This window comes from Zingiber officinale, chromosome 3A (assembly GCF_018446385.1).
Source record: "Zingiber officinale cultivar Zhangliang chromosome 3A, Zo_v1.1, whole genome shotgun sequence".
Taxonomy (NCBI): domain Eukaryota; kingdom Viridiplantae; phylum Streptophyta; class Magnoliopsida; order Zingiberales; family Zingiberaceae; genus Zingiber; species Zingiber officinale.
The window spans coordinates 51272605-51344693 of NC_055990.1; the positions used below are offsets into that span (position 1 = coordinate 51272605).

The 72089-nt window shown below is 39.1% G+C and overlaps 1 protein-coding gene across 1 annotated transcript; it reads right to left on the minus strand.

The window, feature by feature from the left end:
* Positions 1-19571: 19571 nt before the first annotated feature.
* LOC122051876 (transcription factor PCL1-like) lies at positions 19572-24111 on the minus strand. Its single transcript, XM_042613194.1, has 2 exons — positions 22570-24111; positions 19572-19967 (listed from the first exon to the last, which is right to left on the minus strand). Exons 1-2 carry the CDS (start codon positions 23583-23585, stop codon positions 19961-19963), a joined length of 1023 nt encoding a protein of 340 aa, XP_042469128.1. The 5' UTR covers positions 23586-24111; the 3' UTR covers positions 19572-19960.
* Between the last annotated feature and the right edge of the window lie 47978 nt (positions 24112-72089).

The following is a 72089-nucleotide window of genomic DNA, read 5'->3' on the forward strand; positions in this document are numbered from 1 at the left end:
AAATAAGTTTTGAAAAGATTTTAAAATGATTTTTGAAATTAAGTTTTGAAAAGATTTTAAAATGATTTTTGAAATTAAGTTTTGAAAAGATTTTAAAATGAGTTTTGAAAAGATTTTTAAAATAAGTTTTGAAAAGATTTTAAAATGATTTTTGAAATTAAGTTTTGAAAAGATTTTAAAATGATTTTGAAATTAAGTTTTGAAAAGCTTTTAAAATGATTTTGAAATTAAGTTTTGAGATGATTTTTAAATAATTTTTAAAATTTAGTTTTGAAAAGATTTTAAAATGAAAAAGATTTTTAAGATAAGTTTTGAAAAGATTTTAAAATGATTTTTGAAATTAAGTTTTGAAAAGATTTTAAAATGATTTTGAAATTAAGTTTTGAAAAGATTTTAAAATGAATTGAGTTTTGAGATGATTTTTAAATAATTTTTAAAATTAAGTTTTGAAAAGATTTTAAAATGAAAAAGATTTTTAAAATAAGTTTTGAAAAGATTTTAAAATGATTTTTGAAATTAAGTTTTGAAAAGATTTTAAAATGATTTTTAAATTAAGTTTTGAAATGATTTTTAAATAATTTTTAAAAAGATTTTAAAATGATTTTAAAATTAAGTTTTGAAATGATTTTTAAATAATTTTTAAAAAGATTTTAAAATGATTTTACAAATAAATTTTGAAAAGATTTTTAAATAATTTTGAAAAGATTTTAAAAATAAGTTTTGAAAAGATTTTTAAAATAAGTTTTGAAAAGATTTTTAAAATAAGTTTTAAAAAGATTTTGAAATTAAGTTTTGAAAAGATTTTTAAAATAATTTTTGAAAAGAATTTTTTAAAAGATTTTGAAATGATTTTTCAAAGATTTTGAAATTATGTTTTAAAATAATTTTTAAAATATTTTGAAATGATTTTGAAATTAAGTTTTGAAAAGATTTTAAAATGATTTTTGAAATGATTTTGAAATTAAATTTTGAAAAGATTTTAAAATGATTTTTGAAAAGAGTTTTTTAAGAGATTTTTCACATTGATTAATTGATTATAGAATTATAGTGATGAGTTTAATTTGAATTTTAAATTCCTTAGTCATCTCACCCGATCTAAATTTTCAATCAGGTAATCCTATAATTTTTGTGAGATGAATTATTGTTGAATTTAAGGGTCTGATTTAACTTTGTGTTAGATTCAGGTTTAGCTTTGGTTTCAACAAGTAAGCATTCTTTGGATAAACTTCTGGGCTATGGTGAGTCACACGGAGCTCATTAAAGTAACCATGCCTTCGAGGTTTTCCAAATAGTCCTACCCATTGAACTTAATACTAATCCTTGGTCTAACTAGTTAGGATCCATTAAGGGTAGCTTCGGTCAGTTCCACTTGGCCAAATGCACCAGGTCGAAGTCATATCTTCCTAGACATGCGATGCCCAAGCTTCCCTAACGTACTATCATCCAAAAACTTCACCAGTACTGTGGTTCAAGTTAAACTTATCCCGTTTTAATTTAACCTTAATTACCCTGCCGGGTAATCTATTCTTGTTTTACCCATTTCGGGTAAATTAGGTTCAGTTACCCTATCGGGTAGTTCAGTTGGAGGTGCCACCTCCATCTATTTTTCAATTTTTTAATTTAATTTTGAATTTTGAATTTGTAATTTAATTTCGAATTTTAAATTTAATTTTGAATTTCAAATTTCAAATTTAAAATTTAATTTTGAATTTTGAATTTAATTTCATTTCGAATTTTAAATTTAATTTTGAATTTCAAATTTTTAAGATTGTTTTTCTTTTTGCTCCCCCTGGATCATAGCCTCGATATGGTCTATCGAGGTAGTGTATTTGATCCTTCGGGACCCAATATTGACCAAGTCCAACTTGATTGACCAAGTTGGACTTAGGTACTCATGCTTGGACTACCTTTATATTATTTCTATTAACTAATGATAAATACGATTTGTATTTCGTTTTGGTCTTAAATCCAAGTCCGGCTTTGTTGTAAACGGCTCGCTGTTTTCCAAGAATCAGATCCAGATTCTTGGAACCCCAGGTGAACTGTTCCAATGTGTTCTTGAGTTCTTTAATTTGAGCTTTCAGATTGGAATTTTCTTCCTCAAGTTGTTGGACTTGAGTTGAACTTCCAATTTGAACTGACTCAGTTAAAGAACTCGAGTCAGTCGCTTCCTTAAGGGTTGTTACCTCCTTTTGGAGCGACTTAACCCGGACGTTGGATTTAGCCAATTTTTTAAGCAAGTATGGAATTAAATTTTGCGAGTCATCTAAGTTAATACTAGACATTAAAGCACTTACTGTGGGTTTTGGTCCTTCGGAAACGGATGCGGATCCGTGGCTTCGCTTGGACTCGGTGTCTGATTCGCTCTCGGTCTCTGAATTGGACTCGAACTCGGACTCGGTGTCGATAATGTTCGCTAGTACTGGTAGAGCGAGAAGGCTCGGTTGCTCTTCAACGGATCCGGATTCATCTGATGACTCAGACCAGGTTGCTTTCAACATATGTTTCTCTGTCTTACTTGTACCTGCAACCATCGTAATACCTTCCTCGACCGAAGTAGTATCATTCTGTTCATCCAATTCAAATAAATCATTTAAATCATGCTTACTTGTGTTTGACATACCTTCGTGAAGCTCTGTCAGATTCTCCCACAGCTCCTTGGCACTTGAGAATGGGCCAGCACGATTCAGCTCCTTATTCGTTAAGCCGCACTGAAGTGTATACGTTGCTTTTGCGTTTGCTTCTACCCTTTTGATAAGGTTCGCGTCCCAGTTCTCGTAAGGTAGTGGCTTGCCGGCACCGTCAGTTGGCAGTTGAAGCCCAGTTTTGACGATCATCCAGACTTCAAAGTGAGTCTGGAGATACGCCTCCATCCGACCCTTCCAATCTCCGAAATCATCTCCGGAGAAGAGCGGTGGGCGAGCAGTGTTGTAGCCTTCTTGATGGGCCATTTTAGAAACACAATCTCGCAAAATAAACACAATAAAGCTTGTTCCAAGACTTAGTCTTGGATTAGTAGTGCGGGAGAGAAATAAAAATAGTAATTCAGGAATTTTGAGAAAAAATAATAAAATATTATTAAAATAATATTTAAAAAATATTACTACAAATTTTTGAAAATGCAATATTTCGATAATTCCAACCAATGGTGAAAAGATGAAAATTAATTTTTCAAAAACAGTTTTGGAGGGAAAAAATGAAAGGCGTAAGGTTATATTTTTAACCTATATAAACAACAAAGCCACGAAAAATGCTTGAATGGTGGTTGCACCAATTCAAAGCGACCCCGCTCTGATACAAATTGTTGGATCGAGACGCGCTAGAGGGGGGGTGAATAGCGCTCGTGGCTATTTCGATTTTCGAATCTTGAAAACTATCGGAGTTAAAACGCAGCGGAATAAAAAGGCAAACACACAAACACAGAGGAATTTACTTCGTTCGGAGCCTAAGGCGACTCCTACTCAAAGGCCCGCGATCCTTGATCGCTTCCGGTGGGCAACAACTATAAGTTCGTTAAAAGTACAATAAAAGATTTACAATTGTAAGTACCAAAGTAAACTATACCGACAATAACAGAATCGAAACTGATGCTCCAGGTCGTCGGTATGTCGCAACAGCACCTCGGAATGATCTTGTTAGTGGCACGTTGAAGAGAGGAAGCCTGGAAGTTGTTATTTTGAGATGCTGGTCGAAACCCCCTTATAAAGGGTGTTCAAGGCGCCTTGAAGGCTGTTCAAGGCGCCTCCATGCTGCCTGGTCTTCCGCGTGGATCAAATCTGATCTGGTCGAACTTCATCCATTCAAGGCGCCTTAAACCTCACTCAAGGCGCCTTCCAAGGCGCCTTCTGCCTTCTTCAAGGCGCCTCCAATGGTGCTTCGCAGCCAGCTCAGCTTTTGCACCCGAGGCGCCTCCAAGCTCCATGGAGGCGCCTCGGACACTGTTCATCCGAGGCTTTAGGTTGCTCCTTTGCACCTGCAAGATACGTTAGTCCCAAACAATATCCTGCAACACAAAGTTAGCACAATAAACATGATAAATGAAGTATAGACAGTCTCCGGACTGTCCGAGTCTGACTTCGGGTTTCCGACCGGAAACCCTAGGTCGACCCGACGCCTACTGTTCCCTCTACGGGGAACGCGTCCTCACCTACTCCACTCAGGAGATTTACCTGTTGCCAGTCGATCCTCCAGATCGACTGGACTTTTGCTCAGCACTCGATGCTTCCGGACTTTCTGCTGGACATCCGCTTCCCGGCTAGTCCAGTCTTTCACCTGGTTCGCGACACCAGGACTTTCCACCTAGGGTTACCACCCCCTAGGACTTTTGCCTGAAGCCATCGACCTGCCAAGACTTTCCGCATAGGGTTACCACCCCCTATGACCTAGGGTTACCGCCCCCTAGGGTTTTCCCTTTGCCTAACCGCAGCTAGGACTTTTCTCCACCTAGGGTTACCACCCCCTAGGACCTAGGGTTACCACCCCCTAGGGTTTTCACCTGCCTAACCGCAGTTAGGACTTTCCTGAAATACTCATTCAACATGTTAGATAACAGAGAATCTTAACTTTGAATCTCTTTGCCATTATCAAAACTTAGGTTCGATCGTCGGATGCTTCCTGCACCTACAACAGTTTCATTCTATAATCAACAACACACCATATAAATAATACCATTTCCTAACTTATCAGGCCTATTGATTCATCGAACTAAATCACACCCTTTGATAAATTAAAGAAATGAATATTGAGTATATGTGCTTGTTATTATATCATGATTAAGAGCACCCACTTCCATAATAACAAACGTCTTGTTCTTTTATGCAGTCAGTATAAAAAGAACTTACCTTAAATGGTCCTGCTCAATACACTCAGAGTGTACTAGTGTAATTTTATAGTCAAGATAAACTAATACCAAGTTACACTACGACTATTCCAATGGTTTGTTCCTATCCATCTTAGTCGTGAGCTACTGTTTATAATTTATAAGGAACTGATAACATGATCTTCTGTGTGTGACACCACACACTATGTTATCTATAATATAAATTAATTGAACAACTACACTTAGCATATAAATGTAGACATTTGACCAATGTGATTGTTTATTTCAAAATAAATGTTTACAAAAAAGCTAAGCTTTTAGTGTACACTCTAACACCTACAGATTTACCTTTATTGTCGAAAGATGTTCCTTCGGAACCAGAGGATGTTGCTAAGGGGAAACACACGAGGCACCAACTGACTTTGGCACATTCTCCTAAAAAATAGGCACTCTCCCCCCTCGAAGATGTCATTCCGAGGGATATCCAAGCTCCCTCCCTTAAAGATGTTATCTTAGGGGATATTCAAACTACTTCCCCTGAACCCACTTTATCGTCCCTGTATCCTATTCTCTCATCTTCATGTCCTATTCAATCTTGAGAAGATATCCCAGGTCCAAGTAGCAGCTCGGACCTTAGTTTTGTTATGACTTTTCAAGAACAAATCCCCTTGCCTCCATAAGAAAATCAAGATTTTCCTTTCTTTATTTTTTCCCTGTCTTCTGTCCAAACTTCCTTGTCTTTGTTATCAACACCCTCCTCTACTCTCTCCATATCATTAGGGGGTTCTTTAATGACCGTTTGGGAAGAAGACCGACATCAACTTAAAGCACTTACTCCCATTGAGCTAGCGGACAAATTTTCCTATGAAGAAACTAAGGTAACATAATTTTCCATCAATTATCTTATTCTTATTTTGACATATTACTAACAATATGTACTTAATAGCGCTGGATCACTACAATGAGTGTAGCTCTACAACTACATGAACTAGCCCGAGAAAATGACCTACTAAAGCAACAAGTTTCCAAATCATCTTCTATTTAAGCCTCTGAACAAATAAATGAATTATCTAAACAACTGTAAGAGACTCAAAAATTACTTCAAGCCGAATTTGAGAAATCAAGCCAATGGAAAACCATTGTATGTGGTCTTGAGTCTTAGCTTCAATTAGGAGTTAATCTTTACGATGAATTGCAAACAAAGCTAAATAAATAAGTTGCGGAGGCTACTCAGCTATCAACTCAGCTACAGACACTGAAAGCTACTCATGTCTGTAAATTAGTAGCCAAGACTTCTGAATTAAACTCCAAGGATACTGAAATAAACTCTCTACATTTAGAAGCCCAAGCAACTACCTCAACTAAAGAAGCTGAGCTAAAAGTTTCCCAAGATGCGTTAACAATTTATCAAGCGAGCGAAGACGAGCGGTTTGAAAAAAAGAAAGAAAATACCTCTTGAATCGGCCGACTTCAACGACCTCATGGCTACCTCCATTATTAAGGCATTTACTCACGGAGGTGAACCTCCTATTAATTTTCTAGATCATAGGAGATTACTTAGGAACATACCCTTTGACTTATTTCCTAAACTTATATAATTTCCTACGTATCATTTATCAAGGAATCCTTCAGTAATTCAAGCACTATCATTTTTATAACTCTAGATAACATTTCAAATACCAATATGATTCACTACTAATTTTCAAACATTAACAAATGAAAATTTAGATAATCAAGCAAATATAAATTAGTTTTTCCTTAAAATTTCTTTAACTTACTATGTATTTATTTTTTATTGGCTAAACATAATTATTCACACTTGTACCTATCCTCATTTAGAATTAACTTTTACTCGGATCTTAACATCAAAAGAGTTCATTTCAGCCCGAATTTATTCTTGCTAGGGCCTATAGTTCACTTTACCGCTAACTACTGACCGAGTTTATTTTTGCCTGGGCGTGGCACCTGCTCAGCTTTTAACGGCTGACCGAGTTTATCCCTATACTTATAGAATAGAAAGATTATAATATATGTTATTCATATGAGAATATTAAAGGTCAGTAACTTCTATAACCATTCAATGTCCGACTAACTTTTGATCCTTAAACTTACTCTCAGTAATCGCACCAGTGACCCGTTGCCTCGATTATCGGCATTGGCTTCCTATTGGTGACATGCATGTACTTGATATCATATATGTACCTTTGCTATTGTGTCCACCGCCTTACTTGATCATCTAACAGCTCATAGTTGATCCCACCCTTTACACTGTTAGGATCCAATGACTTTCCTTAACTAGTCTTTTTTAAAGAATCCTTATAAACATTTGACGAAAACCCTAAGACTTCATCATCTTTCCCCCTACTCTTTATTCTTCTCATTTCTAACCTTAACGATCCTTTATCCCCAATATCGGGGTATAGCAAGTGGTATACTCAATGTTCTTCCAGTTTCACCCTTCATAAAGCTTATGAACTCCAAGCTAACTATGACATTCCTTCCTATATAGACCTACCTACCCTAGAAGACCGCCCTTAGCATCCTCCACCAGAGAGCATTGTGGTCTTCAGAGAATAAGTCCTATCTGGCCTTCGATTTCCTCTACATCCCTTCTTTGTTGATGTTAGCCGCTATTTCAAGCTTCCCTTACACTAACTTATTCCCTAATCTTTTAAGATCTTGAGTGGTGTTGTTATTACCATCCGCTTACTCGATGTCCCTTTATCACCTCATTTATTCCATCATTTTTTTTATCTCCGTCGGATAGACAATGGTCTGTTCAAATTTCAAACATGTCCTAAGGACATTCTATTCAATAGGGTTCCTCCTCAAAAGGAATGGAGAGACAAATTCTTCTTCATACGCCTTCCCTTTTCTCCACCTTATCCTGTAAACTAGCAGCAAGACCTTCCTTCCGTTCCCAACTTGAGTAATATCTCCAGGGATCCTTCCTCCTGTATTTCGATGGAAAAACTAAAAGGTACCAAGTTTAAATTGTCGACATTGACCATAGAAGGTTTACTATATATTTTTGGACTTAGTCCCGCCGACACAGAATTGAGCGCCTCCTTTGGTAAGCTCGCTTTCCTTATAAATATTTGTTTGTTATTTTTTGATCATTTGTTATATGAGTTTTTAATCCTCACTCGTTTTCCTAGTTGAGGTTATTATCCTAGTCTTTTTGTATAAGAATAATCGACTGACAAAAGCAGTTTTGACCGAACTGGGAGAGGACTTATCGAGGGAACATTGTCTTAATCAATCTTCTTCCTCCCTTGGTTCGCTTCCCTCAGCCACGCCAACATGAGAACCATCTTCCGGCTCCTCAGGACAAGGCACTCCTTTTGTCGCCAGGCGCAAAAAACCCCAATCGAAAGCTTCGGGTTCAAAGTTACTCATATTATCCAACGTTGAATAAATTCCCATCACTATGGCCGAAATTTATTATGACTGAGATAAAGAGCTTGCATCCTCAACATGCAATCGTTCTCATTTTGCACTTGATATGATGAGGTATGACCTTCTTATACCTATGTCTCGTGCACTTCCTTCAGTTATTCCTTCTATTGAGACAACCTCCGATGCCCCTTCACCAATTTATTTACCGATTTTAGCTTCTCCTCCAACTAAACCTCATGCGAAGCGGATCCCTTGTAGGCGATCTGCCGACCTAGGATCTAAAAGATCGGCATATAAACAAAGTCCTAAATTAGTTGAGCCAGCATCCTCTGCCCAACCCTCTTTTGCTCCCTCACAATCGCCTGATCTTTCCCTTACTCCTCCTCCATAGTCTGCAACTTCTACTAGCCCTCCATGCCTCTTTACACAATCTCATGGGTTACCTTCTCACCAAGGGCTACATTATACCTCCCCTCCATCTTATGGGATACTCAAGTTAAAAGGTCCCTTAGCTGAACCATGGCTACAAGCACAAAAACAAATGCGAAGTAGCACAATTGCTGAGCGTGCCAATGAACACAACTGTAATGCTACCGTCGTAAGTCTTTGATTATATTTTGTTAACTTATTACTGCAAGATATAATTTGGTTGTTGTTTTATCTAGTTTTATGCTTCAAGCTTACACTTGGGCTGGCTAGTCATGGATCTAGAGAGAGCTAATAAGATTTTAAAAGATAGAATAGAAGAACTGCAGACTACTCCTACTATTCCCAATGATGAAATTGTTCAATTACAAGGGACAATAAATTCGCAAGATGAGCTTATCACTAGTCGGGAGGAAACTCTACAAGGTTATCGCTAATCATTGCAGACTCAAAAGACTACGAAGGAAATCTTGGAACATCAACTACAAAAGAGTGAATCCTAATTTCGAGTGGAGAAAACTCTAAAAGATAAGACTCTTCTGAATTTAGCTCAGAAAACTGCATCTTTAGAAAAGCTAGAACCGTCGCCTGGCTCAAGATCTCCTGAACTAGCTCCAAAGTTGGCCACCAAAAATTTATTATTGCTATAACAACAAGAGAAATTAAGAGCCCAACATTCACAGATAAACTCCCTACTGGATGAGCTAAAACATTCCAGAGCAGAACAAGTTGCCCTTAAAGTTGAGAAGGACAACCTTCAGTCTGAACTTCAGACATACAAGGCAGATGAGGATGAACGATGAGAGAACAAATGAAGATCATATTTAGACTCCCTCGAATTTGGTGAAGAATATGCCCAGCGTATTGTAGGAACTCTCACTCACTCAGTTGAGGGGGTTGTTCAGCAATTAAGGGAGGGAGGATACTTATCAAGGGAACCTCTTCCTCTATTCATAAATCGCCGATGACTCAACAATGAGCTACCGAAAGAATCTTAAGTAAATTTGAGTGACTATGTATTCTTATACTATATTTCTATAATATTTACTTGCTATTCAGAATGATGATAAAACATTGGACACCATTAGAAATAAATACCTGACTGTCTTGTGTAACTCCATGTATTTTTATAGCATATGCTCCATAGAGAAATTTTATGGAGAAACTCTTAATAATATAGAAAGATCTGGAATATTTGACTATTGAACAAATAGTCACTTATAGCGTTCCCTTATCAAATAACACCCAAGATAGATATAAATCATGAGGCAGAGTAAACATGTCCAATATGATATAAGTATTTAATGATAACTTCCTGGGCTCAATTATGAATCATCCAAGCATATAGTGCCGCACGGAACAAACAAACCGAATTCAATAATAGACCAGACCATCATATAAGCCCGAGAGAAGTAAGTAGGCTAGATGAAATATAAGTAGAGTTGATAATGAATTCCCATACTGCACACTAAATCGATCGGACATGTATTCCCAAGCGAAAGGAATCAACCGAACATACTATAAGAAGAGTTTATAATGAATTCCCAGACTGCGCAATAGATCGATCGGATATATAATCCTAAGCGAAATGAGTCAGTCGTCCATATGATGAATTTTCGGACTGACTAATAATTCAGCTGGGCATATAATTCCAAGTGAAATAGACAGACCAAATATTTGTATAATAAATTCTTAGGCTGAATAATAGATTGATCAGATTTGTGATGCCGAACGAAATAAACAGACTACATATGTATAGATATTCCCTGATGATTTTTCGGAATTGAATGATAACTTGGTTGAGTCTAAACGAAATAAATATCTCAGCTGTTTGTGAGTATCTTATAATGAATCCACACACTAACTAATAAACTAGCCAAATCCGTGATGCCGAGCAAAACCTCTGATTGTCTGTAGGGTTTAAAGTCTCTGGTCGCCCCCTGAAGTCGCCTCTCCGGTCACCCTTTAAGGTCGTCGATTAACTATTTATGGTTTAAAGTCTTCAACCCTCCGGCCATCTGTGCGACCGATCGACTGTTGATGGTTTAAAGCCTCTGGCCATCTGTGTGACCGATAAACTGTTGATGGTTTAAAGTCTCCGGCCATCTGTGCGGCAGGTCGACTATTGATGGATTAAAGTCTCCGGCTGTCTGTGCGACTGGTCAATTGTTGATGGTTTAAAGTCTCCGTCCATCTGTGTAATCGGTCGACTATTGATGGTTTACAGTCTTCGACCGTCTGTGCGACCGATCGACTGTTGATGGTTTAAAGTCTCCGGCCGTTTACGAGACTGGTCGACTGCTGATGGAGAATAGATCTTTTAGATGGCATTACCTGTAATTTTTTTAATTAATTATACAAAAAAGTTGAACAAAATACATGAAATAAGTTACAAGCGTACCAGTCGACCAACCTGAATTTGTATTTCCTCCTTCTCTTCATACACTAGGACGAGCGGCTTATCTTGAATAACATCGACTTCCATCCTCTAAATTTTTCTAGCGGCAATAGCCTTCGTTTTTACTACCTCCACATAACATTTGCGAGCCACCAGTAGATCACCTTTAACTTCCCCTACTTGATCGTTTACAGGAAATTTTACCTTCTGGTAGAAAGTTGAAACGACCGCTCAGAATTCATTCAAGGTCGGTCGATCCAAAATGATGTTGTATGTGGACAGTGTAAAATCGATCGGCGTGTCCTCATCAGAGGCTCTTCTCCAAGAGATATAGCCAATTTGATTTGACCAAGTGATGGAACTTCATTCCCCGTAAATCCAAACAAAGGAGTTGATATGAGCTGAAGCTCGCTCGGGTCAATCTGTAGTTAATCAAAAGTCTGTTTGAAAATGATATTAACATAGCTACCTGTGTCAATGAAAGTACAAGAGATGTTATAATTGTTGGAACCCCAAGGTTGTTTTGGTGTGATCAACAAGTTAAGTTAGGTCTTGCGTTGTTTCTAACCTTGTGTCTAAGTGTGCAGGAGCTTAGGAGTACAGGTACTCGAGCGGAAGACGCAGCTAGCGAGAAGGACGACACGTGTGCGTCCGAGGGACAAGGTGCTGCGGAAGAGTACCCCGGTGGACGAGAAGGAAGCGTGCGGTGGTTCCGAGGGACGAAAGCCGGAGTGGAAGATTGCTCGGGGAGCAAGAGACGCAGCTAGCGAGAAGGTCGGCACGGGGTGCGACCGAGGGACGAAGACTGCGGATGAGTATGCTGGTGGACGAGAAGGAAACACGCAGCAATTCCGAGGGACGAGAAGCCGGAGCGGAAGACTGCTCGAGAAGACCGGAAGTTGGGTTCGGGTGAGCCCTATTCTGGATGGCAGAGATCACCCAAATAAGCGGATCCGGAGCGGAAGACCCGGACCGAGGCGGGACTGAAACAGAGCAGAGGTCCCGGACGAAAAAGTCAACTCTGTTGACTTTCGGGGTCCTGGGCGCCCGGAGCTGACCGGGGCGCTCGGACCCCTCCGGGGCGACCGGAACCCTTCCGGGTGCCCGAACCAATAAAGTTGACCAGATCGAGATTTATCTCGATCTGAACGTTGGGGGGATAAGTTTTATCGCCCCTAGGGCGCCCGAAACCCTTCCAGGCGCCCCGACCAAGGCTATAAATATAGCTTTGTTCCAGAAGCTTTTCAACGAACTCATTACTTGTAATTCCAATGCTTGTGCGCTTTAGTTTAGAGTTAAGCTTCTGTTTTCTGCGCTTCATTGCTGTACGAAGCTTCTCCGCCCGAAGGAGATTTTTAGTGAGCTTGATCTTCCTTGGATTAACAACCACATCGGTCGTAACCGAGTAAATAGTTTGCGCCTCGTTTTTTCTTTATGTTTTTAATTTATCAGCTTATCTTATATATACAAGTGTTAGCTTAAAGAGTTCGAGGAGGGTTTGTCTTTTTGTGTTTGCAGGTTATCCAACCCCCTCCTAGCCGGCCGCAACGGTCCTACAAGTGGTATCAGAGCCGAGACGCCTCAGAAGGACTAACCGCTGTCTGAAGCGACAAAACAATGGCCGAAGCTAGTGACTACCCACCAGCATTTGAGGGGGAATTTTCCGTCTGGAAACAAAAATGGAGGTATATCTAAACTCAGATATTGGTATTTTTCTAATAATGAAATTTGGTTACGAGGAACCAAAGAACGCGAATGGTGAAGAACTCGATTTACGCCTCAGGAACAAGAAGCAGCGTGACGAGTCAATGGCAAACGGTCGGACAACATTTCACATTCTAAGCGCAATACCAACTAAAGATTTCGACAGAGTCGGAGAGTATAAAAGCGCAAAAAAACTTTGGGAAAAGTTCTTAAAACTCTATGAAGAACAAGTCAAAATTGAATCCAACACCAATTCAACGCCAGAACAGTCCGAGAATGAGGAAAATGCCGAGATAGTCGATCTCCATCCCGAGGACACAGAAAGCTCATCCCAGGTGAGCATCAATGAAGGGGGAGAGATATTGGAAGAAAGCAACTCAGCAGGGGGAGAACCAACGACCGACGAGGTAAGTAAAGTATGACCTCTACCCTCTGAACAACTGGTTCAATTAATCAAATTACCTGAAGATTTTTGCGAATCAAAAATTGAATCATTAAAAGAATTTTTCGAATTACAAAATGCTTTGACGAAAGATTCTTGCAAATCACAAAGTATTTTTTTGAAAACTTTTTCCAGATCCAAAATTTTTTCCGAATTACAAATTATCTTATTGAAAGAGTTTTTCGAACCTCAAAATATTTTGATGAAAGAATCTTGTAAATTATGAAATATTTTTTCTAACAAAGCTTGCAAATTAAAGATAATATCAAAAAGGTTTTTCAGACTAGAAAATTTATTATCCACAGATTCTTGCAAATTTATGTTGTCAAAATACTTTTGCAAATTACAAAATTTTTTGACGAACGAAGTTTGCAAATCAGAAGTATTGGCGAAAAATTTTATTAAGTTAGAATTTATACTATCAAAATATTTTTGCGAATTAGGAATTCAAAATACAATAGAAAATGATATGTTACAATTATTACAAATTTCTACATGTTCAAATTTTCTTGCTTCAAAGTTAAGAAATTATGATAAATTAAAATGAAAATTTAAAACTTTCTGATAAAAATATTAGAATATAATATATAATAAATAAATGCATAGAAAATTTCTTTTAAATGTTATCAATTCTCTTAAATTTTCTTGCATAAATTTTTCGGCTTAGAAAGTTTTTAATTATTGATGACGAATACTTAGAAGTTTTTTTTTAAAAGTTATTTCTTGACTTAGAAATTTTTCTTGACTTGGAAATATTTTCCTTGGAAATCATTGATATATATTTCCATTATATTAACCTTTAGATCTTGCTTTGAACCCCGTTTTTTTTGTGATCAAAGGGGGAGAAGGAAAGTATAAGTCTAGGGGGAGGTACAAATTGAAAATTAAAACTTTTTCGAAATTTACTTTTTTCTATCTTGTTGCACATTATTGCAATAACTTGTTTTAATTTTATGTCTAGTTTTGACCCTAGCTTAACTTGGGTTGATCACACCAAAAAGGGGGAGATTATTGGAACCCCAAGGTTGTTTTGGTGTGATCAATAAGTTAAGTTAGGTCCTGCGTTGTTTCTAACCTTGTGTCTAAGTGTGCAGGAGCTTAGGAGCACAGGTACTCGAGCAGAAGACGCAGCTAGCGAGAAGGACGACACATGGTGCGTCCGAAGGACGAGGTGCTGCGGAAGAGTACCCCGGTGGATGAGAAGGAAGCGTGCGATGGTTCCGAGGGAAAAAGCCGGAGCGGAAGATTGCTCGGGGAGCAAGAGACGCAGCTAGCGAGAAGGTCGACACGGGGTGTGACCGAGGGACGAAGATTGCAAATGAGTACGCTGGTGGACGAGAAGGAAACACGCAGCGATTCCGAGGGACGAGAAGCCGGAGTGAAAGACTGCTCGAGAAGACCGGAAGTTGACTTCGGGTGAGCCATATTTCGGATGGCAGAGATCACCCAAGTAAGAGGATCTGGAGCGGAAGACCCGGACCGAGGCGGGACTGAAACGGAGTAGAGGTCCCGGACGAAAAAGTCAACTCTGTTGACTTTCAAGGTCCGGGGCGTCCGAAGCTGACCGGGGTGCCCGAACCCCTCCGGGGTGCCCGGAACCCTTCCGGGCGCCCGGACCAGTAAAGTTGACCAGATCGAGATTTATCTCGATCTGAACATTGGGGGATAAGTTTTATCCCCCCCAAGGCGCCCAGAACCCTTCCAGGCACCCCGACCAAGACTATAAATATAGCCTTGGTTCAGAAACTTTTCAACGAACTCATTACTTGTAATTCCAACGCTTGTGCGCTTTAGTTTAGAGTTAAGCTTCTGTTTTCTGCGCTTCATTGATTTACGAGGCTTCTCTGCTCGAAGGAGATTTTTAGTGAACTTGATCTTCCTTGGATTAACAACCACATCGGTTGTAACCAAGTAAATAATTTGCGCCTCATTTTTTCTTTATGCTTTTAATTTATCGGCTTACCTTATATATACAAGTGTTAGCTTAAAGAGTTCGAGGAGGGTTTGTCTTTTTGTGTTTGCAGGATATCCAACCCCCTCCTAGACGGCCGTAACGGTCCTACAATAATTGGCTATCACATTCTTAATTATCAATGCATCATCATGGGGTATTTCTACCCTCTCTAAATCTCTGGGTCCAAAGCTTATCTCTGGCTCGACCGCTCGTTCCGCACTGCATTTGACCTCATGGATGACCAAACGCCGAGCATATGATTTCCTTACTCGGTTGGAATCACCATCCGTGGCCCCCCAACTATCATATGAATATTACCTCGGGGGCATTATTGCAATTCTCTTCTTGTTGGACTGATGATTGCTCTGGTTGTGCCTGAGTGAGCCCTTGGACTTGCTCGGTCGAGCTTTGTAAAGTTCCCAGTTGTGGCTCGGTCTCCAGGTATTCAATCTTGAGCGGGTTGTTTTGTCTTTGATACAGTCGACAATTTGGAGCTGGGGAACGTCGACGATATCTTGGATTACTCTCATTGATTCCACAGAGTGTAACACTCCTCCGTGCTATGAATAGTTGATTGATGATACGTACATCATTTTTGTGAGATTTCTTGAGGAGCTCCCACATGTTGTACGACTTGAGGTCTTAGCTCGGGCTAACAATGTTGAGAACTCGCCCGAGGTCCTTTAGGCGGATGTGCTATAGCCTCCTTCTTTCGAACAACTTGAGCTTATTCCACATTAATAAATTCAGTTGATCTTTCAATTAGTAGATCAAAGTTGGCTGGAGGCTTTCTAACCAAATCCTTGAAAAAGTCATTATCATTAAGCCCTTGGGAAAAAACATTTACCAAAATCTCTGTGGCAGCCGTAGGAACATCTATGGCCACCTGATTGAACCTTTTGATGTAGAATCAAATGGATTCCTTGAGCCCCTGTTTGCGTGAGAAGAGGCTCCAAGTTTTATGATATTGTCGATTACTAAAAAGGTGGTGGAGAAATACCTTGCGAAAATCCTTGAATTGGCGAATAGAATTGTCTAGCAATTGTTTAAACCGTTGTTGAGCTGCTCCGCTGAAGATGGCGAGGAACATCCGACATTTTACACCCTCCGTTAATTGTTGAAGAAGGGCAGCATGCTCAAATTGTTGGTACCCTAAGGTTGTTTTGACGTGATCAAACAAGTTAAGTTAGATCCTGTTGTGTTTAATCCTATATTTAAGTGTGCAGGAACTTAAGAGCACAAGAAGTCGAGAAAAAGATGCAACTAGCGAGAATGACGATACGGGAGAGAGTCGATGGGCTCGGTGCATCTAAGGGACGAGGTGTTGCGGAAGAGTACACCTGCGGATGAGAAGGGAGTGTGCGGTGTTTTCGAGGGACGAGAAGCCAGAGCGTAAGATTACTCGAGGAGCAAAAGACGCAGCTAGCGAGAAGGTCGGCACGGGAGAGAACCGATGGGCTCGGTGCATCCGAGGGATGGAGAGCTGCAGAAGAGTACGTTGGCAGATGAGAAGGAAGCATGCGACAATTTCGAGGGACGAGAAGCCGGAGCGGAAGCTTGCTCAAGAAGGTTAGAAGTTGGGTTCGGGTAAGCCCTATTCCGGATGGCCGAGATCACCCAAGTTAGAGGAACTGGAGCATAAGACCCGGACCGAGACAAGCGAAACCGGAGCAGAAGGCCCGGATTGAAAAAGTCAACTTGATTGACTTTCCTGGTCCGGGCGCCCAGAATTGAATTATATCTGGATCGTGTTTGACTGTGATTCGTTGCGAAGGGGATAAAATTTTATCCCCCTCCAGCAGCTATAAATATAGCCTTGGTCCAAGAAGCTAAATACAACAAGCATTCTTGCAACAACACTTGTACGCTTTCCGTTTTCCATTTAACCTTTTGTTTTTGTGCGATCATTGCTGTAAAGAGTCTTCTCCGCCTAAAAGAGATATTAGTGTGCTACTTCCTCAGATTAACAACCTCCCGGATTGTAACCAAGTCAAAACTTCTATGACTCTGTCTTTTTGGTTTCCTTATTCTTTTTTATGCAAGTGTTTGTTTAAGTTATAAGTTGAGGAAGGTATTTTTTTGTTTTGATTTATGCAGGGGCTATTCCCCTCTACCCGGCTACCAGCGGTCCTAACACAAACTTGAGGAGATGATCTTCTCGATCAATCGTTCTTGAGTATTCTCTAATATTCAAGTTCTGATATTGCTTGGATAATGGATCATCCAATACCCTTTGAGAGAATGGAATGACAATTCGCTCAGGAGAACTATCACTAGCTACAGCTTTTCCTCTATATCGGTCTCGCACGAGCACTTCTCCAGAGGACTCTTGCGGGATTATTCGTTGGCTCATCTGTTCTAAGGGTGTATAAAAAAGTGCTCTAGGATGCTGATTTGGTGAGAGAGGCGCGGGGAGCAAGCGAGTATGACTCTCCTCTTGCACCCCCCTCTCCCTCTGAAGAGGGTTGGTTGATACTTCCGGATTTGGTGGTGGTAGCATGCCATCAATATTAGCTTGTTGTTGTTGTTGAAGTAATTTTTGTACTCTGGTGTTGATGAGTATCTCCATATCTTCTTGCGTTATGGCTACAGTATTGAGTTTTCCAGCCTCTTCCATCGCAAAGCTTCAGATTCAGGTGAATAATCCCATAGACGACGTCAAATTTGATCCTATCTGAAGGCGATGAGATGCCGCGCTGGCTCCGGCGACTAAGGAATGACAAGCTTCTCAAGATATGAAGGAACTCCTTGATGACCCTGCACACACTCCAACGATCCAATAAAGTGTTAGTGACCTAAGACCGAGGTGAGAATCTCTAGCTAGGTCATTTGATGCTCAAGTCAGTTCCTCGCTTGAATGTGGAAGAAGAAGAACAGTAACGAAAAAATGGCAGGAAGTCTAATTTCAGATGCAAATGCTTATGTTTGCGTACCTTGCCAGCGGAGAGGATTCCCCTTTTATACCACCTCACATAATCTCCGCGATCATGAGACAGCCCTTGGTTTGTTAGAGTTTGTTAAAAGATGAGAAAAATAAAATTTGGACTTCGTGCAATAGTCCTCTGAGAAATATTTTTTCTACCCCAGATGCACCCTCTTTGTCGTTTATGACTTGAATCCTTAATATGATGACATATGAAAAAGAGTAGATCGTTGTAACCGCTTAAAGAACGAAGAAGCTTCGAGAGAATATTTCCGACAGGTTTGCCAGGCTGTCATAAAGTTGTTGACTGATTGTCTGTTTAGATTATACTGACCGATTATTAAGCCTAGATATAGACTGACCAATCATTAAGCCCGTCGTACCTTGAGAATGCCCCTTCTTCTTCTGTTGAATATATCTTAGTCTGTCATATATTAAGAGTACCTTTTGTTGAATATATCTCAGTCAGTCATGCATTAAGAGTACCTTATGTTGAATATATATCGACCGGTCATGCATTAAGAATACATTTTGCTGAATATATCTCTGTGACTAGATAGCTATGACTAGCTAATACAACGTGTAGAAGCTACTAGATAGCTACTACAATGTGTAATGTTTAATATAATATTATATTGTTGTAATATTATAACGACTACTTAGTAACTTCTACCTATTATAGCTTTCAAGTGATTTAAATTAATTTAAAATAATTCAAAATAATTTTAATGAAGTTTAAATAATTTTGATTAGGTTGGTAAAAGAGTATTTTGATATAATAGTATTTAAAAATTTATGATTTATGATTTAAGATTTTAGTGAAATAATCGATTTTCATGTTGTAATAGCTATGAGTAACTTCTATACATTGTGGCTAAACCTTAAATTTTAAAACTTTAAACTCTAAATCTTCAATTCTAAATACTAAACTAATTGAAATATCATGTTTTAGCAACTACTAAATAGCTACTACATGTTATAATAGCTACTAAGTAACTTTTACACATGATGACTAAATTGTAAATCCACAATTCTAAACACTATCACATCAAAAGAATATTTACCAACTTTATCAAAATTATTTAAATTTTATTAAAATCACTTTAAATTAATCAAAATCATTTTAGAATAATTGTAGCAACTACAAAATAGCTACTATATGTTATAGCAGCTAATAAGGAATAATGTTGTAACAACTATCGATAGCTACTATAATAATGTTGGATAAAAGATATTTTAGGGTAAATGGAGCTCTTTTTTATTTTTTTTAAATGAGCATCTTTTGATAATTTATATGATTTGAGACGTTGTTGCCTAATTTTTAAACTTATAAAAGCTTGAAGAATTTTGTCACAAGCTTATTATAAAACCTAAGATGATACTAACAAACACCACCAATGAATTCTCAGGATTTCTCTGATTTAAAAAATATCAAACTTTTAAATTTATGAATGATGAATCTCCTCCAAATTAATTTCGATCAAAACTGATTGATAGATTAAAAAACTCCAAATCATTTTAATTCAAAACTCTATGTTCTTACATCAGAATAAAATAACATAAATTGACTGAGAAAAATTTAGATATGCACGCAAACTCACGTAATTATTTTAGATAGGGATATATGCCGAAAATTAAATGTAGTCTTAAATTCTACTAAGGCTAACATCGCATTAAGTTTGACTATCATAGCCCACAATTATATTAGTCTCTTCTTCAACTTCTTTTGATAAGTGGGCATCAGTACTTTTATTCCAAATGAAGTGTGTAAGGTCGCATTTGTCATGGTTCACTCCGTCCCCACAGAGAGGATCCTCCTCTTTAGCATCAGAATGATTTTCAAATAATTGCAGATGCTGTTGCATGGATGACAGATCTATTTGGAATTGGTTCCATCAATTCCTGTGCATGACTCTGCAGTTATGAGCATGTGAAGGACCTTTTTTTCACTCATAAATTTTGCTATAATTTGTGTAAATTCCAAAGTTTCTAAATAATAATATTAAAATTTTGTTGAACCATTCATATCTCTTAGTGAGGCCAAAATTATGCCATCACAAACTTCTTCTAACAAAGGACACTGACCAGGTGAAGAAAAATTAAGCCTTTGCAAACATGAAACGAGGGGGGAAATGAACAATGCTAATAAGTAAAAATACAGAACTCAGACTTTTGCTAGGGAAGGTCTGATGCCTGAGGAACCTATCAAGATGTCATCTATGTCTCTCTTAAAAATTTTACAAAAAGTTATTATTGTATTTAACTAGAAACTAAAAAAGATGATAAAAAAAAGATTAGTATCACTCATACACCTAGATTTAACTGACAGTGGATTTTGGCATTGGTTGGTGATCACTAAATATCATCTGCATTGATAAGATATTACTCCTAACAGTGGTAGTAGAATGAAGAAGGAAGATAGTGAGCTTGTAGCAATGGAAATCAGTACTATCCACAACAAGGTTGTCTTAAGTATTGCCCTTGGAGGAATATGAATACAATAAAAAGAGGCAATTATGAATTAAACTTCCACATCACAGCAATGCAGTAGTGAGGCAAACATCGTTTCTAACTATCGAAACCATGCACCTTATTAAAGAGTAAATTTAAGTTACCCTTTACAATAGTGGTCATGATTTCATGAAACATAGCGCAAGTTTAAAACCAGCATAAAATGTACCAGAGAATGTTATATAGTGAAAAGGTATTATTACCTTTAGAAACTGAACTAAGATATTATTGTTGTGGCATAGGAGTTGATTTCTGCCAAAGTTTCTCTGTCTCACATAGTTCAATTTGGAGGAAAATTTCTTCCACAACCAGTGCAACACTTCTTAGATCCAGTCTTTACATTCAAGCCTCTTAGCAGAGCCACAAACTAATGCAAAATATCAACAACCAGGGACGAAAATCAAGTAGTTTCTCCTCCTTACCTTCTAGATCCTTTCAAGACTATCAATAATAATCCTTTAAATGGCATCCTAGAAAAATATTAAATTCAATTATTACTTCCATGGCACTGCAAATGCCTGCTGCCTTTTTCTTCCAATGCAAATATTCTATACTATTAGAATTCTACTATATTTATTATCAAACCTGATAACACAAATAGACAAGATATGCTATAGATACTGATGGTATATGTTTTCTGCAACCCATCAAGTTACAATATGGTCGTTTACCAAATCATGCCCCTCATAAGTGTTTTTGACCAATCATGCCTCACTGTTGGTTTTTTATCAATTATGTCTCTGCCCAGATTTTTCCTATATTATCCTTGATTTTCAATTTTCCTCCAAAATTCCAACGCAGTCTAATTTGCACAACATGATTTTTGGGGGAAAACACTACATATTTGGGTTTTTTTCTACCTAAGATGATCAGTAAGTGATCTTCCAAACCATAATTTTGCTGAAATTTGGGAGTTTCAATGGTGCTAACTGAAAATGACACAAAATGTTGCATAAGCAGATTCAATGCTTTCAAGTCAATAGATATCTGAGTCTCTTTAAACCTAAAATGATCAGCTAGAGAGTAGAGATCTCTTAAGATTTTGACCCTACAAGTTGATATTAATTGTTCTCATTTCTCACTATACAAGATGATTATCATGGGGCAAATCCTAAATTCACACAAAATTAAGGTGTGGGACCACTTAATGAGTAGATTAGGTTAGAAGGAATTCAAATATAAAATTTTATATTCAACAATTATTCTGCAAGCTAATTTGCAAATACTTGCTTTTCGATTTTAGAGGGAACTTGAAAATCAAGGATAATCTGAAAAAAATTTATGGCCGGGGTTAAATTTGATAAAAATAAATAAAGTAAAAAAATCAATATTAAAATGTGATTTGGCCAAAATGAACTAGAAGAGCCACGATTTGGTAAAAATGACCTTCATTTAAACAATATTCAGTTATCTTCTTCTATTCATGTTCTTGTATATCATTAAACATTTATTGTATCTGATGCCCCTGGTATTAGACATAAGAGCAAAGGAATCTGGCAAATTGCAACAAAGAATAAGAAAAAGCACACAAATCCAAGAAGCTTTTCTCATCTCATCAATACAACTAAGATTATCACAGTTGCCGTTTTTGTTAATTTTACTGCAGAAAGCAGAATATGCAATTGTTCAGATTGCCACGATGAAAAATTATGAAATGATTCGAGTAGGAGGACTTAACTTATGGGGTATTTGTTTGTTTGATTAGCTAGTTCAATCAATAGCAATGATAGTAACCGATGCAAGAGTTAGTGAATAGGCAAAGAAGTGTATGCCAATAACAAGGAAGAAATCTTATGAAAAAACTAAGATAAAGATATATTGGAACTATGAAAGCAACATTATAAGAATCTTTAACCAAAAGAGAGAAATGAACCATTGGGCAAGAAAACAGAATCGAAAAACATAGGCAACTCAAAAGACTTGTGTGGAGCGAAATAATTGGTTACTGTTCAAAGAAAAAATGACAGGAAAACACAGAATTTCTATAGCTCACCGATCCGTCGGCCGCTCCCCAATAGCTCCGAAATGATGGGGAGCTTCGAATCCGTGGAAGCCCCCACCTACCTGGTGGTTATTAACGTAGGGCATCATAACCATAGGGTTTCCATGGGGCACGCCGTAGATGGGCATAGGAAGCATGGTGGGCACGGCGTAGGGCACGGGCACAGTTGGCGGCTGCGGCGGCAGTTGGTGGTGGTGCTCTCGGAAGCTCTGCGGCATGGGCGTAGAAGCAAAGAGACGATCGGAGGAGGAAGGCCCCTCGCTGGAGAGCCCCTCCTTTCTCTTCAGATAAAGGCGGTACTTTTGGAGGTGGCTCGCGACGTTCTCCCTCGTCAGGCCCTCCACGTTCATCAGCTGCATGATGGTCTTCGGGACGGCGTTCTTGATGCCGAGGTGCGTGACGACGTCAACGAACCGCTTGTGGAGCTGCGGCGTCCACACCAACCGTGGCCTCTTCTGGCTCCTCGCCGACTGCTCGTCGTTCGAGTTCTCTGCCCGCAGGGCCGACAACTCGGCCTCCTCGGAGACCTCGACTCGTCGACTCTTGCGCTGGGGATTTTCCACGCCATCGCCCTCGCCCTCGAAAGGCATCGTAGCCTCGCTTCCTTCTTCCTCGTCGTCTTCTTCTTCTTCTTCTATTTCTTCTACTTCTTCTTCTTCTTCTCCTTCTTCTTCTTCTGCCTCGCCGTAGTCATCGTTTTGAACAGGGGACTGGAAGGGAAGGAAGGATCGGAGTGTAGAGGCGGACACAGGGGAGGTTAAGGTGCTTCGGAGGTCAGTTAGAGTTTTATGTACGGCTCGGTCGACGTCGATTGCGGTGCGGCGGGGTTCGGGGCTGATACGGAAAGCGGTAGCCAGCGACGGCGAGACTAGGAGCTTATTGAGGGGAAAGAGCTCCTCATCAGTCGGGAGCCCGATCTCCCACTCTCTGACGCGGCCCCCATCATATCCTCCAGGTCCTTCCGCGGCGATCCGGTTGCGGTGGGCATCGGGGGCCTCTTCATCCATGGGAGCGGCCAAAACCCTAGAATTAAAGCAGAGGGGGGGGAGGGGGGGAGGGCGGTGGATGTGATCGAGAAATGGAACCAGTAGATCTCGAAGCGGGAGGAGTATTGACTCGGCCGGGAGGCGGAAGCGGAGGCGGCGGTGGGTGGAAGAGAAGAACTAGCTATGGGCGTGGGAGATATTTTTTCGGGTGGGGAAGGGAAAAGCGCAGATCCGATGCCAGATCGCTACTCATCGGAGGTACACGTGGACCGCTATGCTTGATATTTTTGATTCCTTCTCTCTTTTTCCCCCATTCTTTCTCCTCCTAGAGAGAGAAAAGGCGAAGGATTCCCAAGCTGCTGCTTTTTTTCATGTTCTCCCTCTCTTTCAATTTCCACATCATAAATACATATTCTCCTTGATCCCAATGGACGACGATAACTACCCTTCCATTTTCAGACTCGCACGGATCTTAACGCCGATCAAACTGCCACGACATCCTCGATCTTTCCCCCAATCGGAATGGCAATCGGCAACGGGGAATGGTCATGCTGGCCCATGGGCCACACCTGTGTCGATGGTTAAGTAACCAGGGTTGAGTGAAGGGCCAGTTGGGCAGTGGGCGTGACCCCCACCCGATTGATCGATACGTATCAGAAATGCAACGTGGACGTCTCCCTCACCAGCCGAGCCTAATCGGGAAACAATTGCTATTCCTTCTCAGGCTGAGGCTCAGCCTCAACAATGGTGACGGTAAAAGGAAAAAACAGGGGAGTTAGAACTCTGCACGTTTTTTATCCCCTCTCTTTCTCTCTTCAAAGCAGTGAGTGAATCAGGGTGATAGTGATTTGTTATAAATAATGGAGTGGGGAAAAAACGAAGTGGAGGAAAAAGAGGATCGAGAGAAAGAGAAGGGAAGGAAAAAGGCGGAAGAATCGACACATCAATCAGAGCAAAAATAAAGGGAAAAAAAAGTTTGAAGAGAGAATATTTGAGATGTTTGATTTTGACTTTTTAGATAATTATAAAGCATAGAAATCTGTTTTCCTTTTTTTTTAAAAAAAAAAATAAATCGAAATTATAGGATCTAGATTAGCACAACTAATAGTAAGGTTTTAGATTATTGTTAACTTACTGACATAATTTAATATTTCATAATTTTTGTGAGTCAGCCCTAGTACAGATTAATCTGATTATAATACTTGGTGCAAAATATTCCACGTCAACTCAAATACGAGAAGAATAGCCAACCTCCAAAATCATAATTAAAAAGTAGATTTAAAAGTGGCCTCCATTGAAAATGTAAATGAAAATGGAATAAAAAAATAACTCTAATAAAAATAATAATAATTCTCAGCAAAGGGAGAAAAGCAAAGACATCTTTTCAATTTCTCCTTGCGATTCTCCTTTTTTTTTTCCGTCAAGCTTTAAAGATTCTCCTTTTCTGTCCTTTCTTCCCTCAGCTTCTTGTGCTTCCGCGACAGTGAAGTCAGTACAAACGCCATAACTTAAATTATCAAGTTTGAAAATATCAATTAAAATAACAATCTGCAAACGTTTTTTTTATTTGACGTAGATATATTACGAAGGTAGTGAAAATTCTAAGAGGAGCTAATCTAGGTAATGATAAAGTTTTAGATACAGTTTAAGTATAAAGTTTAATAAGTTAAGTAAATTTATAGGAGTGCGACTTAATCATAAGAGATTGATCCTTAGATGATAGACTTAGAGAAGGGACTTCTAAGCAAAAGGTAAACCTAGTAGGTCGGGTAGATTTATAAGAATGCAGCTTGATCCTAAGAGATTGACCCTTAGATGGTAGACTTGGAGGAGAGACTTCCAAGCAAAAGGTAAGCCTAATAGATCAGGTAGACTTACAAATATAGGCTATGTTGCTTATTTGTGTTTGTATGGTTGTTTTGCAGGAATCTGGAACTAGAAGCAAAACAGAGAATATACAAATGTAAATGGGTAAACCGAACTTAACTCAGGTCAAACCGAACCCAAACCGATTCAGGTAGACCGACTGGGTTCAGTTTAGATTGCTGAGTTGTCAAAAATATTGACATGGAAGATGATGTGGCAAAAGATCATCTTTATAATTTGGATTAGGATGAAAATAAGCTAGATGATATGGATAGAGATAAGACTTGATCAAGATAAGACTTGATCCAGATATTTCTTCATCTAGATATTGTTGGTGCAGGTAGCACTAACGGTCTAACCTAGGTTTTGATGAATGACAAATAGGTTAAGTTAGTTTTGTTGTTGTCTGACACTTTGATCGAGTGTGCAGGAGAAGTCCAGACATGTCGACGGGCTGACCGGATGTCTGGCACGAAGTCCAGCTAGGTCGACGGGCTGACCGGATAGCTGGCGAGAAGTCCAAACGGGTAGACGGGCTGACCGGACGCTTGGCGAGAAGTCCAGCTAGGTCGACGGGCTGACCGAATAGCTGGCGAGAAGTCCAAGCGGGTCGACGGGCTGACCGGACGCTTGGCGAGAAGTCCAGCTAGGTCGACGGGCTGACCGGATAGCTGGGGAGAAGTCCAGACGGGTCGAAGGGTTGACCAGACGTCTGGAAGGTAAGTAAGGTAAGTCACTGGAGGGGAGTGACTGCGAGGACGCGTTCCCGGGAAGGGAACATTAGGCGTCGATCCGGCTTAGATCCATTTCGGATATCTAAGTCGAGATCGTGACTACATTCCGGTCTCGGAAAGACGGAATCTAAGTCATACTCTTTGCTATTACTTTGTTGAACTTTAATTGTGCTAACAATCTGTTTTACAGGATATATATTTGCCTCCGGACTAACGTTTGTCTTGCAGGACGGATTCTGCGGGAAAACAGGGTCCGGGCGGAAGGAATCCCCGCGGGGGCACGGCACCTTCGCGGCGCCGGGAGGCAAACTTTATCCATCGCCGCCACGTGAAGCTCATTGGTTGGACCTGCCACGTCTCACCAGGGCGCCTGGAAGGGATCCGGGGCGCCCTGAGCTTCATATAAAAGAAGGGGCAAGGGTAGAGCTTCGACATGAACTAAGAATCCAAGATCTGCTGCTCTGTGCTCTTGCGACGCCACGAAAAGCTTTCTGACTCAGTGCTGGTTTTGTTTTAATTCTATTGTCGGTATTTTCTTAATCTGTCAATTCTTGTACTTAACTCTGTAATATTCGAATTGATAGTGATTGCCCAACGAAAGTACTCACGGAGTACGGGCCTTCGAGTAGGAGTCGTCACAGGCTCCGAACGAAGTAAAATCAATTGTGTTCATTTACTTTTCCGCTGCGTACTTTTACACTCGAGTTTTCGAATCGATATTCACCCCCCCTCTATCGAACGATCATGGTCCTACAAGTGGTATCAGAGCAGGTACCGCTCTGATTTGGTGCAACCATCAATCAGGCAAAGGGGGGACTTTTTGAAAGAAAAATTAGATATCGTTTGTCTTTAAAATAAAACCTTACGCCTTTCATTTTTTTCCCTCCAAAACTATTTTTGAAAAATACATCGTCATCTCTTCACCATTGCTTAGTATTGACAAGATATTACATTTTCAAAAATTTGAAATAATATTTTTTTAATAATATTTTATTAGTTTTTTTTCAAAAATAGTGAAATATTATTTTTTTCAGCACTGCTAATCCAAGATCAAGTCTTGGGAACTTTTGTTTGTTTCTCTGTGTGCAAGAAATTATGACTCTTCTAGAAGGACGGAACCCCTGCGAACCACCACCCTACGATCATGAAGACTTCAACTACTGGAAGCGATTAATGGAATGCTTCTTAGGAAGCGTAGACATCGATTATATGCTAATTTTGAGGAAACCTTCTCAAAACTCGGAACTGAACAAAAAGGTAAGTAACATTATTTGTAATGTTTTACCTAACAATATTTTATGCAGATTAGAAAAGTACAAGAATGCATATGAGCTGTGGACCCAATTGATCAAGCTTCACGAGATGTCGATGGAGCTAGAAGATCAAGTTAAAGTCGAATCTGGACTCGAGTCAGATCCAACGGAGAAGCCTGCTGAATTAGGGGTTGCGCTCAAGGTTAGTAATATTTACCAAAACACCCTTGCTAGTAGTAGTTTAAAATATGCGACTGTTAATTTGGATATGTCTGAAAGTATATGTGAAAATAGTGTACATGACAATACTTGCAAAAATACCTCTAGGATATTTTCTGATAAAACAAATATAATTAATTTAGAAAATACAGAAAATCTGAAAATAATTAATAAATCTAAAAATTTGAATTTAAACCTAAACAAATTTGAAAATTCAAACAAAAAAAGATGACAAGGTCAATATTGATCTAGATAAAATTAATAAATTATTTAATCTAGACAATATTAATCTAGAAAATGCTATCCAAAACCAAGATAATTTAATTAATAAGAAATTAAACTCTAAAGATAAAACTAATCTAATAAATTCAATTAACCATATCAATTTAAAAGGCAAAGAAAATATAAGGATAAAATCAAACACTTTGATAAAATCAAAACGGAATTTAACAAACTTAAAATTAAATGTTAAAGATAACATATTAAACAAAAATAATCTAGAAATTTCAAAATTAACAATTATTAAAAAGCTAAAAGATAAGCCGTTAAGAAAATATAATTCAAATAGTTTAGTTAATTCAAATTTAAAAATAAATAAAAACTTAAACTTTAAAAATAAGCTATTAAAGAAATATAATTCAATTAACCCAATAAAATTGAAATTGAAAGAAAATTCAAATATTAAATACACTCTCTTAAAGAAAGATAATTTGACCAATTTAATTAATTCAAAATTAAAAACTTAAATTTAAATTACAAATTAAACATTACAACTTAACTAAAACCAACTCTAATTATACAAAAATCTTAAATTAATGGCCAATAATTCAGGGGGAGACTTCAGAACAACTAGCACATCCAAAACTAACCTACCCGATAGGGTAACCCTAACCAACCTACCCGACAGGGTAATTAGGACTAGTTAAAGAGGGTTCAAGTTTAACTTGAATCATAGTACTGGTGAAGTTTTGGATGATAGTACGTTGGGGAAGCTTGGGCATCGCATGTCTAGAAAGATATGACTTCGATCTGGTGCATTTGGCCAAGTGGAACTGACCGAAACTACCCCTTACGGATCCTAACTAGGTAGACCAAGGTTTAGTACTAAGCTCTGTGGATAGGACTATTCGGAAAACCTCGAAGGGTTGGTTACTTCTAATGATGTCCAGGTGACTCACCAAGCTTAGAAGTTTATCCGAAGAATGCCTATTTGTTGAGACCAAAGCTAAACCTGAATCTAACACAAGTTAAACCAAACTCTGTAATTAAATATAATTCATCTCACAAAATTATAGGATTCCCTGATTGATAATCTAGATCGGGTGAGATGAATAAGGATCAAATTAATTTTCAAATTAAATTAAAATTATATTTCAAATTTTAAATTGAATTTCAAATTAAAATTAAATTTCAAATTTCAAATTGAATTTCAAATTAAAATTAAATTTCGAATTTCAAATTAAATTAAAATTAATTAAAATTAAAATTTGAATTTCAAATTAAAATTAAATTTCGAATTAATTTAAAATTAAATTTTGAATTAAAACTAAATTATTTTTTTTGAAATTTTAATATTAAATTAACTTTAAAAATTATTTTAAAAATTAAATTAACTTAAAAAAATTATTTTAAAACAAAAATTAACTTTAAAAAATATTTTTAAATTTAACTTTAAAAATTTTATATTTAACTTAAAAATTATTTCAAAAATTATTTTAAAAACTTAAAAAAAAAAATTTCTTTTAAAAAATTATTTTAAAACATTTTAAAAATTATTTTAAAAACTCTTTTAAAAATCATTTTAAAAACTTTAAAAAATTCTTTTAAAAATTATTTTAAAAACTCTTTTAAAAATCATTTTAAAAACTTTAAAAAATTCTTTTAAAAAATTATTTTAAAACATTTTAAAAATTATTTTAAAAACTCTTTTAAAAATTATTTTAAAAACTTTAAAAAAAAAATTTCTTTTAAAAAAATATTTTAAAACATTTTAAAAATTATTTTAAAAACTCTTTTAAAAATCATTTTAAAAAACTTAAAAAAATTCTTTTAAAAAATTATTTTAAAACATTTTAAAAATTATTTTAAAAACTCTTTTAAAAATTATTTTAAAAACTTTTTAAAAAAAAAATTTCTTTTAAAAAATTATTTTAAAACATTTTAAAAATTATTTTAAAAACTCTTTTAAAAATCATTTTAAAAATTTTTAAAAATTCTTTTAAAAATTTATTTTAAATCATTTTAAAAATTATTTTAAAAACTCTTTTAAAAATCATTTTTAAAACTTTAAAAAATTCTTTTAAAACATTTTAAAAATTATTTTAAAAACTCTTCTAAAAATCATTTAAAAAACTTTAAAAAAATTTTTAAAAATTATTTTAAAAACTCTTTTAAAAATCATTTTAAAAACTTAAAAAAATTCTTTTAAAAATTATTTTAAAACATTTTAAAAATTATTTTAAAACATTTAAAAAATTATCTTTTTAAAAAAAAACTCTTTTAAAAATCATTTTAAAAACTTTAAAAATTCTTTTAAAACCTTTTAAAAATTATTGTTATTTTAAAAATTATTTTAACATAAAAATTATTTTAACATAAAAATTATTTTAACTTAAAAATTATTTTAACTTAAAATTATTTTAATATAAAAATTATATTTTTAAAATTATTTTAACTTAACAATTATTTCAAAATTTATTTTTGAAAACTTTTAAAATTTCAAAAATTATTTTAAAAACTTTTAAAAATCATTTAAAAACTATTTTAAAAATCATTTTAAAACTATTTTAAAAATTATGTATCATTTTGAAAAATTCTTCTTATTTTTTCACTATAATAAAATTCTTTTAACTTAAAAAAAAATAGTAATAATAATAAATTATTTCTATAGACTATTTTCACTTTAAAAATTATTATTTTGACTTTAAACTAATTTTTAATCTTAAACATCATTTTAACCTTAAAATTATTTTTTAATTTAACCTAACTGAAAATTAAAACTTAAAAATTTAACTTAAACTTAAAACTTAAACCTAAATTAATCACTGATATTAATTTTAATCTAAAATTAAAACTGAATTGAACGTATATTAATTGTCATTAAATAATTATAAAAATCATTTTAAAATCCTGTTAGAAATCCCTTAAAAATAATAATAATTATAATTCTTTTAAATTCATTTAAAACTTAGACACCTAACTTAAAAACTTAAATTCCGTTAACTTTAACTTTAAACTTAAATATGTAATTTATAAGTAGAACTTAACTATTTAAGTTTTACTTTATTTGAGAACTAAGCTTGATTTTATTAGAACCTAGGTTTAACCTTAGTAAAAATATTAAAATTACTCTAAGTCATTTTTTTTATCAACCTTTAAAATATTCATTATTTTTATTAAAACATAATTAAAGTTTGACTTAAATTGATCCTTACTTAACCTTGTTTAATAACGAGTTTAACTTCAAACTACTACCAACTTTAAACTAAGTTAATCCAACTTAAAAGGAAGTAAATGAAAAGTTAAATTATAACTAACACCTTCATCAATTAATACAAAATTTAGATTATATTAAATTATTGAATCAAGCAAAATTTAATCAATAAATTATTAATATTGATTAATTATTGAATTAATAACAACTTATCTTACTTAACATTACACTAAAGGTTAACTCATTTCAACTGAATCTAACGTTAATTACGTTTAGTCAAATTTAAATGAACAATTTTATAAAGATAATTATACAATCGCCTAAAACACTTAGGTACGAAAATATGTTACGGTTGTAAAATTTTATATTAAGGGGGAGTAATAAATAAGGAGGATTAATAAATTAAAGGAGTATCAAATTCAGGGGGAGGTTTTTAATTATCTCCTTAAGTGTTATTTTTTAATCTTCTCTTTAAAATCTCTCTATAAAATTCTACCTCAATTTTTTTTCTACTTTGAATATATTTAGCAAATATTTTCAAAATTTTATGTCAGGTTCAGGGGGAGAAATAAAACTAATTCAGTTTTTCAAATCGAATTTTAAACTTAATTTTGAAAATCAAAGTTTAAAAATCAATTTTCAAAATCAACCTGTTTAAAATTGTGAAAAATTTCTTAAATCAACTCACAATTGTTTGTTTTAAATCACAAACTTTTTATCCTTTTTACTTAGTCCTTGAAAACTGAACTTTTCTAGTATTTTAAACCATGGTTTTGAAACTAGTACTTTTCTAGTATTCTAGAAAACTGAATTTTTCTAGTATTTTTTCAATCAGTTTTGAAAAATAAATTTTTCAAACTCAGTCTTGGAATTTTTGAAAACTTATTTGAAAAGCATTTCAAAATTGAAACTTGTTTTGAAAATTTAAAATTTGATCTTGAAATTTAGAACTTATACACTTGTGTTTGAGATTTTGTTTATCTAAACTTAGCTATTTTTCTAAAATCTAAAAGCTAATGCTTTAAACAAGTTTTCAAAAGTTTAAACTCCCCCAGATTATCTTAACATTTTTTCTTTGTCTGAAGTCTATGCTTACTTAATCCATGCTTATTTTTGATGAATGCCAAAGGGGGAGGGTTAGGTGGTTAAGTTAGCTAAACCAAATTGAACCAAATTGAAAACACTAAAACTAACTACCATGTACCTGCTTTATTTATTTTTGCATTTTTTTTTTCACTAACTAGGTTGTCATTCCATCAAAAAGGGGGAGATTGTTGGTGCAGGTAGCACTAACGGTCTAACCTAGGTTTTGATTAATGACAAATAGGTTAAGTTAGTTTTGTTGTTGTCTGACACTTTGATCGAGTGTGCAGGAGAAGTCCAGACAGGTCGACGGGCTGACCGGATGTCTGGCACGAAGTCCAGCTAGGTCGACGGGCTGACCGGATAGCTGGCGAGAAGTCCAAGTGGGTCGACGGGCTGACCAGATGCTTGGCGAGAAGTCCAGCTAGGTCGACGGGCTGACCGGATAGTTGGCGAGAAGTCCAAGCGGGTCGACGGGCTGACCGGACGCTTGGCGAGAAGTCCAGCTAGGTCGACGGGCTGACCGGAAGTCTGGCAGGTCGAAGGGTTGACCAGACGTCTGGCAGGTAAGTAAGGTAAGTCACTGGAGGGGAGTGACTGCGAGGACGCGTTCCCGGGAAGAGAACATTAGGCGTCGATCCGGCTTAGATCCATTTCGGATATCTAAGTCGAGATCGTGACTAGATTCCGGTCTCGGAAAGACGGAATCTAAGTCATACTCTTTGCTATTACTTTGTTGAACTTTAATTGTGCTAACAATCTGTTTTACAGGATATATATTTACCTCCGGACTAACGTTTGTCTTGCAGGATGGATTCTGCGGGAAAACAGGGTCCGGGCGCCCGGAAGGAATCCAGGCGCCCGGAGGTCCGGGCGCCCGGGAGGCAAACTTTATCCTGATTGCGCGTCACCACGTGAAGCTCATTGGTTGGACCTGCCATGTCTCACCAGGGCGCCTGGAAGGGATCCGGGGCGCCCTGAGCTTCATATAAAAGAAGGGGCAGGGGTAGAGCTTCGACATGAACTAAGAATCCAAGATCTGCTGCTCTGTGCTCTTGCGACGCCACGAAAAGCTTTCCGACTCAATGCTGGTTTTGTTTTAATTCTATTGTCGGTATTTTCTTAATCTATCAATTCTTGTACTTAACTCTGTAATATTCAAATTGATAGTGATTGCCCAACGAAAGTACTCACGGAGTACGGGCCTTCGAGTAGGAGTCGTCACAGGCTCCGAACGAAGTAAAATCAATTGTGTTCATTTACTTTTCCGCTGCGTACTTTTACACTTGAGTTTTCGAATCGATATTCACCCCCCTCTATCGAACGATCACGATCCTACAGATATGACTTTATCTAGATATGCTTCATCCAGATAAGAGTTGATTCAGATAAGAATATAATCCAACTCTATAAAAGGAGATGAAGACTCTATGTTCAAGATATCGATTCTTCTACTACTCATATTCCGTGTGTTTAAAAGGAAGGCTACGAAGCCAAGCTTTGCTACTGAGAAAGCTCTAGGAAGGGTGCGTGATGCTCAGGACTTTCAGATCGGCTTAGCAAAGTTTTTGTTTGTATTTCTTTTACTAAAAACTATTTACTTATCATTCTTTTATGCTTGTACTTGATAAATTGTAAGACGAGTTTCTCCGCCTTCGAAAAGCTTCCGGAAAGAAGGCCACTAGTGGACTCGCGCTTGGGTGCATAGGTCTTGGACGTACTGACTCTGGGGGGGTTGGGAATCAAGTAAATTATGTGAGTATTCTTTCCTTTAAGTTTTTATTATATTCCGCTACAACTAACACTTTGATAGAAAGAACAAATGAAATCGAAGCAAAAAACGATGAGTCGATATTCCCCCCCCCCCCCCCCCCCCCCCATTTATTGACGCCATCGATCCTACAATCCAGTCGATCACGCGCGGTCGACTGAAAACCTTTCGATCAACTTTGTTTGGAATTCACTCCTTCACGACTTCTCATTACCTAAGGTTGCCTCCCTCTAGGATTTTTACCACGTAGCTTCACTTACCAGGATTTTCACTTGAAGTTCACTCCTCCAAGAGCTATGGTTAGCTCCCCTAGGTACCTAGGGTTACCTCCCCTAGGTATCTAGGGTTACCTCTCATAGGATTTCCTCTTTATCTAGGATTACCTCCCCTAGTGTTTTCTTCTTGCCAAGCATCATGTCACCTTGATCTGCTTAGACTTGCTAGTCACTTGGTAGACTACTCACCACTTGCCAGTCATCTAAAAAACATTGACCTGACTAGACTTATTAAACATGTTGTCAAACAAACATCAAAACCCTGGAGGTGGAATGTGTTGGAGCAATCTATATGACCCTAGGTTTTGATGTTTAGGAAAATGTTTAAATTAGATTTATTGTTGTATTTGATATGTGTTGTGAGTATGCAGGATGCAGGTACAATAAGGAAAAGTCCAAGTGGAGTCTTGGCGATGTAAGTCCAAATATGTAGTTTTGACAACATAAGTCCAAGTGTGACTTGATAATGTTGAAGTCCTGGAGTGAGGAGTTTTTAGCAAAGGATGAAGTGTTGGTGCAGGGTGTTAGGACCTTGATGTCCGTTAGAGGGGGGTGAATAGCGTTTTGTCGCGCTCCTTGCGTTGGTTTGCTTTGTCTTGATAATGTGCAGCGGAATACAAAGACACAAACACTCACCACGCTAATAACAAGGATTTACTTGGTATCCACCTCAAGATGAGGTGACTAATCCAAGGATCAACACGACACGCCTATCTCCACTATGAAAACCTCCTTCTCGGTTGCAGCCGGAGGCGGAGAAGCCTCGTACAACACTTACACACAACACAACACAAATACAACAAGAAGAAACAAAAATATAACGCAACACACTCTTCTTCTTGCTTACTTGTGCTTGCCGTCGCCTCTTGAACCTTGGAGAAACTCCCCAAGTGCCTTCAAGAACTGGTGTGAGTAGATCGGAGAAGCTCACCGTGAATCGCTGAAGAACGACCCAAAAAATTACAAGAGATCTACTAAGAAAAAGCTCCGCCTGGGCTTTATATAGTAGCTCCAATCGATTGAATTCATCCCCAATTGATCGCCACGTCACATTCGGACAATCCCAGCCGTCCATCGCCTGCAACCTACGCAATGGTCACTTCCCAATCGATCGACCGATCGTTTGGGACTGTTTGAATCGATCGGCCGATCGATTCAAACCCATTCTGTGCTCTCGCGTCCGCGCGAGAGCTTCTGTTGCCCAATCGATCGACCGATCGATTGGCAGCTCCCAATCGATCGCCCGATCGATTAGGAGAGCTTCTGTGCTCGCGATTTCCTGACCCCAATCGATCGGCCGATTGATTGGGCCATCACAATAATCGCATCACACTCCAATCGATCGGCTGATCGATTGGAGCCTGTTCAATCGATCGCCCGATCGATTGAACACCCTAGACTTGAGTCAAACTCAAGTCCAGCTCCCTAAACCCAACTCTCGGTCAACTGTGACCTGTTGGGTTCGCACGCCTAGCATTTGGCTACTCCTGACCAACCTCGAACTAGCCTTCTAGCCTCCTCCATCAGCCTTGCGTCTCTCGGATATCTCCCCATCCTTCACGCCTTGCTTTCTGGAGCTTCCATCGGCCTCACCCTAGTTGTCGAATTATACACCACACTCGATCAATCTCGAACTAGCCTTCTAGCCTCCTCCATCAACCTTGCGTCCCTCGGATATCTACCCATCCTTCACGCCTTGCCTTCAGGAGCTTCCTTCAGCCTCATCCTAGTTATCGAGTTCTCCTTGCCAAGTCACACTAGGACTTACCTTGCCAAGACCACATGCTTGGACTTTCCAATTGCCTGGCTCCTCACCAGGACTTTCCTTTTGCCAAGATAACACTTGGACTTTCCAATTGCCTGGCTCCTCACCAGGACTTTCCCTTTGCCTAGCTATACTAAGACTTTCCAATTGCCTGATCTCACTTATCAGGACTTTAACCACCAAGTCTGGTCAGCACTGACCTACTTGGATTTTCACCCTTGCCAACCTTTTTGTTGAACTTTCTTTTGCCTAATATCCAATTAGGACTTTCCCAGTCAAGTCTCCTGTCAACCTTGACCTACTTGACTTCTCTCTTGCCTAACCTCCAGTTAGGACTTTCCCAGATGCCTAAGCTCCAGTTAGAACTTTCCCATTGTCTAAACTCCAGTTAGGACTTGCCCGGTCAAGTCTCCGGTCAACATTGGCCCACTTGACTTGTCTTTTCATTAACCTGGTCAATCCCTTGACCATCTCCACAATCGGATGATTGCTCCAGCAATCTCTATACATTGTCAAACATCAAAACTCAATTCCCGACTCAAGCTTGACTCAACTCAAGCTTAGTCAAACTGGTCAAACATGACCTAGGGAAATTGCCCCAACACAGGGTGCACCAGAATCAAACCTAAGTTTTGATGTTGTCAAAAGTTCAAATTAAGTCTTGTTATGATCTAAACAAGTTAACTAAGTGTGTAGGATGTTTACTCAACTAGAAAAGTCTTAGCAGATAGTAGAAGCCAGACAGGAAGTCTAATTAGTTGAGAGGACCCAACACTTGGCAGGGAAGCTCTATAGGTCTGGAGGACCTGGTATTAAGAGGAAGTCTTGGTGAGCCAATCTGATGCTAAGCGGCAAAGTGCAAACAAGTCTGGAAGACTAATGTTTGGCAGGTAGGTTGAGGTAAGCAACTAGAGAGGGGCGACGGTGATGTCGTGTTCCAGAAAGGAACAACCTTAGGTCACTGATTCAACTGAAAAAATCGGGAAGATTTCCAAATTGAGTTCAAGACAGTTTTACTGTCAATTACTACTCGTGTATCATATATTACTATCCTGATGTTTGTTTTGCAAGAAATATATGTTTAACTTTATTTTACAAGAACTGGTCTGATTGGTAGACCGAATCCATGGATCGGTTGACTGAACCCATGGATCGGTCAATCAAACCCATGGATCGGTCTACCGAACCTTGTTGATATAGAGCAGAGATTAGATCATGCCAAAGTAAACTTAGAAGCTATAGGTCGATCGGTCTTCCGAACCTAATGATCGGTCTACCCTTATGTTGGGGATTTTGTATGACCGGCTAGAAGGGGAGTTAAATAGTCGATGCCCCTAAATTGATAGCTTCCTATGTATTTGTTAGCACAGCAGAATAATACAAAACAAACAAGCTAAAGACTAAAGACAAGAAGAGAAATGCAAACTACTAACACATTTGTTAACGTGGTTTGGAGATAACTTGCTCCTACTCTACAGCTGTCTGTAAGGTGAATGATCCCTCAATCTGTCAGTGGATTAATGTTGGTGCGGGAAGCATCAGATGATCGAACCCAAGTTTTGATAATTGCAAAGGGTTCAAAGTTAAGTCGTCTTATGATCTAACAAGTTCATGGAGCTTGCAGGAAAGTCCTAAGTGGTACTTAGGCAAAATTCTTAGCTGCGGTTAGGTAGGTGAAAAACCCTAGGGGGTGGTAACCCTAGGTCATAGGAGGTGGTAACCCTATGCGGAAAGTCTTGGCGGGTCGAGAGCTTCAGGTAAAAGCCCTAGGGGGTAACCCTAGGTGGAAAGTCTTGGTGTCGCGAACTAGGTGAAAGACTGGACGGGCCGAGAAGCGGAAGTCCAGCAGAAAGTGTAATACCCCGGTTCTGAGATTCTGGTTAAATATGACTTAAAAGGTTAGATGGTACTATCCATATCATCAAGGTGCACCTTCCTTTTCGGAAGCTCAAACTTAAGAACTCCAAAGTTAAGCGTGCTTGGCTTGGAGAAATCTGAGGATGGGTGACCTCCTGGGAAGTTTTCCAAGGTGCGTGCGAGTGAGGACAAAGCACGCTGAAAGGACCTCCGGTGGTCTGTGGAGCTAGTCATCAAACCGATAGGTAATTCTGGTGTCGTTCCTGGTTCGGTCCGGTGGGGCCCGCCCGCTGTGGTAGGAGCACCCAGGGCACCACCTAGCGAGGGAGATTCTGGGATTTGTTTATGGTGTGATTTGTGGTTACACAACGAGGACGTTGTGTCTTTAAGTGGGGGTGATTGTAATACTCCGGTTCTGAGATTCTGGTTAAATATGACTTAAAAGGTTAGATGGTACTATCCATATCATCAAGGTGCACCTTTCTTTTCGGAAGCTCAAACTTAAGAACTCCAAAGTTAAGCGTGCTTGGCTTGGAGAAATCTGAGGATGGGTGACCTCCTGGGAAGTTTTCCAGGGTGCGTGTGAGTGAGGACAAAGCACGCTGAAAGGACCTCCGGTGGTCTGTGGAGCTAGTCATCAAACCGATAGGTAATTCTGGTGTCGTTCCTGGTTCGGTCCGGTGGGGCCCGCCCGGGCCGGGGCGTTACAGAAAGTCTGGAAGCTTTGAACGTTGAGCAAAAGTCCAGTCAATCTGGAGGATCGCACTGGCAACAAGTAAATCTCCTGAGTGGAGTAGGTGAGGACGCATTCCCCGTAGAGGGAACAGTAGGCGTCGGGTCGACCTAGGGTTTTCGGTTGGAAATCCGAAGTCAGACCCGGACAGTCCGATGACTGTCGATTATGTCACTTATAATATGTCTGTGCTAACTTTGTTTTGCAGGGTTTTGTGTTTGGGACTAACACATTTTGCAGGAACAAAGAAACACATTTGACCTCGGATGAACAGTGTCTGAGGTGCCTCCATGGGGCTTAGAGGCACCTCGGGTGCAAGCCGAAGCCAGCTGTCCAGAGGTGCTGGAGGCGCCTCGGAGGAAGTTGAAGGCGCCTTGGACCAGGCGTTAGAGGCGCCTTGGAGTAGCTTGGAGGCGCCTTTAATGTGATAAGGTGCGACCAGATCGGAGCTGATCCACGCGTGCGACTCAGCGGCCTGGAGGCGCTTCGAACAGGCTTGGAGGCGCCTCCAGCACTGTTTAAAAGGGGGGTTGAGGCAGCAGCTCGAATCATCAATTCTAAAGATGTCATTCATCAACATGCTACTCAAAAATGACCCGGCGAAGCTACGACGAGTTGTCGACAACCCAAAGCTACAAGTCTTCCTCTTAGTGTTGTCGGTATAAGTTTTTCTTTAATTATTGCACTTATTGTAACTTACATTTGTACAAACTCTTTGCGCGATATAGTTGTTGCCCACAGTAAGCGATCAACGATCGCAGGCCTTGGAGTAGAAGTCGCCACAGGCTCCGAACCAAGTAAACGACCTGTGCCTTCTGTGTGTGTGTGATTCTTTCTATTTATTCCGCTACTTTATTACTCGAACGATTTATGATTCTGAAACGCGAAATAGTCATGAGCGCTATTCATCCCCCCCCCCTCTAGCGCTTCTCGATCCAACAATTGGTATCAGAGCGGGGTCGCGTTGATCTGGTGCAATCACCAATCACGCAAACGTTTTCGTGGTATTTTCAATTTTAACGGAGTCAATTAGAATCTAGCTTAATAGCTACATTCTGATTATTTTTTTTTCGAATCGGTTTTAGCTCGAAGTTGGTGCAATCACCACTCGAGCTCGTAATCTTTGTTTTATTTCCCGCACTACTAATCCAAGAACGAGTCTTAGGACATTTCTATTTTGTCTTTGTTTTTGCATATTATCAATGGCCCAACAAGAGGGATTCAGCACCGTTCGTCCCCCGCTCTTCACCGGAGAAGACTTCGGATATTGGAAGGGGCGAATGGAAACCTTCCTCAAGATACAGTTCGACACATGGATGATTATCAAGACGGGATTGCAACTACCAACCGACGAAGATGGTAAGCCTACACCTTGCGAAAAATGGGAACCATCACTAATCAAGAAAGTAGAAGCCGATGCCAGAGCTACCTGCACCCTCCAGTGCAGACTAACCAAGGAAGAGCTCAACAGGGTTGGACCGTTCTCCAGCGCAAAAGAGCTATGGGAGAAGCTGATTGAACTCCACGAGGGCACCTCCGACACCAAGGTGAGTAAAAGAGACCTTTTGTTCAATAAATTATATAATCTGGAAATGCAGGATGGAGAGACAGCAAGTCAACTCCACGCACGCTTACAAGACATTCTCAACTCCCTCCATGCGATCGGGCAAAGAGTCGAGAATCGGGACATCATAAGGTACGCACTCAACGCTTTTCCAAGGAGTACATTGTGGGCATCAATGGTAGATGCTTACAAAGTCGCCAAGGACTTATCTTCCATTAGATTAGATGAATTGTTTTCAGAATTCAAACTGCATGAACAGACTAATACACTGCCAACTGAGAAGGGTATTGCTTTGGTTGCAGGTACCAGTCGAACACGTGAACCAAGATCACGGCGAAGAACTGAACTGGAGGAGGAAGACGAACCCGACTCAGACGATGAAGACGACGAATTAACCTCCGAGCTCGTGAACCTAGTGAAGAAGCTTTACAAGAAAAAGAAAGGCTTCAATAAGAGAGATCTAAAGAAGGCAGTATAATCCAAGGAGGTTCAATCTAGTTCAAAAGTCAAGCTCGAAGTGATCTTCTACGGATGCAACCAGAAAGGGCACATCAAGGCCAACTGCCCTAATCAGAAGGATGCAAAGAAGCCGAGGAAAAAGAAGGTGCTAAAGGCGACATGGGACGAGTCTTCCTCAGAAGACGACGACGACGAACTTGATCAGACGAGTTTACTTGCACTAATGGCCCGGGACCATATCAATCTGTCCGAGAGCAAGAGCGAGTCAGAAGCCGAGTCTGAGCAAAGCCACAGATCCGTATCCATTTCCGAAGGACCTGACACCGCTGTAAGTGTACCTCAGTTAACCAATTTAGTTAATTACTTATTACGCAAATTAGCTAAATAAAACCTTAAGGTCAAGTCACTTCTAAAGGAAGTAGCAGTCCTTAAAGAAGTGACTAACTCCAAAACCTTGCCTGACCCAGTTCAGACTGGAAATTCAACTCAAGTTCAAAAACTTAAGGAAGAAAATTCCAGTTTGAAAACTCAGGTCAAGAATTTGAAAAATACATTAGAACGGTTCTCTTTGGGCTCCAAGAAGCTTGACCTAATTCTTGGGACACAAAGAGTCGTTTACAACAAAACTGGGCTAGGTTATAAAACTAAAAGAAAATATAGATCTTACATGTCCTTAGTAAATAGACAAAATAATAAATCAGTCCAAGCATGGGTACCCAAGTCCAACCTGGTTAATCAAGTTGGACTTGGTTAATATTGGGTCCCTAAGGATCAAATACATTATCTCAATAGACCATACCAAGGTTATGATCCAGGGGGAGCTAGAAGAAACACAATAAAAATCAAATTAAATTCAAATTCAAATTAAATCAAAATAAATTAAAATCCAAATTAAATCAAATTAAATTTAAATTAAAATTCAAATTAAATCAAATCAAATTAAAAATCAAATTAAATTCAATTAAATTTAATTAAAATTCAAATTAAATCAAATTCAATTAAATTCAAATTAAATTAAAATTCAAATTGATCCAAATTCAAATTTATGAAATTAAGTTTTTACAAAAATCTTAAAAATCCAAGGGAAGACTCCAGAATAGCTGGCACTTCCGAACTTAATCCACCCGATAAGGGTAACCAAGAATAGACTACCCGACAGGGTAATTAAGGTTAGATTAAAACGAGCTAGGTTTAACTTGACTCACGATACTGGTGAAGTATTGAATGATAGTACGTTGGGGAAGCTTAGTCATCGCATGTCTATGAAGATATGACTTCGACCTGGTGTGTTTGGCTAAGTGGAACTAACCGAAGCTACCATTTATGAGTCCTAACTAGTTAGACCAAGGTTTTGTACTAAGTCCAATGGGTAGGACTATTTGGAAAACCTCGAAGGCATGGTTACTTTAATGATGTCCAAGTGACTCACCATAGCCCAGAAGTCTATCCAAAGAATGCCTACTGGTTGAACCCAAAGCTAAACCTGAATTTAACACAAAGTTAAACCAAACCCTAAAATTGAACCATAATTCATCTCACAAAAATTATAAGATTACCTGATTGAAAATTTAGATCGGGTGAGATGACTAAGGAATAGAAATTAAAAGAAAATCAAACTTGAAATTCAAAATATAAATCAAAATTCGAAATTCAAATTCAAAATTCGAGTTAAAATTCAAAATTCGAATTGAAATTCGAAATTTGAAATTAAAATTCGTAATTAAAAATTAATTCAAATTAAAATTCAAAATTTAAAATTCACAATTAAATTAAAATTTAATTATTTTTTAAATTTAATTAACTTAAATATTTTTTTTAATTAATTAACGTAAACATTTTCAAAATTATCAACCTTCAAATCAAAATTTAATCAATATTCTTTCAAAATTTAATTAACTTAATTTTCAAAATTAATTAATATTCTTTCAAAATTTAATTAACTTAAATATATTTTTTTAACTTAATATTTTTTTAATGTAACTTAATTTTTCTCAAAATTAATTAACCCAATCATTTTTTAAAATTAAATTAACTTAATATTTTTCAAAATTAATCAACTTAAATATTTTTTTTCAAAATTTAATTAACTTAAATATTTTTCAAAATTAATTAACTTAAATATTTTTCAAATTAATTTAATTAACTTAAATATTTCTTTTAAAATTTAATTAACTTAATTTTCAAAATTAATTAATATTCTTTCAAAACTTAATTAATTTTCACAATCCTAATACTTACTCAATCACTTTACTTTCTTTTCATCAAATAAAGTCCAATTCAACACTTTATGTGTAGGAATATAAAGAATTGAATTAGTGGATGTTGGATGGTGGATGCTCCAGACATATGACTGAAGATAAGTTAAAGTTCACAAAGCTCAAATTAAAGAGTTTAGGGTCTGTTGCATTCAGCAACGACGACAAACTTAAGGTAATCGGACGAGGTAACATCGAGCTCCAATCCAATTTTACTATTCAAAAAGTATTACTAGTTGAAAACTTTAACTTTAATTTACTTAGTATAAGTCAATTGTGTGATAGTGGTTATTCAGTTCACTTTACAAAATCTGAATGTATAGTTAAAAATATTGATAATCCTGAAATCATACTTAAGGGCACTAGGAAAGATAATGTCTACATCATTAACCTACCAACATCCTCAATAAAGTGTTTTCTAACACAACAAGAGGAAACTGAGTTGTGGCACAGAAGACTGGGACACACTCACACTAGACTCATTGCAAAAATGAGTCAAAATGGTCTAGTTAGAGGTTTGCCCAAATTAAAATTTATTGAAAACTCAAACTGTAATGCTTGTCAACAAGGTAAACAAACTAAGGCAAACCATAAATTAACCAACCTTAATAGAACGTAAAAACCGAACCCTACAAGAAGCCGCTAGGACTATGTTAAATGAATACAAACTATGCAACCAATTATGGGTTGGAGCGATAAATACAACATGTTATATCCAAAATAGAATCTTAATTAACAAATCCCATAATAAAACACCCTATGAAATATATTACAATAAAATTCCTAATCTAAATTACTTAAAAGTTTTTGGATGTAAAGTACACATGTTAAACACTAAAGACTACTTAGGAAAATTTTCATCAAAAACAACTCTAGGAATATTTTTAGGGTATTCAACAACCAGTAGGGCATATAGGGTGTATAACAAACATACTCTAAAAGTTGAAGAAACAATAAATGTATATTTAATGAAGATAATAAAATAACAAATGAAAATAATATAGAAAATCTTAACCCAAGAATTATTGAAGATGATGAAATTCAATCTAACTCTAATAAACCAGAGGAACAAACCACTGACCCAAATATAAGACCAACAAGAGTAAGTACTTCTCACCCACCTGACCAAATTTTGGGTGATCCAAACCTAGGAGTCAGAACCAGATCTTCCTATAGAAACCAGAGTCAGATTGCCCTTATTTCTAAAGTTGAACCTAAGACCATTGAAGAAGCTCTACCTGACCCAGACTGGATCATTGCCATGTAGGAAGAATTAACCCAATTTGATAGAAACCAAGTCTGGGAATTTGTACCCAAACCCGTAGATAAGCCCATAATTGACACCAAATGGGTATTTAGGAACAAATTGGATGATCATGGTGATATAGTGAGAAATAAGGCAAGACTAGTAGCCAAAGGGTTCAGCCAGGTTGAGGTTTTGGACTATGGCGAAACCTATGCACCAGTAGCTAGACTCGAATCCATTAGGATGCTACTGGCTTATGCAGCACTTAAAGGATTTAGATTATATCAAATGGATGTTAAGTCAGCCTTTTTGAATGAGTTTATTAAGGAAGAAGTATATGTAAGTCAACCTCTAGGGTTTGAGGACTTAGACAACCCAAACCATGTATTTAGACTTAAAAAGGCATTATATGGATTAAAGCAAGCACTTAGGGCATGGTATGAAAGGTTATCTAATCACTTGATATCCAAAGGCTTTAACCAAGGACAAATAGATCCGACCCTATTCGTAAAAACCGTAGAAAAAAACATCTTCATAGCCCAAATCTATGTTGATGATATAATTTTTTGCTCAACCAACTCTAAACTTTTAAATGAATTTATTAAACTAATGGAAAATGAATTTGAAATGAGTTTGGTTGGGGAACTTACCTTTTTCTTAGGCTTACAAATCAAACAAACCAAAGATGGAATATATATTTATCAAACTAAATATGCTAAGTAATTAATTAAAAAATTTGGCATGAAAAATTCAAAAATTATAAATACTCCAATGGCAACCAACATCAACATTGACTCTGACCCAGAAGGAAAATCAGTAGACCCAAAGTATTATAGAAGTGCAATAGGTAGCTTACTCTACCTAACTGCAAGTTGACCCGACATATTATTTGTAGTGGATATGTGCGCAAGATACCAATCTTGTGCAAAAGAGTCACACCTAACATATGTTAAAAGGATACTTAGGTACATTAAAGATACCCTAAATGTAGGACTTTGGTACCCTAGAACGTACACCTTTGACCTTTTTGGCTATTCTGATTCAGACTATGTCGAGTGTAAACTAGACAGAAAAAGCACAAGTGGTAGCTGCCAAATTCTAGGTCAGTGCCTAGTAAGTTGGTCAAGCAGAAAGTAACACTGTGTTGCTCTATCCACTACTAAAGTTGAATACATAGCCCTAGGAGAATGTACCTCTCAACTCTTGTGGATGATGCATACATTAAAAGACTATCAACTAGAATACAAAAATATAACAATTTTAATCGACAATATGAGCTCAATTAATCTAACCAAAAATCCAATTCATCACTTAAGGACTAAACACATAGAGGTAAAACACCATTTTGTAAGGGATCATGTACCCAAGGGTGAAATTGTACTCAACTATGTTGAGTCCAAATCAAACCTAGCTGACATTTTCATAAAACCCTTACCTGAACTTGAGTTCAGTGCACTTAGAAGGCAAATAGGAATGTGTTGGGTAGAATAGGTATTGATTTTCAAATCAGTTTTCCTTTACTCTTAAACGTTTTACTTGTTTTCAAAATCTGCTTAAGCCTAAAATTATATTTCTAAATTCTAGGCAAAATGTTGTTTTCAAAATCTCAATTTTACTAGTTTTTCCAATTTGGACTTAGCCTAGGCTCTACCTTAGGAATCATGCTCCCCTAGAATTCAGCCAGAGCATCTCACAAACACCTAGATGTACCTTGATTGTGCTTGAAAAACATAGAATGGTGTGAGATGCATAGGGTACAACCTGGACTCAAGAATGCTTATATCTGTACATCAATATGAGTCTGGGCGTTAAATACTTAATATACAGTAATCAAGTCAAGTCATCCAGCCCTAGTCAAATCTAACTGGAACTATTGACTTAACTTGACTAACCAAGTGAAAGTTGTTGTCCTTTAGACAATCAGCTAGTAGCTAGATGGTTAGACATGTGACCACGAAATTAAGTATTTGATTTTTTTGGGATTTCTCAACTTGCACATTAGGGCTCTGATACCTTACTAAAATAACTTAGTTAACTTACAATCAAATTAACTCAACTCATGCTTGGACATTAAGGTTTAACCTTATCTTGCTCCTCCTTGGCCGTTAAGTATTTTGGATTTCATTATTCATTTAAATACTTTTTCAAACTTTTTTAAAAGAATATTTACCAATAAAGTTTTGAAAATCTATCTAATAGAGTTTGAAAATTTATTTTTCCCCAATGTTTTCAACTAAGTTTCAAATTTGGCTAAAGTCATTTTTCAAAGTAAACTTTTTACTAGCTCTTTAAACTTAGCTGAAAGATAATTATCTCTTTAAACATTTAGCTAAGAGTTTTACATTGAATATTAACTATAAAACTAAGTGTTTGAAAAGTTCTTTAAACATCTTTAAAGCTAAAAGTTCTTTAAAAGTTTTTTCCAAACTTAGTTCAGAAAATCCCTTTCTAAGACTTTTAAGTTTAATGAAAAATCATTAAATAAAATCTTTAAAAGCTTAAATCTTCAAAATTTTGGCTAAACAGAATTGTTTTGCACTTAAACTATTTTTACTTAGCTAAGTTTTTCCTACAAAATTTTAAAGCCAAGTGGTTTAGATGCTATTTCTTGGCCTTCAACATTCTTACCAAGTTTTCTACAAAATTTTTTGATATATGGCAAAGGGGGAGAGTAGGACACAAATTCAATTCAAATACAAATTAAGGATAAGAGTTCTCTTATCAAGGGGGAGCCTTAACTTTGAAATTTTTTTAAAATTTACCTAACTTAGCTTGTACTTAACTTGTTTCTTAAGTATGCTTATGTTTATGCTTAAACTTCCTATTTAATAGCATGCTTATGTTTATTTATGCATTATGTTTTACTTAACTTTGAATTTGAGTTGTCATAATAAAAATGGGGGAGATTGTTGGTGCGGGAAGCATCAGACGATCGAACCCAAGTTTTGATAATGGCAAAGGGTTCAAAGTTAAGTCATCTTGTGATCTAGAAAGTTCATGGAGCTTGCAGGAAAGTCCAAAGTGGTACTTAGGTAAAAGTCCTAACTGCGGTTAGGCAGGTGAAAAATCATAGGGGGTGGTAACCCTATGCGTAAAGTCTTGGCAGGTCGAGAGCTTCAGGCAAAAGCCCTGGGGGGGGGTAATCCTAGGTGAAAAGTCCTGGTGTCGTGAACCAGGTGAAAGACTGGACGGGCCAGGAAGCGGAAGTCCAGCAGAAAGTTCAGAAGTTTCGAATGCTGAGCAAAAGTCTAGTCGATCTGGAGGATCGCACTGGCAACAGGTAAATCTCTTGAGTGGAGTAGGTGAGGACGCGCTCTCCGTAGAGGGAACAGTAGGCGTCGGGTCGACCTAGGGTTTTCGGTTGGAAATCCGAAGTCAGACCCGGACAGTTCGATGACTGTCGATTATATCACTTATAATATGTCTGTGCTAACTTTGTTTTGCAGGGTTTTTTGTTTGGGACTAACACATTTTGCAGGAACAAAGAAGCAAATTTAACCTCGGATCAACAGTGTTCGAGGCGTCTCCATGGGGCTTGGAGGCACCTCAGGTGTAAGCCGAAGCCAGCTGTCCGGAGGGGCTGGAGGCGCCTCAGAGGAAGCTGAAGGCGCCTTGGACCAAGCGTTGGAGGCGCCTTGGAGCAGCTTGGAGGCGCCTTCAATGTGATAAGGCGCGACCAGATCAGAGCTAATCCACGTGTACGACTCGGCGGCCTGGAGGCGCCTCGGACAGGCTTGGAGGCGCCTCCAGCAATGTTTAAAAGGGGGGTCGAGGCAGCAGCTCGAATCATCAATTCTAAAGCTGTCATTCATCAACGTACTACTAAAAAATGACCCGGCGAAGCTACGACGAGTTGTCGACAACCCAAAGCTACAAGTCTTCCTCTTAGTGTTGTCGGTATAAGTTTTTCTTTAATTATTGCACTTATTGTAACTTACATTTGTACAAACTCTTTGCGCGATATAGTTGTTGTCCACAGTAAGCGATCAACGATCGCGGGCCTTGGAGTAGGAGTCGCCACAGGCTCCGAACCAAGTAAACGACCAGTGCCTTCTGTGTGTGTGTGATTCTTTCTATTTATTCCACTGTTTTATTACTCAAACGATTTACGATTCTGAAACGCGAAATAGCCACGAGCGCTATTCACCCCCCCTCTAGCGCTTCTCGATCCAACAATTAATCTCCGGAAACTTCGGTTAGCACAATTAATCCCCGCTGCTTTGTGTTTGATCGCTGTGTCTGAGTGTGCAGGAGCTTAGGAGCACAGGAAGTCGAGCGGAAGACGCAGCTAGCGAGAAAGACGGCACGGGAAGGGAGGCGACGGGCTCGGTGCGTCCGAAGGACGAGAGAGCTGTGGAAGAGTACACCGGTGGGCGTGAAGAGCGTGCGCGACATTCGAGGGACGTTAAGCCGGGACGGAAGGCTGCTCGAGGAGAAAGCCGGGAATTGGGTTCGGATGAGCCCTATTCCGGTTGACCGCAATCACCCAAAAGATCAGAGCGTTGGAAGTCAAAGCAAGCTGGAAATGAAGCCAAGAAGCTGAGCTGCCAGCTTAAAGGCGCCTTCAGCCAGGTTGAAGGTGCCTCCAGCTTGAAGGCGCCTTTAGCCAGGTTAAAGGCGCCTTCAGCCAGGTTAAAGGCGCCTTCAACCTAGTCAATCCGACCGTTTGTCTTCGGATAGAGTTCTATCCGATCACTCGCTTAGAGGCGCCTTGGACCCTCATTGGAGGCGCCTTGGAGCTTCGAGATCAGATTTCCAGAGGCTATTTAAAGGCCCCTGGAGCTAGGAATTCAACAACAACTCAAGCAATCATTGTGTAGCAATTCCTAGCAATAGTTCTAAGCTTCCAAAGTGTAAAAGGCTTCTCCGCCTTCAGAGAAAGAGAATTTTTCTACTGAGCTCTTCATCGCCCTGGATTAACAACCATCTTGGTTGTAACCAGGTTAAATCCCGGTCTTCTCTGTCTTTCTGTATTTAGTTTTATTGCTTTACTATTCTATCACTATTGCACTAATTGAGTTGAAAGTACGAGGAGGGTATATTTTTATTTACAGCAATTCACCTCCCTCTTGCCGGCCTCCGCTGCACCTACAATTGGTATCAGAGCCTGATCGCCTCAGAAGGACTAACCGCCAATTGAAGCACTACGATCAAGACGATGGCCGGAGCGAACATCCATCCCCCAAAGTTCGACGGAGACTTCACCACATGGAAGCACAAAATGGAGGTATTTTTTAAAACCGAATTTGACATTCTTTTAATAATGAAATATGGCTATGCAGTTCCGAAAGATAAGGAGGAAAATACCTGGATGAAAAAGGAACAAGCAGATTTTGTCGCCAACGGAAAGACTGAGTTCCACCTACTCAGCGTTCTGCCGCCTCAGGGGGTAAATCGAATCGGAAGCTATGACTCCACGAAAGATCTCTAGGAAAAATTCCTGGAGCTTCACGAAGGTACTTCCGAAGTGAAGCTAGCGAGGCACGACATCCTCCGGAACCAGTTGACGAACCTCCAGATGAACCAAGGCGAGAAGGTAGCGCAACTCCAAGCGAGGATCAAAGAGCTGATCAAGCAACTCAACAACCTTGGAGAAGAAGTAACGAACCGGGACTCGATCCGGTACGCGCTCAACGCCTTCCCAAGAACTCCCGATTGGACTTCCTTAGAAGATGCGTACTACATCTCTAAGGATTTTGAGGTAAGCACTTTAGAACAATTGTTTTTGACGTTTGAACTTCACGAATCTCGAGTTGCAGAGCCCACTGGTGTAGAGAAAATCAGTCAGAACATTGCCCTAAAGACAAAAGTAAACGGTTCTGACTCCGAAGCTTCAGTCGACGAATCCGAAGTGGCACTACTGGTAAGACGCTTCAATAAGTTTTTCAGTACTAATAAATTTAAATCGCAGAGGCATCATCGAAAGAAGAGGATGGTTCGTTGCTACAATTGTAACGAAGAGGGGCACATCAAAGATGACTGCCCAAAGCTAAAGAGAAAGGAGAAAGAAAGGGAAAAGTCAAAATACAAGAAACCAGAACCCTCCAAGCACAAGAACCTGAAGACTATCTAGTCAGATTCGTCATCCTCTGAGTCAGACATCGAAGAATTCTCGGGGTTAGCGCTAATGGCGAACCATTAGCCGGAAGAAGACTCAAGCACAGAGATGAGCATCGATGAAGGGGGAGGAACATCAGAAGAAGAAAGCAGCAGTGAAGGGGGAGCGCCACCAGATCAGGTAAGTAAGGTACGCAATCTAACCTCGACTCAATCTTTTAAATTTATTAAAGCTCTTTCTAAAGAATTAGATAAATTAGAAAAAGAAAATGAAAATTTGAAATCATAAAATGAAAATTTAAAATTGGAAATTGAAAAATTAAAATTTGATGCATGCTTAAAGATAAATGTTTTTCCAAAATCAAAACTTAAAATTTATGGAAAATTAAACTGGTATATAAGGAAGTATCAGGGTCAACTTAGGAAAATTCCTAAGAATTATATACCCCCTAAGTTTTTGACTAATCCTTTAGGAAGGAACCTTTATTGGGTTCCAAAATCTTTGCTGGTTTAAATTTCTCTTTTAGTTAAAAGCTTACAGTGAGAAAATTAAACATTGAAATTCTTTATGGAAGTTTTGTCTAAGGAAGTGGTTATTGCTCCAATAACCAAGAAGGCCTAGTGCCTCGCCACGACCTGGAAGCTAAAATATTGAAAGAAAATGTTTAATTAACTTTCTGAAAAAGCATTAAACAAGAATTAAATAATGCTTTGAAAATTTATCAAATATTTTTTAAAATAAATAAAAAATTTCTTTTACTTAGAAATTTTTCTTGAAAATTCTAACTTAATTTTTTTTCTTGTTAGAAATTTTTTTCTCCTGGAAAAAATTCTAGAAAACTTCATTTGACTTAGATTTTTTTTTTTGGAACATTCAAAAATTAAGTTTAACTTAGAATTTTTTTTTAAATTCTAAAAATTTACTTTTGCTTAGAAATTTTTTCTGAAAATTCAATTTAACTTAGAAATTTTTTTCTAAAAATTCATTTCTGCTCATATTTTTTTTTAAATTCTGAAAATTTACTTTTTCTTAGTATTCTCTTATTGGTACCCCATTTTTTTGTTGTGATCAAAGGGGGAGAGACAGGTACAAGTTTATGGGGAGTTAGGAAAATTAAAATTTTACCTATTTTTTTTGAAAATGTGTTGCAATTTTATTTATTGCAAAAGTTATGCTTAACTGGTTAGTTTAGTAATTTTTCTTTAAAAATTACTTTTTATGTCTATTTTTTCCCTAACTTGAACTTGGGTTGATGCACATCAAAAAGGGGGAGATTGTTGGACCCCATGGTGTTTTGATGTGATCAACCAAGTTGGTTAGGTCCTGCTTTGTGTTTGATTCCTGTGTCTGAGTGTGCAGGAGCTTAGGAGCACAGGAAGTCGAGCGGAAGACGTAGCTAGCGAGAAGGACGGTACGGGAAGGGAGTCGACGGGTTCGGTGCGTCCGAAGGACGAGAGAGCTGCGGAAGAGTACACCGGTGGGCATGAAGAGCGTGTGCGGCGTTCGAGGGACGTTAAGCCGGGACGGAAGACTGCTCGAGGAGAAGATCGGGAATTGGGTTCGGGTGAGCCCTATTCCGGTTGGCCGCAATCACCCAAAAGATCGGAGTGTTGGAAGTCAAAGGAACCTGGAAATGAAGCCAAGAAGCTGAGCTGCCAGCTTGAAGGCGCCTTCAGCCAGGTTGAAGGCGCCTTCAACCCAGTCAATCCGACTGTTTGCCTTCGGATATAGTTCTATCCGATAACTCACTTAGAGGCGCCTTGGACCCTCATTGGAGGCGCCTTGGAGTTTCGAGATCAGATTTCCAGACGCTATTTATGTTAGGACCGAAAAGTAGCTAGAGGGGGGGGGGGGGGGAATAGCTCTTCGCGTGCTCGTTGCTCGGCGTTGCTTGTTTCTTCAAGGATGCGCAGTGGAAATACAAAGAAACAAATACAAACACGCTAACACTTGGATTTTACTTGGTATCCACCTCCAAGGGAGATGACTAATCCAAGGATCCACACAACGCACGCACCCTCCACTAATGAAACTCTCCTTTATGGTAACTACCAAGGGCGGAGAAGCCCTACAAGACTCAATACAAGAAGAAGAAAGGGTAGTAAAGAAATACAAGCTTACAAGCTTACAATGAGTGCACAAACCCTAACCCTAGTTTCTTCTTCTTGCTTTGATCCGCCTCTTGACTTGGAAGAGCCTCCAAGAACCTTCAAGAACTGGCGATCTCGATCTTGAGAAGAGTTGTGGAGGAGCTGGTGAAGATCTGAAATGAATCTGTGAAGTGCTTACCGAAGACAACGCTCGCCTGCGGCTCAAATACGACGCAACGGTCGGATCCCAATCGATTCGATTATTCCCAATCGATCGGGGAGGCTTTGGATCGATCTACGGATCGATCCAGAGCGCCTCTGTGCTACGCCTGGATCGATCCACGGATCGATCCAGCGCTTATCGCGCGAAGCAGCAGCGTCCCAATCGATCCACTGATCGATTGGGACCTCTGGATCGATCCACTGATCGATCCAGAGGCTTTCTGTTCGCTGGGAAAGGTCTGGATCGATCCACTGATCGATCCAGAGCCTGGATCGATCCACTGATCGATCCAGAGCTTGGTTTTTGCCCAAAACCAAGTCCCAAACCTCCCAAACCAACATCCGGTCAAACTTAACCTGTTGGTACGTCATGCCTAGCGTCTAGTCACTCCCTTGACCTGCTAGGACTCCCTCACCAAGTGTCCGGTCAATCCCTTTGACCCACTTGGACTTTTCTTTCATGCCAAGTATCCGGTCACTCTCTTGACCTACTTGGACTTTCACCTAGCTTCACTCACTAGGGTTTTCAATCTGCCTAGCTTCACTCACTAGGTCTTTCACCTGACTTTTCAATCTGTCTAGCTTCACTCACTAGGTCTTTCACTTGGCTTCACTCACCAGGATTTTCATACTGCCTAGCTTCACTCACTAGGACTTTCACCTGGCTTCACTCACCAGGATTTCCATCTGCCTAGCTTCACTCACTAGGACTTTCACCTGGCTTCACTCACCAGGATTTCCATCCAGTCAGGTATACCTACTTGACTCTTCTTCATTCACACTGATCAGTCCCTGATCAGAATCTCCCCATATGAACAACTGCACCTGCATTGTCCATGTGCCTACATGTATTGTCAAACATCGAAACTATGACCAAGACTCAAGCTTGGTCAAACCAGTCAACCTTGACCTAAGGGATATTGCACCAACAATTTAAAGGTCCCTGGAGCTAGGAATTCAACAACAACTCAAGCAATCATTGTGTAGCCATTCCTAGCAATAGTTCTAAGCTTCCAAAATGTAAAAGGCTTCTCCTCCTTCAGAGAAGGAGAATTTTTCTACTGAGCTCTTCATCGCCCTGAATTAACAACCGTCTTGGTTGTAACCCGGTTAAATCCCGGTCTTCTCTGTCTTTCTGTATTTAGTTTTATTGTTTTACTATTCTATCATTATTGCACTAATTGAGTTGAAAGTACGAGGAGGGTATATTTTTGTTTACAGCAATTCACCCTCCTCTTGCCGGCCTCCGCTGCACCTACACTATCATCGAACCTTCTTCAGAATTCTCCTTAGATTCTTCAGGATTCTCCTTAAATTCTTCAGAATTTTCCTCTAGATCCTCCTCAAATTCTTCAAGATCTTCCTTTGGGTCCTCAAAATTTTCAAGATTCTCCTACGGAAACTCATGGTGAAGTAGTTCCATACACAACTGTGTATATGAGATTCTTCCTTCGGTGATCTCCTATATATGGTGTATTATCACCTTTGGATTCCCCGTAGTGAATGAATTAAAGTTCATATCCTCTAATTATAGAGGATGAGAAACTCTTCTTTTTTGAGTTTCCAGAATAATTGATCAAGTTGTCCAATATATCATCTGACTCCATAAAATAGGTCATACTCAATCTCCTAAATCTCCTCCTATAGCTCATTCCATTTCACATCGCAACGAGTCATTGAACATATCATCTATGACATATGGAATTGAAAAGTGATAATATTAGTACAAAATCGATAAATAAAAAAATATGCATAGAAAAATATACAGAATACACTAGTGAATTGACGCACTGGACCGGTTGATTGGGAAATTTGATCCTGAGTTCGGTCCATTATCCTCGTTAAAATTAATTTAATTAGACTCGGATATTTTACCTATGTTATTTTTGTCTAAACTCATTTAATCAAATCAATCCAAATTAACTTTAGTTTAAATCAAACTGATTCAATTAAATTAACCAATGATTTAAATCATATCCGGATTTAATTAAACTAAAATAATCTAATTAAATTAATTAATAATTTAAATCAAATTTAAACTAATTTAATTTAAATCCATTTGACTTAAACTCGACAGGTTCAAGAGAAAAAAAAACTTGTTGTTAGTGTTTTTTTTTCGATTCCTTGTTTTTTCACCTGAGCAGATTCTTGTTTTTTCTCACGTGCACTGCTCACGTTGTTTTCTTTTATTTTGATTTTCTCAAATCAAAACCTCATCCTCATCCGTTGCACGCCCACGTCCACGCACCCACGACCAAGTCGGCTCCACTTCTTCTGCGCTATGCAGCGCAGCAGCGGTGTGGTTGCCGGGTACGACCACCAACCATCGGCCTTTCGGTGCCGTTTCTAGCGTTGGCAGGCCACGGACGCTGATGGCTATCCTCCCAACTTGATCCCAAGTATTTTCGATTATTTCTACGTGATAAATATGTGGTCAGTAGCAGTTGCCAGTTATTTCCGGCATTGGATGTTAGTTGCTGGTTGCCCGACATAGTTGGTGACACGCAACACAACTACACGCAACACAGGCATTGGCATGGGATTCGGTCGCTGATTCACACGATGATCATTTGCGAGCTGTTTCTGGCTCGAGAGGAAATTACCAATACGAAGCGACGTATTACTACAGTCGTGACAAATATCATGCATTTAGAATATAATATGCTTTAATACTAATATAAATACTAAAGCATGAAAATAAAAAATATCAAAAATTTTAAACCGTAAAAATTTACAATGATCTCCTAAAGCAAAGCGATCTCTTGAATTTAAAGAATAAATTTTGTATTTGCTTGTTGTCGGAAGAATGATAACAAAATCAAAAAGCTCTTTACGAATCCATGAACCAAATCTCTTGTCTTACTTGGATGTTCTTCTTGTCTCTCTGTCCTTTTTTTTCTTTTTCTCTTTCATTGAATGACTTAGACGCATATATATAATGATAATCTCCTAAAGGTATAATAATAATTTCCCTTACTATATGTGGGTGACGTGCATATCATGGACAACCCTACGTTTGCATGTTCCATTACCAACATTAAAATGATTCAAAATTTCGTAAGTCAATTTTGGAGCTCATTCATTTATAAAAAATTTGTTTGATATTTTTAAATAAAGGGAGTCCTAAGAATTTATTAGTGGTGTTTGTTAGTGTGCATTGTTGTGTTATATCTTATAATAACTTTATCACAAATTTTATTGAATGTTTATAAATTTAAAAATTTATTATTTTTAATTTATGTTATCAAATTTAGATAAGAGATAACATTAAAGAGACTTTTAGAACTATATTAAAGTTTTGTTTTTTTTAAGTGATTCTGAATTTTTAAATATTTTTAAATTTATCAGTCATAGATAAAATTACCAATGGATTATATCTTTCAAAAATTTAAAAGTCTATTATTTTTATTTAAATCAGAGAAACTCTAAAATTTTGTTGGTGTTAATTAGTGATTTTGAATCAGAGAAACTCTAAAAATTTATTAGGATTAAGGAGTCAAGGTCTCTTGCCCAATCTGTATCTGTGTAGTCACTTAGGTTCATATCTGATCCTTAAAAATAGAGGTAATAATCCGTTGTTCCTTTGAGATATTTGAATATCCTCTTCATCGCTTTCCAATGTTTCGATCCTGGGTTTGACTTGAAATAACTAACTAAGCCAACATCATAACTTATATCAAAACGAGTACATAACATAGTGTATATTAAACTATCAATAACACTGGCATATGATTTTTCCTTCATTTCGGCTATTTCCTCAGGAGTCTTGGGATATATACTTTTGCTCAAAATAGTACCCCTCACTATAGACATCTGTTTAATGTTGCAATCTGACATATTGAAGTGTTGTATCATCTTAGTGATATAAGCTTCTTGAGACAACCCCAAAAGCCTTTTTGATCGATCTCTAATGATCTTCACTTCTAAGATGTACTCTGCTTCTCCCATATCGATTATGTTAAATTGCGATGAAAGCCAAGATTTGACTTCTATTACACACTTTATGTCACTTCCAGCTATTAACATATCATCAACATATAATGATAAAATGACAAACTTTCCTTTTTCCTTTCTAAGGTAAACACAATGATCCTCATTGATCATTTCGAAACCATAAGACAAAATGACTTCATTAAATCTCATGTTCCATTGTCTTGACACTTGCTTTAGCCCATATATAGACTTCCTAAGTCTACATACTCTATTCTCTTGGCCTTCAGCAACATAACCTTCTGATTGTACCATATAGATTTCTTCGTCAAGATTACCATTAAGGAAAGCTGTTTTTACATCCATCTGATGTAATTCCATGTCAAATTATGCTACTATAGCTAGGATGACACGTATTGACACAAACTTTACAATTGGGGAGAATGTCTCTTCAAAGTCAATACCCTCCATTTGGGTGTATCCTTTTGCAACTAATCGAGCTTTGTATCGATTAATCGATCCAGCTTCTTTCCTCTTTATTTTGAGAATCTACTTATTCCCAATAGCCCTTTCGGTCCAGAGGAAGATCGACTAAATCCTAAACTTAATTCTTTCTCATTGACTACATTTCCTCATCCATTACAATTTTTTATTTTTCTCTTACTGAGTTTCTCAAAGCTTCTTCAACTGCTCGAGGTTCCTCATCATCAACTGGGAGAATCATCAATGCCTCATTCTTAATATCAAACCTTCTCCGAGGAATAATCTGATGACTACTTCTTCGTAGGTTAGACTGTTGAGAAACTTGTTAGGATCTTGGGATGGCTAGAGAGGGGGGGTGTGAATAGCCTCCACTAAAAACTCAATCAATTCCTCACAAAAGCTTGTTAGCACAGCGGAAATAAACAAAAATAAAACTGATGCAAGGAAAGAAGCACAACCCACAGCTTACAAAGTATGTACGAGGTTCGGGGATAACTTGCCCCTACTCCTCGGCGTGTCCGTAAGGTGGACGATCCCTTGATCGTTCGGTAGATCACACCCCGGACAAATTCCGGCTAAATGTTTCTCCTTCTCGGTGGAGTAACCTCTCCACAAAGATCACAAAATAGATTTGAAAGTGAAGCACAATTACTTACAGAGTTCAGTGGCTAAAGGATTGAACAGATGAACTTACAGCCACGAAGTAAAAATGCAAAGACAGAAGGAATCAGCCAAGAGCTCAACAACACACACAGCCTCTTGATCGACAGAGAGTTTTTCCAGAACCTTAGCGAACCTCTCTTCTTCCTTCTTCTTATTCTGCTTTCTCACTGTCCCGAATCGCTGTCACCTGTGTCGAATCGCTGCAACCAACTCAGGTGTCGCCAATCACTCTTGCTTCTCATCTGGTTCTCTAAACTCACACCAATACCATCCATGGTCTTCACTGGTGTCTCTGAGCTCGAACCAATGAGCAAGAGTCCAACTGATCGCGGCCAGTGAACGTTGAAGCCCGAATTGCATCACTTGAAGTGAAATACAGCATAAAGGGCACTTGTTCTTATTCTTCTGATGGAGCTTCATTTGAAATTAACCAATGGCACGATACCTGCAACCTGTAACTTAAAAATCTAACAGCAGATGATTTGATCAGGTGAATCAAGTGAATCGTAAAAATCGAGAAGCGCAGAAACAATGACAGTTGTGGATCGGTCAACGCATCGATCCATAGCTCGGACCGATCAGACTCATCCGATCGGTCCGGAAAGTCTGATCGGTCAGGACCGATCAGCCTATGGGTGGATCGGTCCACGATCCCCCTCTCGCTTTGAGTCCCAGCGTTTCTGATCACTTCTTTCCGATCGGTCTATAGACCGATCGATAACCCACGTATCAGTTACCGATCGGTCCCCGCATCGATCGATAACTCACGAGACTTTCGTGTGGTCACCGATCGTCACGAGACCGATCGGTGACTCATATCATCGATCGGTCCGCCACCAATCCGCAACAACCAGTTTCTGGATCGGTCAATGCATCCGATCCAATGTCTTGTGTTAGTTTTAGAGCCTCCCAGCCCTAAACCCTAGCCTTGGTCCGAGAACGAGCTACCAAGCCCTCTCGACTTCGCGTGCCGAGTTTCCCTCTCCGACTTCGCCCACCCAGAATGAGCTACCGAGTCCTCTCTGACCTAGTCCGGAGAACGAGCTACCGAGCCCTCTCCGACTTCGTCCGGTCCAGAGAACGAGCTACCGAGCCCTCTCTGACCTAGTCCGGAGAACGAGCTACCGAGCCCTCTCTGACTTCGTCCGGTCCAGAGAACGAGCTACCGAGCCCTCTCTGACCTAGTCCGGAGAACGAGCTGCCGAGCCCTCTCCGACTTCGTCTGGTCCAGAGAACGAGCTACCGAGCTCTCTCTGACCTAGTCCGGAGAACGAGCTGCCGAGCCCTCTCCGACTTCGTCTGGTCCAGAGAACGAGCTACCGAGCCCTCTCTGACATAGTCCGGAGAACGAGCTGCCGAGCCCTCTCCGACTTCGTCCTGTCCAGAGAACTAGCTAACCTAGCGTGCCAAGTATCCATACTTGGACTTTTCCTCTCCTCATGATCAACCTTGATCATCAATCAGTCTGAGTTTAATTAATATCTGATACAAACTTAAATCCGTGTCATCATCAAAACAACAGCCAGGTCAGACTGTATCAACAATCTCCCCCTTTTTTGTTGTTTGACAACACGATTTAAGTTTAGATCAGAAATGTTCATATTTCCATATTTCCTTAATTTTAGGGGAATCAAGATCCTCCCTCTAAGACAGATACAACACCATGTAAGGATAGGGGAATCAAGGTCCTCCCCCTAAAGGCAAACTTTCATTTATCTCTAAACTTAGTTATTCTCTCCCCCTTTGTCAAACACCGAAAATGTGCGAATTTGGTAAGAGAACGTTAAGGACTCCCCCTACCCATACTGTCTTTTTCTTAATTCACCTAGAACACCCTCTAAATGTATTATAAGACAGTGATAAAGAGAAAAGAGACATACAAGACATGGCATATGAACAGCATATTAAAAACCAATAAGGAGTGAAACATAAAGAAAGAAAATAAACAGCATAAAATAGAAGAAATCAGTAAGTATCCAGGACAGACATACATATCCAACAACCTGTTGGAACCCCAAGGTGTTTTGATGTGATCAAACAAGCTAAGTTAGGTCTTGCGTTTGTTTAACCCTTGTGTCTAAGTGTGCAGGAGCTTAGGAACACAGGAAGTCGAGCGGAAGACGCAGCTAACGAGAAGGACGGCACGGGGAGAGAGCCGAGGGCTCGGTGCGTCCGAGGGACGAGGTGACCGCGGAAGAGTACACCGGCGGACGAGAAGAACGTGCGCGGCGTTCGAGGGACGAGAAACCGGGAAGGAAGGCTGCTCGAGTAGAAGGCCGGAACATGGGTTCGGGTGAGCCCTATTCCGGAAGGCCGAGATCACCTAAGCAAACGGAGCCGGAGCGAACAGACCCGGACCGAGATGAGCTGGATCGAGACGAGCTGAACCGGAGTCGAAAAGTCAACCTATGTTGACCTTAGGGCTCCGAGCGCCCGGAACCATTCCGAGCGCCCGGAACCGACCGGGGCGCCCGGAACCCTTCCGGGCGCCCGCAATCGACTTTTCAACAGGATCGAGTTTTGACTCGATTCGACCGTTGGAGGATAAAATTTATCCCCCCCAGGGCGCCCGGAACCCTTCCAGGCGCCCGGACCAAGACTATAAATATAGCCTTGGTCCAGAAGCAATCATCAATCAAGAACAACTACTTGTAATCCAGTGCTTTCACTTGTGTTATTTCTTTCTGTGCTTTCAACGGTGTAAGAGGCTACTTCGCCCAGAGGAGAATCAATTAGTGCATCTTCTTTGCCTTGGATTAGCAATTCTCTGATTGCAAACCAAGTAATTCCTCTGTGTCTATTTTCTGTTTTAATTAGTCTCTGCCTTTTTAATTACAAGTTCTTTTAAGTTAGTTGAATATCCGAGAAGGGTTTTTGGTTTTATTTTGTAGGGCAATTCATCCCTCCCCTCTTGCCGGCCTACAAAGGGACCTACACAACCAACATCCAAAACATAGACAGTCAAAATGACATCATAGAACAATGTATATCAATCAGCCTCCTCATCATGAGGAGCATCAGGATCATCAACGGGAGGAATGGGTCCCTGAGGTGGCATGCCGTTGCTCGAGGATGGATAGCCCGGGAAATCCTGCGGAGGTGGGTATCTGGCCATCCAATCCATAATCACCTGATGTGTCGCCAGCTGCTGACTGCGTAAATCATCGTAGCGCTGGTCAATCCGGACGCGCAGCCCGTGAAGCTCAGCAACCAGCAGCTCATCGTGTTGATCAAAGCGACTCTCCAGCTCGGCGATCTGCCAGCGCAGATCAGGATCGGCCTCTCCATCGTCAGCAGCAGGAGGAGCAGCAACAAGAGCAGCTGCAACCTGTCGTGGAGGTCCCCGTGGTAACTCACCTAGAGCTCTCCCATCCTTCCACCAAACATCCCCATTTTGTCCTATGATTCCAGACTTGGAAAATGCCCGCTTCCTAAGTCTGCAATCCTGTCTGACCATCTTGACTATTCTACCCTTAGAGACATCAATCTGAAGGGTCTCGAGCCAATCTGTAATTATATGCCCATAAGGCATATAAACAGTGTAGCCGCTCGGCTCACTATAGGAGATGATCGAAGAGTAGATGCTAGATACGATGTTAAAGTCGAGACGCCGACGCAATCCATAAAGCATCAGGCAATGATATGGTCGGATCTCAGACAGTGGTTTAGATGTGATAGGTAGAAGGCAGTTTGTGACAATTTTAAAAAGAATGTAGTCTTGAGGAGATAATCTCAAGGCTGCAAAAGTAGAGAAGTCAACATCTAGCTCATCAAGGCCACCCGGTCTAGGATGTTTGAAGAAGTACTCATAAATATCGCCAGATGAGATATCAAAGGGTGGAGGTAAAGGATCTGGTAAATCAGGAAATATCGAAAAGACATTACCGGAACACCTCCGACAATCGAGATAGTCAAAGAAGGATGAGAAACTGAAATCAAGAGTCCGCTTAGCAACTCTTGTTTTATAACCTGCATCATTAGTCTAATGAAGGTTGTTATAAAACTCAGAGACCAAGTCATAGTTGATATCCCATTCTAAGTAGACAAGTGAGTCAAGTTTGTAGTAGGCAATGATTTCAGACACAGTTGGACAAAATTCCTCCATGAATTTACGATCTACAGACCTACAAGGGAGTAATTTAAAGGTTCTTTGTCTAAAGGCTTCCTCAAAATTGTGGTTCGGGAATCTCCCGGAAACCGATGGTTGAGGTCGGGAAGGACCCTTAGACTTCGACTTCTCAGGTGACTTAGAGGTCCCCTCACCCACTGGTTTCTTTCTAAGAGTTAACAATGGGATACAATGAGAAATAAATGAGCACAGGAGCCACCCGAAACAAAAACCACAGTTATGGTGAGAAATGAAATCGAAATGCCAAGTTCTAGAGAAGTAAGGAGTTACCTTGGTGCCATTGAGCTGTTGGCTAGAGCTTCGGCTAGGGTTCCGGCGTGCAAAGAGAAGAGAAGGTGTAGGGAAGAGTCGGCTAGGGTTCCGCGTGAAAGAGGAGATCAGGAAGATTTAATGAGGGGGTACGCACAGTGAAAAATGATCGGACGGTTGTCCGATCGAGGATCGATTTCAACGCACACAGAAAGGGTCTGATCGGTCCCCTTGACCGATCAGGAAACCCTCTGATCGGTCCTCGGACCGATCAGGTGTGAATCGTCGCGTGAGATCCGGCCACGGATCGGATTGATCTGATCGGTCTCCGGACCGATCAGGGAACTCCCTGATCGGTCTGTAGATCGATCAGAAAGTGATCAGTAGCGTGCCAGGCTGACCTGATCGGTCCGTAGACCGATCAGTGTCTGATACTTAGATCTCTCCAGTAATTTCAGTAACTGAAATTAGTAATTTCAGTAACTGAAATTCATAGAGATGTTCGATAGTTCGTGGAAGTTTCTCTAGGAAAACTTCCAAGTTCAGAACCTAGAATCTGGAGGATCTACAAGCATAACGATTACATAAAAATTATGGTCTGAACTTGTTTGTAGCCCTAAAGTTGCAGACATTTAGAAAATAAACAACTTAAGGCCTGAAAACTGAAATTTTCGACTAGTTATGTTCAGTTTCAAGTTTGTCAAAATATAACCAACTTGCTATCATTCTTTCAAGGACTTGTCCTAGTTTCAATCAAAATCATGAAAAGTATCGTTCAAGTATATCAAACAGTCCATCAACCAAAGTTTTATAATTTCTAGGTAAAGGTCCAACCAAGTTTCCTTGGTTGGAATATATGAGTAAGATCTAGGAACCAAATACACATGAATTATGTAATGGTCTTCCCCATACTCAATTTATGTCTCTTCAACCTAATTATTCAAGGGATGCATGATACATTTTGAATAATTCGGCTGATCCTAGTATCTCACCCCATTTCTAGCAAACAAAAATCATTTGTTAAACCTTATAGTTTGTGTGAGATGTTCCCAAGTTGCCCAAATTAATTTCCCTATTTCTCTTGTTGTTTTAATTGTCCTTATTGATCATGATGAAGTCCTAATGGCCTATTGAGCCAAACACATTCCCAATTCTCTCCTCAAATGACTAAATTCATTTTCCGGAAGAGGTTTGGTGAAAATATCGGCTAGGTTTGATTTTGACTCAACATAGGTGAGTGCAATGTCTCCCCTAGCTACGTGATCTCTAATGAAGTGGTGACGCACTTCAATATGTTTGGTCCTTGAATGATGGACTAGGTTTTTTGTTAGGTTTATTGTGCTGATGTTGTCACACAACACTTGCACTCCCTTATATGAAAGCTCATAATCCTCTAGAGTGTGGATCATCTACAACAATTGTGATACACTCTCTCCCATGGCAATGTATTCAGCCTCGGTTGTGGAGAGAGCAACACAATGTTGCTTCCGACTTGACCAACTAACCAATGATGAACCTAAGAATTGGCAACCCCCACTAGTGCTTTTCCGATCCAATTTGCACCCAGCGTAATCGGAGTCGGTATAACCTATCAAGTCAAAAGACTCCGTGCGAGGGTACCATAGACCTACTCGAATTGTGCCCTTAAGGTATCTCAGAATTCTCTTAACTGCAATTAAATGAGATTCCTTGGCACAGACTTGATATCTAGCGCACATGCCCACAGCAAAAAGTATGTCCGACCTACTAGCTGTGAGATATAGAAGATTACCAATCATGCTTCTATATTGCGTTAGATCAACTGGTTTTCCGCTCTCATCATTGTCAAGGCGAGTGTTTGTCGCCATTGGAGTGGATACTTCCTTAGAGTCACTCATTTTGAATTTCTTGAGCATCTCTTGAGTGTATTTTGTTTGATGGACATAAATGCCATCTCGAGTTTGTTTGATTTCAAGTCCAAGGAAGAATGTCAATTCTCCCACCAGACTCATTTCAAACTCACTTTCCATGTGAGTGATAAACTCATTCAAATAACCCTTGTTATTTGAGCCACAAATTATGTCATCGACATACACTTGGGCTACAAATATATTTTCACCATCTCTACGCAGAAATAGTGTTGGGTCTATTTGACCTCTCACAAAACCCTTTTCTAATAGGTAAGTTGACAACCTTTTGTACCAAGCTCGAGGTGCTTGTTTAAGCCCATAAAGAGCTTTCTTGAGCTTGTACACGTGGTTTGGAGCTTCGGTATTCACAAACCCCGGTGGTTGTTCAACATAGACCTCTTCTTTAATGAAACCATTTAAGAAGGCTGATTTGACGTCCATTTGATAGAGCTTGAAGCCTCTATGTGCAGCAAAAGCTAGCATTAAGCGAATGGATTCTAATCGAGCCACGGGAGCATAAGTCTCATCATAATCGAGGCCTTCGACTTGACTATAGCCCTTGGCTACAAGTCTTGCCTTGTTTCTTACTACTTCTCCCTTTTGGTTTAACTTATTTTTGAAGACCCATTTGGTTCCAATAATGGTGGTCTTCTTAGGTCTAGGAACTAAGTCTCACACTTGGCTCCTTTCAAATTGACCTAACTCATCTTGCATAGCTATGATCCAATCAGGATCGTGCAATGCCTCATCAACTAATTTTGGTTCGATTTCTGAGATCAAAGCGACCTCATTAGACTCATTTCTAAAGAATGACCTAGTCCTAACCCCTTGTTGAATGTCTCCCACAATCTGGTCTTGGGGATGACTAGAGGCTATCCTAGATTGCCTTGGTGTTGGTGGTGCCTCATGAATGGTCTCACTAGACACAGGCAAGGGCTCAGTATCAGGTAAAGGATCAGACTGAGTCCTCTCTTAGATTTGCTCATCGTCATCGGAGTCAACTTCGACTCTTTCTATGTTTTGATCATTTAAACTTAGATTTTTAAGTTCAAATTGAATTTCTCCTACATCCTTTGATTGATCATTCGATTTAGGGATTTCTTCAAATGCTACATCCGAGGACTCTTCAATCAACTTAATCCTAATGTTGTAGACTCGATAGGCTTTGCTGGTTTGCGAGTACCCGACTAGTATCCCTTCGTCAGCCTTAGCCGTGAACTTTCCAAGATGATCCTTGGTGTTCAAGATAAACACCTTACAACCAAACACCCTAAGATGTTTAATTGTAGGGGGTTTCCCAAACCAAAGTTCATGGGGGGTCTTTCCTAAAAACCTATGTATCAAGACTCGGTTTTGCACATAGCAAGCGGTATTTACCGCTTCAGCCCATAAGTAGCTCGGTAATGAGTACTCATTGAGCATGCTTCGTGCAGCCTCTTGCAAAACTCGGTTCTTTCTCTCCACAACCCCATTTTGTTGTGGCGTCCTTGGAGTAGAGAACTCATGCCTATATCCTTTTTCTTTGCAAAACTCTAAAAATCTATGGTTTTGAAATTCTCCACCATGATCACTTCTAATTATTTTAATCGTTGTTGATTTTTCATTTTTAGTTCTTCTACAAAAGAAACAAAAACATCTATGGTTTGATCCTTATTTTTCAAAAAGAAGGTCCATGTATATCTAGTAAAATCATCAATGATCACTAAACAGTATCTACTCCCATTCAATGAAATAATATTACTGCAATCAAACAAATCCATATGCAATAAATCTAAAGCAGTAGATGTACTTACAGCGCTTTTACCTTTATGAGCCGCTTTTGTTTGCTTACCATTTTGACATGCATCACATAATTTTGTCTTTTGATACTTGATGCTTGGTAAGTCTCGCACTAATCCTTTGTTGGTCAGCTTCCGAATGTTCTTCATGTTTACGTGAGCCAACCTTCTATGCCACAACCATGATTCTTCTTCTTTTGACATGAAACACTTAGCAGAGGCATTAGTAGCACTTTTAAAGGATACTTGGTAAGTGTTATCTACCCTTGTGCCTACTAGTACCGTGTCAAGTGTGTCAATGTGTTTGACCAGACATTGACTTGAATGAAACTCAATTGTGTAACCCGTATCACACAATTGGCTGACACTTAGGAGATTAAAAGTCATCCCCTTGACTAGAAGGACATTTTTGATTTGGAGACATTCGGATATTTGAATATCTCCAACTCCTATAACCTTAAGGCTACCATTATTACCAAAGGACACCTTACCTCTATTTTTGTTTTGAAGGGTAGTAAAAAGTGACTTGTCCCCGGTCATGTGCTTGGAGCATCCACTATCAACAAACCAAGTTGATAGATGCTCCCCCTTGACAAATGCCTACAGGACACGAAAGATAGATGTTTTAGGTACCCAAATCTTGGGACCTAATGCATCTACAATGAAAGACCTGGGAACCCATGCCTTGGTCACACCCTTCCTAGTCTCATGAACCCTAGAAGCATGTGATCTATGAAATTGGGTTCTAGACACTAAGGAAATGAAACTAAACTCCTTAGGTTGGTATCCTAATCCAGCCTTGTTGTAGACCGCCCTTTGGGCATTTAGAATCATATCTAAGGTCTTAGAGCTAGTTGAGAATTTCTCAAGCATTTTCTTGAGTTTCTCAACTTCACTCTTTAGGGCATTATTTTCATCCTCAAGAAGCTCTTGATGAAGGTCATCAACCTCATCTTCCCTAAGAGTCTTCAAGTGTTCTACTTCTTCTTTTAATAATTTGATTTCAGTTTTTGATTTCTTAAGCAGTGTAGATAAATGAGCAATAGTCTTATAGCATTTTTCTAAATGTGGAGAAGTTACATCTTCATCATCCGAAGATGATGAAGCCGTGGTTGATGTATCACTTCCGGAGTCTGATTCCTCCCTTGCCATGAGCGCTAATTGACGAGTGCTTTTCTCCTTCTCTTCCTCCGATGAGCTTGAGGAGGATTCATCCCTAGAAGCTTTGAGAGCTTTCTTCTTCTTGGCCCTTTCTTCCTTCTTCTTGAGTTTCGGACACTCGCTCTGATAGTGTCCTTTCTTGCTACACTCATAACAAGTAACATTAGTCTTATCAATATTTTGATCAATAGACTTACCTTTCCCTTTGTATCTTCGGCTCCTTCTCATGATTCTTCTCACGAAGTTGGCCATCTCGCTTGATGATGATTCACCTTCATCATCGGACTCGGAGGAGGATGAGGATGTAGGAATTTCTTTCTCCTTCTTCTTTTCTTTCTTCCTCCTTCCATCCTTGCTCTTTTCTCCTACAACTAAAGCAATACCTTTCTCTTTTTGACCCTTGTTAGCAAGCTCATGAAGTTCCATTTCACAAAAGAATTCATCTAACTTAACAATTGAGAGGTCCTTGGAGACCTTGTAGGCATCTACCATAGATGACCACAAGGCATTCCTTGGAAAAGCTTTGAGAGTGTACCTTACAAGATCACGATTTTCTACGCGTTCATCCACAGAATGAAGACCATTGATGATCTCCTTGAACCTTCCGTGTAGTTCACTTACCGTTTCGTTCTCCTTCATGGTGAGATTTTGTAGTTGGTTTAGGAACAAGTCTCTCTTGGCGATCCGAGAGTCTCGAGTTCCTTCTTGGAGCTCGATGAGTTTGTTCCACAAATCCTTTGCACTCACGAATGGACCTACCTTGACAAGCTGATCTTTGGCTATTCCACATTGTAGTGTGACCACCGCCTTGGCATCGGCTTGTCCTTTGCGAGTTTGCTCAGCGGACCACCTCAATGACTCTAGTTCCTTACCTTCTTCATCCTTTGGAGGTGTGAAACCTTCCTTGACCGAGAACCACATGGAGATGTCGGTCTTGAGATAATACTCCATACGACTTTTCCAATATTGAAAATCTGCTCCATCGAAGTAGGGTGGGCGATTGGTACTAAAACCTTCCTTCATAGCCATCTTCTTGCTCTTTAGGGTGTTAATCCGGATGAAGAGTGTCTTGCTCTGATACCACTTGTTAGGATCTTGGGATGGCTAGAGAGGGGGGGTGTGAATAGCCTCCACTAAAAACTCAATCAATTCCTCACAAAAGCTTGTTAGCACAACGGAAATAAACAAAAATAAAACTGATGCAAGGAAAGAAGCACAACCCACAGCTTACAAAGTATGTACGAGGTTCAGGGATAACTTGCCCCTACTCCTCGGCGTGTCCGTAAGGTGGACGATCCCTTGATCGTTCGGTAGATCACACCCCGGACAAATTCCGGCAAAATGCTTCTCCTTCTCGGTGGAGTAACCTCTCCACAAAGATCACAAAATAGATTTGAAAGTGAAGCACAATTACTTACAGAGTTCAGTGGCTAAAGGATTGAACAGATGAACTTACAGCCACGAAGCAAAAATGCAAAGACAGAAGGAATCAGCCAAGAGCTCAACAACACACACAGCCTCTTGATCGACAGAGAGTTTTTCCAGAACCTTAGCGAACCTCTCTTCTTCCTTCTTCTTATTCTGCTTTCTCATTGTCCCGAATCGCTGTCACCTGTGTCAAATCGCTGCAACCAACTCAGGTGTCGCCAATTACTCTTGCTTCTCATCTGGTTCTCTGAACTCACACCAATACCATCCATGGTCTTCACTGGTGTCTCTGAGCTCGAACCAATGAGCAAGAGTCCAACTGATCGCGGCCAGTGAACGTTGAAGCCCGAATTGCATCACTTGCAGTGAAATACAGCATAAAGGGCACTTGTTCTTATTCTTCTGATGGAGCTTCATTTGAAATTAACCAATGGCACGATACCTGCAACCTGTAACTTAAAAATCTCACAGCAGATGATTTGATCAGGTGAATCAGAAGTGAATCAGAAATATCAGAGAAGCAGCAGAAACAAACGACATGTTGTGGATCGGTCAACAGACCGATCCATAGCTCTCTGGACCGATCAGGACTCATCCTGATCGGTCTGGGAAGAGTCTGATCGGTCTGTGGACCGATCAGCCTATGGGTGGATCGGTCCACAGACCGATCCCCCTATCGCTTTGAGTCCCAGCGTCTTTCTGATCGCTTCTTTCTGATCGGTCTGTAGACCGATCAGATAACCCATTATGGTTACTGATCGGTCCCCAGACCGATCAGATAACCCACAGAGACTTTCTGTGTGGTCATTGATCGGTCACGAGACCGATCAGGTGACTCATATATCACTGGATCGGTCTGTCGACCGATCCAGACAACCAGAGTATCACTGGATCGGTCAACAGACCGATCCAATGTCCTTGTGTTAGTTTTAGAGCCTCCCAGCCCTAAACCCTAACGTCTTCCTGGTCCAAAGAACGAGCTACCAAGCCCTCTCGACTCGACAGTCCGGACGGAGCCGAGCCCTCTCCGACCGTCCGGTCGAGAACGAGCTACGAGCCCTCTCGACCTAGTCAGGAGAACGAGCCGAGCCCTCTCCGACTTTCGTCCGAGAACGAGCTACGAGCCCTCTCGACCTAGTCAGGAGCAGCCCTCTCCGACTTCGTCCGGTCCAGAGAACGAGTTATCGAGCCCTCTCTGACCTAGCGTGCCAAGTATCCGTACTTGGACTTTTCCTCTCGTCATGATCAACCTTGATCATCAATCAGTCTGAGTTTAATTAATATCTGATACAAACTTAAATCCGTGTCAACATCAAAACAACATCCAGGTCAGACTGTATCAACAAAACTGACTCATTCAGTGACAAATTACTCCCACTAGGTTGACTAGATTCAGTCATCTCCTGATTTGCTGATAAAGGAACATTATCCTCCTCTTCTATCTCATATAGAGGAATTGTCTTATCAACTTCACCTCGTATTGGGAACTTAGTTTCAAGAAAAGTAGTATCTCTTAACTCTATTTCAGAGATGGTTCCATCTTGTTGCTCACCAATAAAAACATAACCCTTAGAAGTCTCAGAATACCTTATAAAGATACACTTCTTACCTCTGGGTCCTAATTTTCCATGCTCATGAGTCTTATCATGAATGAAGATAGCTGACCCCCAATGTCTCAGATTACTTAAATCCAACTTTCTGCCTGCCCAACGTTCATGTGGGATAGATGGAACTGACTTTGAAGGCACTTTGTTAAGTATATAGGCCGCAACTAATAATGTATCTCCCCAATAGGAGATTGGCAAATTAGTCTGCGCCATCATAGACCTAACCATTTCAAGAAGAGTCCTATTTCTTCTTTCAGCAATCCCATTTTGCTGTGGAGTTCCAGGGATAGTTAGCTGTCTAATAATTCCTTTCTCATTATATATTGTCTTAAACTGATCAGACAAATATTCACCACCACGGTCAGTGCACAAGGTTTTAATCTTACGTTCCAATTGATTCTCAACTTCATTCAAGTAACGAATAAAGCAATCTAATGCTTCAGATTTGTGAGAAATCAAATACACATGACCAAAACGTGTGAAGTCATCAATAAATGTAATGAAATAAGAACTCCCATTTCTAGCCTTCATATTCATTGGACCACAAATATCCGAATAAATTAATTGCAATGGTGATTCAGCCCTAATAGCCTTACCAAATGGTTTCCTAGTCGTCTTTCCAGCAAAACAATGCTTACATATAGACAAGTTAATCTTAGCATGAGTGCCTAAAAGGCCCTCCTTAGCTAATCTATTCATTTGTTCTTGTCCTATATGTCCTAGCCTAGCATGCCAAATTTCATCATTAACATCAATATTACTAGTAAGAGCAATGTTTGAAAAACAACCATCATTATTATTTGGTTCTACATCAAGAACCATAAAATCATTTGTTACATAACCATGCCCAATTAACACAGAGTTAATTCGAAGTTCCACACAATGACTATAAAAATTCACATAATAACCTAAATCAAAAAGACAAATTACGGAAATCAAATTCGGTCGAATCTCAGGAGCATACAGGACATCATGTAGAAATAGGGTATGCCCACCATGTAGGTTGAGCTTGCAAGTGTCAATTCCTTTGACTTCAATTCTTGCATTATTTTCTACACATATCCATTTGTTGCCAGCTGGTACCCGATGATACTCCACATATGTAGCTCAATCACGTGCTACGTGGTTCGTTGCTCCTGAATCTACAATCCACAAAGGATATGAATCAGCTAACAACACTGTACTTGCAACATGATACTCATGGAAAGAAGATTGAGATGTATCTACCTTTTTAGGCTTAATACAATCCCGAGCAAAATGACCATTCTTGCCACAATTGAAGTAGGTCAACTTGCTCGTAGATTTTTGTCCATATTTCTTTCCTTTCTTCTTGATTTGGTTATTAACAGCAACAACACTAGCCTCCTTTTCTTTTCTCTTTCCTTTCTTAAACCATTTTTTCTTATTCTTGGAACCAAAACCTTCAGCTACAAAAGCTTGACCAGAAATCCTTGCGGATTCAATCCTTTCCGTCTCAAGTTCTACATGGTGTGAGACATCAGTGAAAGTCTTAATACTCTCACTGTGGGTCATATTCTGTTTCATCGTTTCTCAAGAATTATGACAAGAATAGATAACTGCCTGAACTTGTTGTTCATCGGTCAACGCATGACCAGCAGTATTAAGCTCTCGAATCATGTTACCCATCTCTTTGAGACGTCGAGCCATGGTAACATTCGAGCATTTTTTATAGCTATCAAACTTAATTGTTAGCTGACGGAGTTTACTGAGACTTACTCCACTGTACTTTTCTCTAACGGCTACCCAGACAGCATGAGCCGATGGTAATGGCTCATACTCACATACCAGGTCATCCACCATTGAACTAATTAATATTCCCTTAGCAATGAAGTCCTTCCTTTTCCATGCCTTATAGGCATCAAGGTCACGTCTGTGTTGTGCTGTAGAACCATCAGTTGGTTCTTCCATGAATAGATTTACAACCTCTAGAACTTCTTGTTCCTCAAGAATGTATTGTATCTTGAGGTATCAGATTTTGTAGTTATCCCATATAATTTCTTTCTCTTATTGAGTTCAGCTATGATGCTTTTAGTTGCCATAATCTACATAAATAAACACATTATTTATTATTTCAGTGTAGTTCATATATGTGTAATTATTTATTGACTCAATGTAAATTAGAATTAGTTTATAAAATCAAGTGATAACTTTGTTTCCACTCATCATTTGTATGTTATAATCTAATCAACATTGATCAATTATATTACACACATCCCATCTAATGAACGAATCATTATTAAAATGAACGAATCATTATTAAAATGAACTAATCATTTGTCATATGAACTAATCATATGGATATAT

What these genes read in the sequence shown, in the direction of transcription:
- LOC122051876 (XM_042613194.1), bottom strand. Translation starts at nt 23,585, where the DNA reads ATGGATGAAGAGGCCCCCGATGCCCACCGCAACCGGATCGCCGCGGAA.